This window comes from Talpa occidentalis, unplaced genomic scaffold (assembly GCF_014898055.3).
Source record: "Talpa occidentalis isolate TD23 unplaced genomic scaffold, MPIMG_talOcc4v2.1 talOcc4.64, whole genome shotgun sequence".
NCBI classification, from domain to species: Eukaryota; Metazoa; Chordata; class Mammalia; order Eulipotyphla; family Talpidae; genus Talpa; species Talpa occidentalis.
Window position 1 is genome coordinate 1 of NW_023605017.1, and position 55,383 is coordinate 55,383.

The window sequence follows — 55,383 nt, forward strand, 5'->3', positions numbered from 1 at the left end:
CTCCCCGGTGGCGCAGTGGTTGAGCGCTGGGTTGCGAAGCTGCCTGTGGCCTCTGCAGCGCCGGTTCGATCCCCAGCTGCTCCCCCGGCCACCGGGCGAGGGTCCCACATGGCGCGCAGACCTCTCCTGCCGCCCGCTGCTCCCCTCAGCAGTGTCCTTCGGTCCTTCTGCCTGCTCTGCTCCCCGCTCTGGCTCTGGTGAATTCTCTCACCCTCCCGTGCTACTGACTGTACCCAGTGCTTGTATAAATAAATAAAAATAAATCTTAAAAAAAAAAAGTATGTTTAAAAAAAAAAAAAAAAAAAAAAAAAAAGTGCTTCCTCACCAATATTTCCCCAAATTTTCTTCTTACGTATTTTTGGGTTTTGTTTCTAAATTTACCTCTTCAGTCAGGAGATTTGTCTTGTAAATGACAAGAGGTGAGGTTTATGTTTGTTTTCTTCCAGATGAAGCAAGAGTTTACCAGGCCACCGTTTTTTTGTTGAGTAAAATATCCTTTTCCTCACTGAACTAAAAGGTCACTTTGACTAAAAGTTGAATTCACTATATCTTAAATTGTTTTCTGGACTCCTTTCTGTTCTCCTGATATATTTCTCTTCATTTACCAATATTATACTGTTGAATAACTTCAGAGTAAGTGTGAATGTTTCTATGTCAACTATCTCATTCTTCTTTTAAAATTTTCTTGGTGAACTCTAATTTTTTTTACTTTATTTAAATTGATCAAGAAATACTTTTTTGTTTACTCCAGATTTTTGCCTATTTTCTAGTGCAGCATGTAAAAACAAATCCTATAGTTTCAAACCTGCTGTGGATAACTTACACGTGGCTACATAATTTCTGAATCCTTACGGTACATGCTCACTTTAAAAAATGTGTTCATCAACAAATGTTGGCGAGGTTGTGGAGAAAAAGGAACTCTCCTGCACTGTTGGTGGGAGTGCAAACTGATCCAACCACTATGGAGAGCTGTGTGGAGATTTCTTGACCTACTAAACATAGAGCTTCCATATGATCCAGCAATTCCACTCCTAGGTATTTACCCAAAGGACACAGAAACATCAATTCCAAAGAGCACCTGCACACCTATGTTTATAGCAGCACTGTTTACAATAGCTAAGCTTTGGAAACAGCCCAAATACCCAAAAATAGATGACTGGATCAAGAAGATGTGGTACATATATACCATGGAATATTACTCAGCATTCAAAAAAGATAAACACATGCAATTTGCAGCAACATGGATGGCACTGGAAGGGATCATGCTCAGTGAAATAAGCCAGAAAGAAAAAGAAAAATACTGGATGGTCTCACTCATAGCAGGAATCTAGAAAACTTAAATAAGGGACCAGGAAAATGAATAACTATAAGAAAGTAAAATCAAAATCAACAAAAAACTATGAACCAGAGACACTTTTTGGGGGTGGGGGCGGGAGGGGAGGGATTGGGGTCAGAATGGGGGGGTTGCAATTGTATGGGGAATATAAAAATAAAATTTATTATAAAAAAAAAATGTGTTCCTATTGACTCAGCATAGGAATCTGCTTTACGTCCTAGAGAATGTAACATAAAACTATGCAATATTGGTTTCGCTTATTACCTTAGTACAAGGATATTTGTATAATTTTTTTCTCTTTACAAAGCATCTTCAACTAATTATCTCATTGAATCTTTACTGCACATCTGGAGATTAGTCTTATTACAATGCTTTTTAGATTGCAAATGACACTGCTAAGACCTTAAGCAAATTATTTAACATCTTTAGCTCCAGTCACTTATTGATGAAATTAGGAATGATGATTCTTAGAGGTTGTGTAAACATTTAATGAGATGCACAGTTCCATAATTACACGAGGTCCAGCCAAGTGACTGACTAGACAAAGTGCTCAATACATTGTAGAGACTGTTTTATTTGAATTATTTCCCCAAATCATACACTTCGCAAGTGATAGGTTTATAGAACATAACATTTCCAACTCTAAATTCTGTGCTCTTTTCATTCCACTGTTCTTTTCTTTGACCCCTAAAGTAGATATTTATTAAATGATATAAAAATAAAAAATAAAATTAGAGTTTTAAAGGTTCTCCAATACACTTATGAATAGTGAGGACATATAAAGATAATTTCAGTGCCTTTTGACTCACCTCTTTTACAACATGTTACATTTTGACTGCTTCCTTCTATTTCTGTCCTTCTTGGGTGAAACTTAATTTAAAAATGCATACTGACCCTATCTGAGCTCTTTATTTTTTCTTTTTTAAAATTTATTTATTTATATATATTTTACATCATGAACAACATTTGCTTCCCCCTCTCCCCACCACCCCTGTGCAGGTGTAGTCCCCAGAGAATTTCTTCCACCAATTCACCCATGCATCATCACCCACCTGATCTCTTTAAAAAGATTTTACCTGACAGGAGATGGGGTCGGTGCCCGCACATGTCTGACCGGAGAAGGGGAGTGTCTTATTGGCGATGGAGACTGCTGTCGAGCCAACTGTGTCTTGGCTGGAATGGATGGTGGGGTTGGAGACCTTGACTTTGGTTTAGGAAGCATCCTGGGAGGTGTTTTATGTGGCAGCTGTTGCCCAGTGGTTTCATCTATGACCATCTCAACTGTTGCAATTGATCTGGCATCAAAGTGGGCTTCAATCTTCTGTAAAAGATGAAAATAAAATCTAGGGTGAGGAAGAATGGTTGGCAAAGCAACAATCTAAAAAGTTAAAAAACTAACAGTAAATGGGCCTCCCCAGTGGCGCAGCGGTTGAGTGCTGGGTTGCGAAGCTGCCCGCAGCCTCTGCAGTGCCGGTTCGATCCCTGGCTGCTCTCTGGCCACTGGAGGAGGGTCCCACATGGCGCACAGACCTCTCCTGCCGCCCGCACTTCGGTCCCTCTGCCTGCTCTGCTCCCTGCTCTGGCTCTGGTGGCTCTGGTGAATTCTTTCACCCTCCCGCGCTTCTGACTGTACCCAGTGCTTGTATAAATAAATAAATAAATAAAAATAAATCTTTAAAAAAAAAAACTAACAGTAAAGAAAAAATACCTTTTCAATTCGGGTCTGTCGTGTTTCTGAAATCTGAGCAGTCGAAACTATTGTCTTTGTCTTTTTAGCGGGTACTACTTCTTCACCTATAGGAGGGGGAAAATAAATATTTAGTTGGGGGCAAACTGTATCATTTTTAAAGGGATTGTGCCAATTATGATAACACAGTTAATCCAATTTTCTAGGTGTCTCAATGGAAGAACATGCAGAATGTTTGGGACATTGTATGAACATAAATCAGTTTTAAAAGTTGAAAAGCTGAAAATATTCATTATTAGATAAAAATTTATTTAGAATAATTTTAAAATTGCATTATTTGCCAGTAATTGAAAACATAAATGACTTGATGGCAATATTTTCTCACTTATATTGGGGTTAATAAATAACCACATACTGCTTCAATGATTCTCAGCTCCAGCTTAGAAACCCAGTGACTTTTCTTTTCATGGATGTTAAAAAGCCAGCTTTGGTTTCAGCTCACACCATCAGCAGGACCTTGGAGTGGAGGTAGGGGCATCCCTGGCCCATTTCATCTTAAATCATCCCTCCCCCCTTTTTTATCTGTTCTTCAACCTCTAGTACATACCTTGAACCAGCAATTCAGCAGTCGAAGTAGCTCTTCCAACGCTATTGGTGGCATTTACTGAATAGGTCCCAGAGTCTTCAGGGTATGCTTCTGAAATCAGTAAGCTGTAGAGGTCGCCTTCTTGTGAAATTTGAAAATCAAGGGAGCTCTGGATTTCGGCTCCGTCCCGGTAGAACTTCACCACAGGTGTAGGGATTCCAGTCACTCTGACTTGGAGTCTCACTTGGCTTCCTTGTCTCACAGTCATGCTCTGCAGTCGTTGAACAAAGTTGGGTGGCGCTGTCTCGGCTGCAGGGAGAAGAGATGAAAATCAGGCCTGCCAGCCAGGGTACTCCCAACAGGCTATTTTTAAACAATCACAGCTCCAGTCCCAAAAACAGGTGGTGAGGACTCACTGAACCAAGTCTCCTTGACTGTCCTTGAGCCCAGCTTATCCAGCAGATGACAGCAGAAAGTGGAGCCAGGAGGTGGCAGAAGGCAATCCTGCCACCTTCAATTGCTTTATTTTGTTTAGCAGTTCTAGGAGACCAGGTTTTTTGGTAAAGAAAAAGCCTAGGTCTTGTTATAAAACTTCTAGAGAATCTTTCTGGTATTTCCTCCCAATCTTATATCTAGCACAATATTAACATGTTAAGACAACTTTACATATTTCTGTAAGTTGCATAAAAAAGAACAGCAAAGGTTGGTTTGATAGACACAACTATGAGGTACAGAACCATCTAATGTCAATTTAATTTAAAATTACCCTGAGATAGTTTTCAATTTGACCAGGATTCAAATAACCCAAATATTTACTTGCATTTAAAATATTAATCCACATAATGACAAGGTTTAATGTGAGTTATGCCACAGAAGGGATTTTACGGTGAATGATGTTGAAAGAAAATTTTTATAGGATATGAAGGGTGAAAGGGATTAATTTTGATTTTTGTGTGTGTGTAATAAACAGCAGATGCTACCGAGCTTGTGCATTTTCCATTTCTGAATTTTCTGAACTGATGTTAAACTTCATACCTGAGGTTACCTGATGTGCCTTCTGTTTAGGTCAACTGCAGTCCTATAATTGAACAGTGCTGAAGAAATAGCTTACTGAATAAATGTATGTAACACTAAGAAGGCAATGAAAAATATTGTTGTGTAATGTGTAAAGTAATACAATGTGCATTACCAATGTTTTGTGTTTTACTGTGCAGAAATGAATGGAGAAAAGTGACATGTCATGAAGCTGGTGATAATTTTTCTGGGGAAACTGTGCCATGATTTTGAATCAAAAAGAAGCATTTGCCTTCTTTTATGCATATTTGCTGTGTATATACAGTTAGAAATGGAAAGCAAAGCACAAATCATTAAACATTATATTAAGAACAGTATTTCTTAAATGGGTAGTTTTTAAAAGGACCACCTGCATCAGAATCATCTAGATGTTTATTAAAAATGTGAATTTCCAGAGATCTCTCTCCTTACTTAGTAGGCTTACAAACAAGGTATGAATTTTTTCTACTTATTCAAAAATATGATTTAAATCATTTCTTTAGTATACTTTTGAGTGTTAATAAGTGTACAGAGGAACTGATTCTCAGTCCCTTTTGTGTTGCATTTTGAAAGTTAAATTAAATTCCATAAAACAAAGTACTATGCTATCAATTCAGCCTCCAGTGGGCTATTCTCTTCCTCACAGCTACAACAACCGTGGCATTTACCGACCCCTCCCCACATACTGGTGATGCCCTGTGTGCAGTGGGGTGCAAGGGATGGACAGCCTCCTCCAACCTACCTGTCACGAGAAGCTCAGCAGTACTAGTCGCTTGTCCAGATCCATTGGTGGCTCTCAGGGAGTATCGTCCACTGTTGGCTTTTGTCACGGCGGGGATCGTCAGTTTAGCGCGGCCATCGCTAAAAGAGATCTGCACGCCGGGCAGAGTGGAAGTAGAAATCACCTGGCCATCCCTAAACCAGCTCACCTCAGGAACTGGGAAACCTGGAAAACAAAAACAACTCAATGTCATGTTTGAATGAGGCAGTGCAAAGTTCTGTCCTGTCTAGTATGTTCATTACCTTGTCCTAACCTGTAAAAGCTATAGTGAAAACCTGCCAGCAACAAGACAAAGTGTGAACGTGCAGATCATAAGGAAGGTCTGTGGGTCCACGTGGAAGCCATCACCTTCATTTTAGAGGGGAGGGAACAGAGGCCAAAAGAGGCTGGCTTATTCTTCCAAGGACCTTCTGTGAGCAGTAGCATACAGAGAACAAGATTTCCATCTTATGCACAAGGCTCTATCTGATGCAATTTAATAGACATCATTATAATCATGAAAGAGATTTATACAAGAAACCAGGAAACTGAAATAAAAGATGGCTACTGTATCTTTCAAACAAGTGAAGAGCAAAGGCAGCAAAGGGCTCTGAAAGTTCTGTTTAACAAGCAATTGCAGGGAAACCACCTTCCTAAACTCTGTTGCGTTTCAAAGGAGCAATTAGGAAAAATGCTAAATGGTGGAGAGCATTTCTTCACAATGCCAAACCTAGTATCTGGAAACATGTGTAATTGGAATTGCAGGTAGAAAAGTCAGATTTGCTTCACCCACCATGGATTGTAGAGCTAAGCACTACATGAGCACGGTTTGATGGTTTCAGTAGATTAAAATTCTGTGTGCTCAGAAGGCATGAGGCAAATTTAGAGCACTGTTTATTTGGCATTTGTCCTACCGGCTGATGATTTTTCTTTTTAAACTGAAGAGGTGCAGATGACCAAGAGAAAGTTTTATTTTATTTTTCTTATAGTAGCCAATCTCCCACTGTGGCCAAGTGAATAGTTTATTTGACTAATTCATGGGTATGAAATATTTTCAGCGGTGTTTTTCTAAGAATTTATTAGCACATAGTGTGATGGAACAAGAAGCTATGAAGAAGCCAGATTCTACTACTCTACAAGGCAATGTTCCCAGTGACACCATATGTGTTTTGCTCAGTTCAGTGGTAACTGGGCATTGCAAGATTTGCACGTAAATTATTTGGAAGTCAGAGTTTATGACACATCTAGAAGGGTTGAAATGGCCTCTCTATGCATATATGACAGAAAATAGTGATTACATGGTACCTGTGTGTAGGGAAGGTAAAAGTGTCAGGCTTTTCTGCCCTCCCGCCATTAGGATAGATGACAGAACCCTGCAGTCTTGAATGCATGCCTGATGGCGGGCACCTGGAGTAGGGTGTGGGCACATGTAGATGGGATTCACCTGGGCTAAGACTGGGCTTTTAAGGGTGGCATCATGGGGACGCCAGCAGGAGCAGAGAAGCTGAGAGCAGAGAAGCAGAGAGAACTCCAGAAAGCCCAGAAAGAGTGAAGATTTGCTGGGGGCCAGGAGGATTCCCAGCCTCCTGACCCCCAGGACCCCTGCCTGCCATGTACCTGGTAAATCCCAATAAAAGCCTGAAAACCCGCACTGGAGAGAGTCTCCAGGACTCTCTCCTCCCTTATCCCGTCTGCATGGGATCATAGAAAACCTGCTCCGTGGCCATTCCTGCGCTTACACTGTGCAATCTAAAATAAAGTACTACCCAGTTATGAATAGGATTGGTACATAAAAGAGAAAGGAAAAGTAAATCTTACTTTATATCTATATTATAAGCCATAAAATTAAAAAAAGGCACTGTACCATGCAGATTCATCAAGTATGATTTTCATTTCACCCATATACTCTTATATGACCAGTTATGATTCCATGAACAGTTATGATAACACAGAAGAGAATATTAAATAATTTTAGGACTATTTATAATATTGTATATTATTCCCATCTTTTTCACAAAAGGATAGGCCCCAGAAAACATTCATTTTTCCGGAACTGTCCCTGAACTGAGTTATAAAGGGAAAAAAGAAATAACTTACTTTAAAATAAAATTCTAAAAAAATAAAATTCTAAGGCCAATACTTATTTCTCTTTAATCCTCAGACCAGAAGGGCCTATCTTATTTGTGGTCATTTCAGAATGATTGGAACATCTTCTAATTTACTAGAGTTAATAAATATTAAAAATAAAAGATTAAAAAATTAGGAGTTAGCTTTTAGTTAATTTTCAGTGAAAAGTTCTGCTTCTGAGGAAAGTCAATTGTATCACTGTTTCCCATATAAAACAATGGAGGCAGGTCACCTGCCCAGCAGCTCTATGGCCGGGCTTGGGCTTAAATCCTGGGCTTCCAGTCTGGCTCTGCAGATGAACCCAAGTGTGGGATAAACAAATATGGCCCTACTTAGCAGCTGGATTCTGACAGGAATTTTAATTCAATGCAAATATATTGCTATGCATAATTATGAATATGAATAAAACATTTCCACACCATTATAGTGTCAGATTTTGTCAGCACTTTGTGAGCAGTACACCTTTATAACGACCCTTCCATAGAGTTGGACCAATTTTACAAAGGAAAAGCAGGGCTTAAGAGCATGCCACCAAGCCCTAGAGCAAAGTCAGCCTGCTGGAGGGGAGATGAAGAAAGCAGAGGAAAGTGTGCAGGTGGAAGCTTACCACTAACGTGAGCCTCAAAGGTTGCGGTACTACCCTCCAGTACCACAACACTTTGTAACGGCTGCTTAAACGTCGGTGCTTGAGTTGTCATCTTTTCAGGCACTCTGAAAAGGAAGAGAAATCAGTTAGCATGTTATAGCTCAGGGCAATGCTGGAGCTACTTTGTAAGTGACAGAGACACCCAGTTTCTACACAGCTTGCTCTGCAAGTCGCCTGTGGGCATAGGCGATGTTCAGGCCTTCTCCTCTGAGGCTTGAATCTGACCAGTTGGCATCTGAGTTGCCTTGAAGCCCAATATATTAACAAATTTAAATGAAAATGTAAAAAAGAATAGACAAGCCGAGCAAGGAATGCACCCTAGTGGTCAAAGAATGAAACCCAGTCTTACCAAAAGGGAAATCTGGGGATTGTGGGGGGTGGGGTGGGGTGGTGAAAATAATAAACAATGTGTTAAAAGTGTAAAATGAGTTTCTGCACACCAGTTCAATGTTTGAGAGACAATTATTGTAATTATTTCTTTCCTCCACATATTTTTTACCCACTGTATATTTATAAAGTTAACATAGATTTAGATATTACTTTAAATAATCAGGTGATCGTTTCAAATAATGACTAAATTAAAAAAATTGAATTTTGAAATTCCTTCCTTTAAAAGTTTTGGCAAACCTTGTCAAATATGCAAACTTTTTGTAGATAGCATGCAGTGCTTTGTTATTTCTCAATATTTCTTCATATTGTAATTGCTCAATAAATAAATGTTGCTACTGCTAAAGTGGATATTCAGGAAAACTCAAGTGTATATGGGTAGTCAAATTTTTATTGCACTGAAAGAAAAACACTGATTTGAAATCTTAATAAGGAAAAAATATGCAAATGGTAAAATAAAATTGGAAGATTGGTGTAAAATGTAGATGAAAAGAGCTATGCTTTATATATAACATAAACATTCAAAATCAAAGAAATGAATAAGAAATTTTCAGTCAAGTGCCTTTTTTTAAGTAGAAGAAAGTCATTTGTCTATCAGAGAGATGATGTGAACAATATTTTGATGCATAAAAACCTTGTAATTCTGTGTGACTTTTCCCCTATTTTGAAATAAAAAGCAGATTTTCAACTGCTAATTGCTTCACACTATTTTTCATAGTTTTTTTGATAACTAAAATTTTATGGAGCAATAATTTTCCTAATGATAATTCTGTGCCTTATTGTAAATTTCTGCTTAGTTACATAGGAAATTAAACTAAAATTCTCTGAAATAATAAAATTTGTGTTTGGAAAATTCAGATGATATCCAAAAGTTATTATGAAACTTTTGTCAAGAGTTTCTAATTATTGTAGCATATTATCTATTAGTATCTAACTTTTTCTATTTGCAAGCTAGTGCATCTTCTAAAAAAAGCCATAGTCTTAAACTCTACTTATGTATTATATATCTATGTATTTAGCAGTATGTAAAAGTTAGTAATTTAATTCTAGGAAGATGGAAATCAAAGTGTATTTAGAAAAAAAGTCTCTAATATATTATTTCTTACTCTTCTTAGCATCAACATTTAGCTGAAATTATATAATTTGATTATGAGTTGAATTAAAATATATCATAATAAGATTCTGAATATTTTAAGAGATAATTACACAGCTTAACCCCAAATTTCTAAATATATTGTCTGGCCTAAATTGTTTTTAATTCCTATCATCTACATACATTTTGGTGTTTTAGCACTTGCTCTTTAGAGGCCTTTGTCAAACTAGGGCTGATGGTATGCAGCTAAAATGTCATGCCCCCAAAATAAACTCGCCAATGTTGACTGACAGCAGGCAAGTGTTCTGTCACTGTCTTGCAACTGATACCTCAGCAGTTGATTCCCTTAAAAAGTCATCAGGGTGTAGCTGATACCACATGCATTTTATCAGAGCTATTCTTGGTGTGTCTCACTTTATCACTGAGTACTATAACCTTGAACATTCTCAACAGACAAAACGAGCCTATTACAAAAAAGCAAACATTTCTGTGATCCTTGCAAACCTTAACTTGAACACATTTAGAATATTAGGTGCATTTAAACAATTTGAATCATTGACCATGCTGTTATGCAAAAGCATTAAACCTTTTAGAGGAAAATGTTCACATATTTTTAAAATGGATCTTAACAAGCTGATTCAGAGAGTAGATCACCAGTGAGAAGTAGTTAGACCAACACTTTGTATAGGCATTTGTCATTCAAAGATAGTCAGGAGCTAGAAATGAGTAAGAAAGGGACTCTACTATTAAAAACCAAAAAAGATGCTACTCACCTGATTTCTCACGAGTGCCCGAAAAGGATGGGACTAAGCCCAAGGTTGCTTTTGAAACGACGTCCTATAGCGAGTTGGTTTTTTCGACCATCTCAACATGAATCAGTGAGCCTCTAATCTTAAAAACAAAACTACACAGTTAAGACTGTGTAGTTTTGCTTTTCTATGCAATCCCTACACCCGAGGCGAGGCTGGGAATGCACGACTGCTCAAGAGCCAGCGTCAGGCCCCTGCCTTTATATTCCCCAGATCTGCTGACAGGCCACATCCTCCTGCAGGGCTCCCTGTGATTGGCTCTCTTCGGGAAGCATGATGGGAGAGGGACCTATTTGGTAGTGTCACATACCACCTGTTCCTCTGATTGGCAGTACTAAATTTAGCACCTCAAAGGAGGCTTCACCAAAGAAATAGAGCCGTGTTTAAAGAATAACTGTGTTGATGTTCAGGGAAGAGCCTTAGCTGTCCATTATAAATCTAAAAACACTGTTCTGAAGAGATTATGTGACAATAGAAGATGCTCATGGGCGGTCATACAAAGTAGCCTTCAACCTGAGGACTCTGTACTGTGAGTCAATCTCTGTTCCTGTTCCCTTCCCCCATAAAATCAACCAAATGGACCTGTCAATCATGACAACAGATGAGGGAATTTATCTCAAACACAAAACTTTACCTTGTTTGATGAATCAGTGATTATAAACCTTAGCAGTGAAGAGAGCTCATGTGTACTATATACTTTCTCCAGAATCTACCTGCACTTGGGGAGAGTTAAGCCAAGTGTTCATAAACTAAGTGTTCCTATGGCCCTGAAATAAATACTGTTGAAAGATGAAATCTGAACTCTGTTTAGATTTAGTCTCTACATTACTATAATTTCACTTTTGTCAGCTTTCATTTTTGTCTGGCATTAATATTAACAAATATCATGTGTTGTGCCTTAAGGAACAGTCAAGTCTTATGCCTAAATCATCCATAAGGTTCTGTTTCCAGGTCTACAGAGGCTGCTCTTCTAATCTCTGGAGTTTGCTGTTACTAATGGGAAGTGGTTAGGAGATGATATAGTAGCTATTTTAGGACTGAATTTAATTTCAAGCAAGAGATATTTCAAATACAAAAGAGCATGTTAAAAGATCTTTATAATGGCTCAGCTAGAGATTTGCAAAACTCTACTTAAAAGGAAGAAAATTGTCTGTTCATAAGGTACAAGATTTTTCTTTAAAAAATAGGCAAAAAAATTAAATTTAAGTTAAATTTATGTGTAATAAAAAAATTTCCTGTTGTGGCAGAACTTGGCCTTGCATTAGAATTTCCAACTACCTAAGTATTCCTATTTTGTGATTAATTATATAAAAATTAATTTATTAATATTTGAGAAAGCTAATATATCCTGGAGAACTCATGTAGCACAGTTACATAGACAAGATGATAGCATGCATTTATTTAAACACTTTTCTTCTTTACTCAATCAGTGATATCGGATGTGTGGCATCATTTTACCCCCACAAACTCTATCTCCCATAATCATTTTTGATTGCTTTATTCAGAAGTAAATAATTTCATGCTATATATGTTAAAAGTTATTTCCTATTAAATGAAATCCATGTTACAGGCAACCTGCCAATCATAAGTCAAAAGAAGACTAGCTGTGTGTGATCTTTTTGATTTGGAGTGTTCTCCTATTCGCTATCTATGTTTTTCAGATTCATTAAACCTAATGTAAAAACTGTTTTGTTACATTTGTTGGAATCAAAACGAAGCCACTTTAATTCTTATGGAAATCAGAGGGAATGAGTGAATAGAATCTTGCAACTTCTGTAACTTGACCTGGTACAATACAGAGAGCTCAAGTGCCAGGAAAATGGACAATAAATACATTATAATGTCAAGAGTCTATCCATCAAGTTTGCCTACTAGTCACTCACTATTCTTATACATTTTCATACTTTGCCATGCTGTCAATATCCTTGCCTTTTGGCATTTACTTTCTTATATGACATTCAGAATGGAAAGAAGGAAGGAAATAACTAAAATGCTAATTAGAAAGAGGTCAACTTATTAGATTAATGAGCTGTACTTCATTTCATGGTAAGCTGTAGTTTTAAGACTGTGCCATAGTTGAAATAGACTAAGCTAGTCCAGTGGAAACTGAAGACTACTCAGAACTATGGAGTTTGCTGTGCAGTAAGATCTCAATTTTCTATCCTAAAAATGGGGAGGAGCCCCACAGATAATCCCAAACAGCTGATAATTCAAATATAATGCCTACTTAGTTCTGGAATGCCTAGCATGATTCTTTTTATGAGCATTATAGTCAAGGCAATTTAATGAATACTAAACATATGCTTAATGTTGTACACTGTGCTAAATTATTATGATTTTGGATCCTCTCATTGCTAACGTATCAACAATTGTCTATTGAGTGCCTTTATGCCAGACATTGTCCTAGAAGACAGCTATAAGTGGTGACCAAGAAGACAATTATGTTGCCCGCACTCTCAGGGATCATGGTTCACATAAATGTCTCATCAAGTCTCAGGAATCTATGACTGAGAATTAAACAAAATCCAAATCAGGCAATAACTATCTACACAGTTGGTGACATCAGACTTTGCTTGTCCGCCATAGAACCATTCACTAAGGAAGTACCTACTAGGGGTTATGTGAAAAATGAGTATAGTTTTTCAGGCTTTCTGAGAGAAAAGAATATCATTAATATCTCTGATAAATGTATAAATATTTTTGTGTGTATTCATACTATGTTAAGCAGTTCGGTCACTGAGATTTGGCAAAGCATACAATAGACAGAACTCTCTGCCCTCAAGGAGTTTGCATTTTAGTAATAATCTAGTAATATAATATCTATAAAGTCCCTTCCATTCATAAAGTACTTTAAAGCTCAAATATAGACTCATGATTGAGTTATTTTTACATGAGGAAGTTGAATAGCAAATTCAGGAAGTAGGGGGGGAAGAAGGGAGATTGTGCTAACCAAAATGACCCTTTCTAATGATTATCGTCTGTGTTTCTTGAGTTATAAAGACAGGCAAAGCTACACTGCAGACGTCAACAGCAGGAAAGTGTTGCTAAAAATTCAAGAGGAGACTTTCCTTTGCTCTATTTTTATTCCCTCTGGTTATAATCATTTTACTAAAATGAGATTAATTGATTTTTATAATTATTTACAGGTGTATTAACATAAAAAATTTAATGTTCCATTAAAAGGTAAAAATTATTATTTTAGACTAGTATGAAACTTCTGCCAAAGTAGGAAAGATCAAAAAGTTAGTCTTGAATTTCTCTGTGGAATTGACTCCGGGGGCGTGAGGAATTTCCTCCTGTGCTATATGGGCTCAGGCATTTCGCTTGAGCCTCTGAGACTCAGATTTGTCTGTTTAAACTGGGGATTGAAATAGCCACTTCAAAGGGCTATTGAGAAGATTAAGTGACAGTATGAATGTGACAGTGCCCAGGACAGCGAGAACCTGACATATAGTGGGCATTTCATTTGTTTGCTGTTGCCACACATAACACAAAAGAAAATTCATTTCTATGCTTAGTAATATTGAGTTGGTCATTTATCTAAATACCTGCATGGATATTCAGGATAGTGTTTGCTAAGATAACTTAGAAAAGACCAAAAGTAGCTCATGGAAACATATGTCTTGTCCATCCCCAAGGGACTTCAGAAACTGACATATTTATAAAAGGAATTAAAGCAAAACCCAAGAACAACTGGAATTTTAAAGAAGAAATAAGCTGGGATTCTGGAGGCCTGGGACAGGAAACAATAAACCAGATCATACCCAACCCTCAGATAACGAACCCTAGAGGTGATCTTGTCAAATGATAAGCTTTATACAAGCCCAAGGAAGACTGTCAGGCGCACTTTATCTCCAGTAACCCACAGCATGTGCAGGACCTATGGATTAGGGGTTCTTTAGGGAGAAAAATGTGTTTAGGAACTGAAAAAAATATGAGGTTTTTTTGATACATAAAAAGGAATCTGCAAAAATAAATACGATGTTTATCAAATGTCTTAAGAAGACATGTCAATTAATCAATTGAATTTGTAATGGGTATATTTTAAAAGGCCTGATATGTTAAGGGATGAATCCTCTCAGATTAAGAGACTTGTATGGGACAAAAACCTAAAAATGACCCTGAAGGCAGCTCTACTGTCTCAAAAAATAAAGGTATGCTTTGAAATATTTAAAAGACAGTTGGAGCCTTAAATAATAGCCCATGATCATATGGAGTTCTGAAGATTTAGTGTATCCATTGAAGAGATGTAGGCTTTTTTTAATCTCTGTGCTTTATCCCATGTATTTACAATAACTAGTCAAATAATTATCCTCCCACCATCTCTTTACTTAATTATATAGTATCCTTTTGCAGCAAACACCGACAATGAAAGCAAAATGTGGGGTCCTCTAATCTCCCCTCCCTCTACTACTCATCTCTTCCTACTCAATTCTGTGCACCTGGAAAGATAATCCCTAGAGGGGACCTCGGATCCCTCCTTGCTCAGCTGTAGTTTGGTCATGACTTTCTTCTATCAGGGACCTCTTTCCTACAGGTACTCTATTTGGGTTCTGGTAACTGCTCCTTTCCCAAGTTTATAGTGAAGGCTTTGTACTGTTGCTACTCCCAGGGCTCTTTGTGATCCCCTGATCCCCTGTTAGTGTTCATTAACCTGTTTATGAACACATTGTAATTATCTCTCTGCTAAACTCTCTTTAATTATGCCATTGCATGTGCTTCATGACCTGTCACCTGACCCATCTGTAGAGACAGAAACAATCTCTCTCTCTCTTCCCGCCCCCACAGCCTAAGCATTTATCTTTATTGTTAGATATTTATTTAAATTTAATATTCTTTTTCCTCATCTTCTTCCCTACATGCAGCACATGTATTTTTGATGTGAAGTTCATACTTGTGTTATTTTCTTCCTCTTCTTCCTATTCCTCCTTTCTTTCCTTCTCTTTTTTTAAAGATTTTTTATTTATTTGTACAAGAACTGGGGTATAGGCCAGAGGTACAGGGAGTGAGAGAATTCACCAAAGACAGAGCGGGGAGCAGAACAGGTAGACGGACCAAAGACACTACTGAGGGGAGCAGCGGGCGAGACAGGAGATGTCTGCTATGCCAAGTGGGTTTCTCCCTGGCCTGCTGGGAATCAAACCCACTCTGCAGAGGCTTCAGACAGCTTTATAGCATGGCGCTCAACCCACTGCACCACCTGGGAGGCCCCCTTACTTTCCTTCTTAAGTGATTTTTGAGTGTCACCAAGAACTATAGGGAAATACAGAAAATATAACATCTTCACTTAGCTGGAAAGGCAAAGTTGCTGTGAGCAATGCAAGGAGAGATGATGAAAAGTAAGAGCCAAATGTTTGCTCGAGATATTAAGTGCTCAGGAATCCAGAAAAGCAGGAAAGCAGTGCTGGGTGAAACAAAAGTAGAATTCTTCATGGTAAGGATTACTTGGGCTGGGTATTTTCATGTCAGTTCAGAAAAGAATTGAGGCATTTCATCAAAAGCACATAAAATATGATAAAAGAGGCCTGTATATCTGTAAAGGTATGAACTTATACCCCTAAATCACATATAGTGTCATAAACCGACATTATGTTGATAAGAACAACACAATTTAAAAAAGAATATGTGTCCGAAAGACTTAATAAGAAACATAGTAGAAAACTAAAACCATGTCAAAGTACAATATAAATTCACAAACCAAGAACAACATCACTTATGAAAACTTTCATAATCTGAAATGGTATAAGGGGAAGAAGCAATTACCATTAATTTATATAGAAAAACTTTTGAGCATTCCCTGACCCCAAAGATAAGCTACCAAATCATACCAACTACACATAAAATCTAAGGTGATATTAACATATAATAAAGTAGGAATGATAAGATAGTAGTTTCCAGAAAAGGCAGTTGGTGGTGATACTTGCTGTTCAGGCTGCTCTCTGCTCTCACGGTGCTGCAAAACCAACCCTGACTACTATTTTTGCTATTTGATTTTTATTGTAAAAGTGCAAATGCTCTTCAGATTCCTTTAGATTAGTGAAGACAGGGACTAATGTAAATGTTTCTTGAAGTGAAGTGATATAATGTGAACTTTCAGAAGCCAGGAATACCTATATTTGCTTGAGTGGCTCTTCAGGTTTGAGAGTGAACTTCCCTGAAATTGAAAAAAATGGGGTCATAATTCTTCACACAGGGGAAGCATATCAGTTCTTTGAGGGGTGGGACAATTTTTCCAACACTGAATTAAAAAAAAAAAAAAACACTTAGGCACAACTTGACTGTGGGGATACTGAGTGATATATAGTATGCAAAGTCCTATGACAGGTGGAATCACCAAATTTATATGTTGATAGTTGGTGTGGAAGTTTTCAACAAAAGCCAGAGTCATAAAACTAAATGACAGCTCACTAAATTCAACTGATTGAAAGGTAAGGAAATACAGTATAAAAAATAAAAATGGGGCCTCCCCTAGTGGCGCAGTGGTTGAGCGCTGGGCTGCGAGGCTGCCCGTAGCCTCTGCAGCGCTGGTTCATTCCCAGGCCATTGGCGAGGGTCCCACAAAAATAAATAAATAAATAAAATAAAATAAAAATGGGACTAGGGCTCCAGCCACTGGTCCATGGATAGGATTTATAACATCCCACTGACCTTTGCTAACTATCACCTCTCTCAGACTTTCCTTTGATAGGAATTGAAACTGAAAACCAGTAGTACTCTGGCTAAACACTTAAAATTTTCTGTGATTGACATTATCTATAAGAGATTTAAACCAAGTTTGTATTCTCTGTTGTAATGTAAAGGTTTCCATTTTTTCACGGGTGCTAACAACAATCACTTACTTATGAAGTAGTTTATATTTTGGTAAATAAATCCACTTCTGGTTTGACAATTACACTCTTAGACTGTAGAATATTGATGTACATTAGTCCTTAGAGACGTTGGATGGAACTTCTCTTTTTAATGTTTAAGAGGCAAGCAAACACCCTGGGAAGGTCAGCATGAAAGGCAGGATTTCTTAGTATCAGAACCCACTGCTACATGAGCAGCCGGAGGAACTAACTCACAGTGTTTTTCACGAGTTCATGACACAAAAGGACTTTGCAGATGAAGGTCCTGTGTCACTGTTAGAACCAGGAAAGCCAAGTCAATTGCATCATACCTCTGTTTCTAAGATTTTTGTTTAAAGACCTTAGGGGATAATATTTGTCAGTGGGTGTGAGCAAGAATTACCACCAGAAAATGATATTCAAGGGATTTGTCAGTTTAACCATTTTCCCCCCTTAATTATGTTTATTGAGGTAACGTTGGTTTACAGCATTGTGTTTGTTTTAGGGGTTTTAGGTTCAAACCTGTACAAATGTATTTTCATACCATTCCAACACTAAAGTACCAATAATCCTCCACCATGCTCCACTCCCTCCTCTGGTTACCTCAGTTTTGTAGTCAGATGTAAAGGTTTGTTATTGGTTTGATGCTGTCTGCCCCTTTCTTATGTCTCTCTACAGTATGGTGACTGTTCTTATCAATTTAAGCATTCTATCTCTAATGTTCTGAGGGTCAGAGGGTTGTGTATACAGTAAAGTTAGTATGGTACAAATTGCTTTCATGCTAGTTCCCTGATATTGAAAGATTTAACATTTGTGGGGTTGACATTATAGTGAATAACACTATAGAGTCATGGCAGTTAATTTGGGTGAAATGAAAATTTGCATCTTACAAAAATAATGCAGCTGTGTACCTAAGAGTCAACTATTAGTAAGTGAACTGGTAGCAGATCAGAAACATATTAGCATGTCACTTTTGTTTTCTATTCACCTTATAGAATCATACTAAATGATGAACAAACCTTGTTATAGGAAATGTAAACTGCAAAAGCTCATGTGTCTGTCAATAGGGAGTATTGGTATTGATACAATAGGCTATTAGGCAGCTTTTAAAAAATAAAATAACGATGAAAGGGAACTTGCCTTGCCAGAAATTATAACTTACTATAAAAGTATAGCAATCAAACTTTAACTTCTGAAGTATGTACAAGTATTGGCACAGCAACATAAAAATAGGTTATTAAATAGATATCTAGAAATAGATCTATGCAAATCTGAGGAATTAATCTATGTTGATTTAATTCGCAATGGTGCCAGTATATTTGGGTATTTATTCAGAAGAGAGCACCTCATACCATGTAAAATAAATCCCAAATAGCTGAAAATCTAAAAGTAAAAAGAACACAATGAAATATGTAACAATAATAGGAAAATACTCATGTAATTTCACAGATGGGAGACACTATCTTAAGATACTCTGTTCTCAAATGGCGAAGCGGGATGCAGTCCCTGCGCCTCCGGTTTCAGGCACACTCTTCTGCGCACCCGGTCTGCCCCGGACGTGGGTGCCTGCTCCCTCTGTGGGCTCAGACTGCTGGTCGGAAGGGGCCTGGTGTGGAATAACTTCCCGGCTGGCCACTGGGTCCTCCAGAAACCTTCTGCCCTTTTCAAGCAGACTTAAGAGATGTCCTGTTTTATAGGGTGTTAGTGACTTTTTTTTCCTGGTCGCTAGGTGGCGCCAGAGATCTCTCCTATTGTCCTTGGGGGCTGTTTTTCGCCTCCCCCCACCCCGTGGGACAGAGAACAGAGCGGGAATGGTAGGGTACACCTCAACAGCTTTGGGGTGCTGTGTCTGCCTTGTGCCCCACCGTCGTGGAGAACCCACGCCCCGAATTTTCGTGCCCCGGGTCTCAGTTCAAAGCCCTCAGGTCCAGGACGCGGGCTGTAGCCCAGTTCAGTGGCGCGGGAATGGCGCCTTTTGCACCCGGCTCCCGTGCCTGGGCGCCTGGTTCCTGCTTACTCAGGGAGGGACCTTCACCTCAGTGAGGACCTCCGTGCGTCTCCCCGCAAGCCTAGGTCGTCTCCCCGCAAGCCTAGGTCGCAGGCGCGGGGACCTGGGCAGCCGCGATCCCGGTCTGCACTTGCTTTTCAAGTGCGCCAGGCGCGCCGCGTTTCCCGCGCAGGCTTACCGGCAGCCCGGGCTGTGTGCGCGTCTCCCGGGGTCTTTGTTCTTCTCTAATGGCGCCCGGAGTCGTTCGCTCACCGCCGCGGCGGATCCTGCAGGGTTCGCCTCAGCTCCCGTTCACGGGTGTGGTGGCTGCAATAGTTCCTTTCCGCTCACAGTCCCGCTTGCTGCGTCGTTTGTTCTTGTTGGTTGTTTTGGTTTGTTGTTTCCTCCTCTCTGCGGGTCGGAGAGTGCCGCCTCTGTGGGCGGGGAGGGGAGCAGGGTTCTGCGCTTCCCTCCCTTCTAGTCCTCTTTTATGGCCACTTTCTTCTTCGGGCAGTTCGCTGGCGTCACCCGTTTATCTTCCGTGTCCCAGTTCTCACTGGGACCTGCCGCTTTTCCTCCCTATTCACTTTTTTTAATGGGAGATCTTACTCGCAGCGTCTCCTCGCCGCCATGTTGCTCCGCCAAATGGAGGCATCACACTCCCAGACTTCAAACTATACTACAAAGCCATAATCATCAAAACTGCATGGTATTGGAACAAGAACAGACATACAGACCAATGGAATCGAATAGAAAATCCAGAAATAAACCCACAGATTTATGGTCAACTAATCTTTGACAAAGGAGCAAAGACTATGCATTGGAGCAAAGAAAGTTTGTTCAATAAATGGTGCTGGGAAAACTGGGTCGCTACATGCAAAAGAATGAAGCTTGACCACTACCTCACACCATACACAAAAATCAACTCAAAATGGATTAAAGAACTAGACATAAGAACTGAAACCATAAAATACATAGAAGGAAATATAGGCGAAACACTACGGGATTTGCACATCAAAGACATCTTTACAGACACATCACCCAAAGCAGTGATAGTGAAGAGAAAGATAAACAGCTGGGACTACATCAAATTAAAGAGCTTCTGCACAGCAAAAGAGACAATAACAAAAACAAAGAGAAACCCCACCAACTGGGAGAACATTTTTGCACCCAACACTAATGATAAAGGACTGATCACAAAAATCTGCAAAGAGCTGATGAGACTCAGCAACAACAAAGAAAATAATCCAGTCAAAAAATGGGCAGAAGAGCTAAAAAGAAACTTCTCTGAAGAGGAAATGAAAATGGCCAACAGACATATGAAAAAATGTTCAACATCACTTGTAATCAGGGAAATGCAAATCAAAACTACCATGAGATACCATCTCACACCAGTGAGAATGGCACATATTAAAAAAACTAGCAACAACAAATGTTGGCGAGGATGTGGAGAAAAAGGAACTCTTGTGCACTGTTGGTGGGAGTGCAAACTGGTCCAACCACTATGGAGAGCTGTGTGGAGATTTCTGGACCTACTAAACATAGAGCTTCCATATGATCCAGCAATTCCACTCCTAGGTATTTACCCAAAGGACACAGAAACATCAATTCCAAAGAGCACCTGCACTCCTATGTTTATAGCAGCACTGTTTACAATAGCTAAGCTTTGGAAACAACCCAAATGCCCAAAAATAGATGACTGGATCAAGAAGATGTGGTACATATATACCATGGAATATTACTCAGCATTCAAAAAAGATAAACACATGCAATTTGCAGCAACATGGATGGCACTGGAAGGGATCATGCTCAGTGAAATAAGCCAAAAAGAAAAAGAAAAATACCGGATGGTCTCACTCATAGCAGGAATCTAGAAAACTTAAATAAGGGACCAGGAAAATGAATATAAGAAAGTGAAAATCAAAATCAACAAAAAAACTATGAACCAGAGACACTTTTTGGGGGGTGGGGGCGGGAGGGGAAGGATTGGGGTCAGAATGGGCGTTTGCAATTGTATGGGGGAATATAAAAATAAAATTTAATATTTAAAAAAAAAAAAAAAAAAAAAAAAAAAAGATACTCTGGAAACTCACATGAAACAAGTAAATGATTTTGGATGGCACAATATACCTTGGTCAAATTAAAGAGGCTGAGGAAAATATTTGCATGCATATGTCAGGTGAGATTCAGATGACAACAAAACAGAGGTCTGAGCATGAAGATGCTTATTGCAGCAGTGCTTGAAGAGGGAAAATTTGGGAAACAACCTGAATGTCAATCAATGAAGAACTGGTTGAATGATTTATGGTATAAACATGACATGAATGTTATCCAGCAATTAAGGATAATGAGTTGCTCCAGAGAGATCATGTCAGCAGGTGAAAAAGCAAATTTCAGGTTGGTATACAATGCATATTGCTTTCAATGACAGCACTCTGTTTATTTCACAGTTCTCACTCACTGTTTTTAGATAGTTTGTTATTTTCTTGATTTTTGCCTGATTCTCACAGTGGGCTGTAATTTCTTTAAATTGCCTAAATCTAATACAATATATAGGTTGGCCTTCACATCCCTGACTTCTAATACAATGTTCTACTAGATAAAAGATGTTAATTTAATATTTATTTAATGAAAATTCATAGTAAACTTTTGGAATGATATAGAATCAACTAAAGAGTAATTTCCTTTAGATAATGGACCTAGCAATCTCAGGGTAAAGATGAAAACTTCATTTCCACCTAAATCTCTATCTGAAGTGTTTGAAATTTCACAATAAGCACATATAATCTTCTTTGAAAAAGACCAAATATTGGGCCTCCCTGGTGGTGCAGGGGGTTGAGACCCAACCTATGAAGCTCACTGCAGCGGCTGCAGCACAAGTTCGTTCCCCAGCCAGGGAGTACCCACATGGCACAGCAGAACTCTCCTGTCTTGCCTGCTGCAGGGGTGTATTTCAGTCAATCTGCCTGTTCTGTTCCCCACTCTGTCTCTGGTGAATCCTCTCACCCATTCACACCTCTGGCCTGTACCCCAGTTCTTGTATGCATAAATAAATAAATCTTTTTTTAAAAAAGACCAAATACTGTGACAGTGTATTAAAAACAATTGTGAAATTAAAATTAAAACTTAAAAAAATCTAGTTAATAAATAAAAAACAATTAACAAAAAATTTTTTCTCCATGAAAGATGCCCTCTTGCACTTGTGTGGGTAAGTGACCAAAGGCTCAAGAAATCTAAATGAGGGAAATCAAATATATGCAAGGGGGAAATGACGGAGAGAGGTCTCTTAAGCTCAAGTGTCAGTCCTGTGATTAGGGTGGAATAAGCATGTATCACTTTAACAAAAAGCAAAAAAATTCAAACATCACAAAAAACAGTTACAGCCATTACCCACCTAAATAAGATATTTGGGACAGGAAACGGAGCATCTGGAAAAATCCTGTACTGTTGGTTCTGTGTCTGTCTACCTTCAACTCAACTTTGCCTTCCCCAAGCCTCTTGGAACCTGCATCTTTCTGGAAACAAACATTCCGCAAATTCAATCTACTCACAGAGCTTCTGCCAAGTCCACGCCTTAGCTGGAACCATGTCCCCTGAAGCACAGGACGTGGCCTCCTGCCCAGCCAAACTGCTCAGAGTCCCTGCAGCCCCGTGCTGCCTTTCCTTGCCTTCTCCCCATTACGACCCCTAGACTTTTACATCTTTAGTCTTTATTCGTGGACAAAGTCTGCTATTCCTTTGAAGGTAAAATTCTTTGGCTATCAGTTTTTGTTCTCCAGACTTTCAGGTCATTCCTCAACATTCCCTGAAGACATCAGCATCAGCACCACTTCCGTAAGCTCCGCTGGCATCCTGAGAGACTCCAACCGCCGTGTGTAACCATAATAGATGAATAAACAGCACAGCTTCTGCACCGGACAGACTTCAGATCAAATTCAAGATGTGCTGATTATTAGCAGAACAATTTGGACAGATCATTGAAGGTTGATTTTGTCTTTGTAAAATAGGAATACTCTTCTTCATAGTGTATTCTCCCTTTCCTTGTTTTGCTTTTTAATTAACTAGATTTTGTGAGATTTAATTAAAAATGGGTTTCAGTACATTACCATAACAACTAGTCTTTGTATTCAGAGCAGTGTGTGGTCAGTGCTCAGCACAATGCTTCTAAGTGTGGTTATTTGAGTGGCCTTTTCTAAGCATTAGCCACAGGGTTCCCACCCTCAGATCTTGTTTGACTTTCATTTCTTCCTTCCCACTCCAGTGCTGTATCCCTATAAGCTACTTTTGGATCTTAGCCTTTCCAGGTCTCTTCTCTATGGAGTTGATTTTCTTCTAACATCAACAGAGAGTATGAAGCAATATCTCCTATCATCATCATTATCAAGGGCAAAGCCTAACCATTTATTCTATAACCACACACATGCTTATCTGTTTCTGTCCAGTCTTAAGAGAAAATGGGTCTAGTGCTCTTCAACATTAGAACACTATTCTGGATCCTTCTCCTCTGTGTTTGCCTGGACTTTTACTATCCCATATTTATATGTTTAACTTCCCCTTTCTACATGCTTTTGCTCTTATCTGTTAAATATACCATGGTCTTAGTTATCTTAACCAACAAATAGGGGCCTCCCTGGTGCACAGGAGTTAAAGACAGAGCTATGAAGCTATCTTCAGTCACTGCAGCATGAATTTGATCCCCAGCCGGCTAGGGAGCACCCCATATGGCGCAGCAGACCTCTCCTGTCTCGCCCGCTGCTCCCCTCCGCGCGTATTTCAGTAGATCTGCCTGTTCTGCTCCCAACTCTCTGGTGAATCCTCTCATTACTCCCCCCAAACCTCTGGCCTATACCCCAGTTCTTGTATGCATAAATAAATAAATTTTAAAAAAATAGGGCCTCCCTGCTGGCGCAAGGGGTTAAGATGCAACCGATGAAGCTGTTCACGGCTGCTGCAGCACAAGTTTGATCCCTGGCTGGGGAGCTGCCCACATGCCACAGCAGACCTCTCCTGACTTGCCTGCTGCTCTCTTCAGCAGTGTATTTCAGTCAGTCTGCCTGTTCTGTTCCCCACTCTGTCTCTGGAGAATCCTCTCATCCCCCACACCTCTGGCCTGTAACTCAGTTCTTGTATGCATAAATAAATAAATCTTTAAAAAAAAAAACCCAACAAATAATAAAAGACACAAAACTTCTCAAGACTCTGCATTGCTCTCTGGACACTGAAAGGTTGATGCAGGAAGGCAGAATGCAAAAGCCCACCAGGAAGCCCACCTGGGGGCAGGAATGCAGAAGCCTGCCTAGAGGATTCAGACAATGAACCTCCCCCACCAAACTTTTTCCCACCACACAACCCAGTTTACCACCTGACCTCTCCTCACTCCATAAAAACCTGTCTCCCCCTGACAACCTGCACGACTTCACCGACACCCACCTTTTTTCGGTTGGTGAAATCTGCCCGGGAGCAATAAATTTTCCCTTCCTTTGAGAAAGCTTGACCTGGTTCTTCCTTACTGTGCAGTACCTTTCAGACACCACTCCATCTCTTTTCTGCCAATAACCATGCCAACTATCATAACACTGTGCACTTACTACCTGCCCCTATTATATATCAACTCTTATTGTTGACACATATATTTTCTCATAATTATAACTGAGCTTGCTGCCATGTTCATTTCTTTATTCCCTATTATTTTTTCTACTGTTCTTTATTACTTTCTGAACCCTTGTTTAGTGTCTTCTCTCATTGTTCTTCTCATCCCAATTAAATCAACATTTTGAATGCCTTTCTTATTTCCAAATCCAAAAGGCATTTTAAACTTTTATGTGACATTATAATAAGTCATGTGATATTAATTCCTGATGCATTCCTGGCAGTTTGCAATGGATACTGTAAAAATAACGTATTTGGAGCTATGGTAGAGGATTATGGGAGTCTTGGTGGCATGTATGGTAAGTAACATACACCTATGCATCTGAAGTGATGCGATCCTATACCTCTGCTGTATATCATATACAGTGCTGTAAACCAATGTTACCTCAAATTAAGAAAAAATGAAAATCTACTCATTCACTCTAAAAAGTATACTTTTATCATGCATAATAATATATGATGTGTTAGGGCTTTCAAATAAATTCTTTTCTTCCTCATCCGTCACTGAAAGGAAAACTGTTGAGTGAGTTCACAACACTGAACTTGAACTACGTCTTCCTTTGGCCTCAGATTCTTTAATAAAACATTATACCCATGGACAGTGCTAAGATTTTTGTGCATATCATTACATTCACCACTTCGCTTTCTAACTTTTATATTTTTTCTTCTATGAGCTCTCTCAAACTTGAACTCTGTGGAACCTGTCTCTCTGGAGACACATTCCTGACTCACTCATGAGCAATTTCCTCCCTGCTTCTTTTTAAGTGTGTTATTTTTTTCTCAGATGCTGCCTCTTCCTACATTTTGTGTTTTCCTTGCCTTAACTCATCTACATTCAATGCTTTAACTACATCTGGATGACATCAAAGTGATTATCTTTGGCTTTCTCACCTATTGAAGCTCCGAATTCACATTTCACTGTATACTGGTTAGCTTTAAAAGAATCTTAAATTCAAAAGAGCCAGGTTTGAATCCTTATAAATCCATTCCTCCTCTTGATTTTTCCACCTAAGTTAATAATGTCACAAGCACCTAAGTTAAAAGCTCTGGGAGTTGTTCGTAATTCTTCCCTCTCCCTCATTGTCTCCTTCTGAGATGTCATTTCACTCTTTTAATTCAACCACTTAAACATTTCCTGAGTCTTCGCGGTCCTGTCTATTGCCACTGCCATCCTAATTTCTCACTGTGTTATTGGATTTAACCTCTTAACTGTTTTTTGTCTACCTACAAACTAAATTCTACACCAAAATCCAAACAAGCACTCCACAACCACATCACTTCCTTGATTTAAATCTTCAGCAACTTCAAGAACCCTCCATCATACAAGACACTAATGGAATCCATAATCTTCCATTCCTAATGTTCTGGCTCCCCTTACCCAAATCATTGTCAGGTGCAACGCTGCCTAGAACAATGACACACAGTAGGTGCTAGTTATGCATTCAATTGTGTCCCCCCTAAGTCAAAACCCTAATCCCTAGTACATATGAACATTGCTATAATGAGATAGAGTTGAGTCTTTAAATAGGATATTAAGTTAAAATGAGGTATTTAGGGTGGACTATAATCCAAGATAACTGGTGTCTTTAAAAGAAGAGATTAGGATACAGATTTACAAAGAGGAAGAACATGTCAAGACATGGAAGGAGGCGGTGATCTACAAGCCAAGGAGAGACGCCTCAGTAATAAGCCAGACCTGATGACAAATTGATCTTTGATGTACAATATTCAGGACCATGAGAACATAAATATCTGTTGTTTAAGTCACTGTAGGGGCAGGAAGGACACAGGGCAGGATTGCTAATCCAGCAGACTAGGTAAAGGAGGAGAGAGTCCTGGAGCCCTCAGTGGCTTTTGCAGGCTTTTTATTTAGATTTACCAGGCACATGGCAGGCAGGGGTTCTGGGGGCCAGGAGGCTGGCAGTCCTCCCAGCCCCAGCAAATCCTCACTCTATTTGGGCTCTCCGGCCTTCTCTCTGCTTCTCTTCTCTGCCTCTACTGGTGTCCCTGCGCCGCTGCCCCTAAAAACCCAGTCTCAGCCCAGGTGAATCCCATCTACTTATGCCCACACCCTACTCCAGGTGCCCGCCATCAGGCATGCATTCAGGACCGCAGATCCATCATCAATCTTAATGACGGGAGGGCAGAAAATCCTGATACTTTTTACCTTACCCTACAGTCACCCAGTCTGTAAATTTGATATAGCAGCCCTTGCAAACTAATAGAATGCTCCATAAAATATTTCTTGAGAAAAGAACAACTTTATCAGTGAAATAGACACAAGTTAGAACTATTAGTAACTGACTGTAGGGTAAGGTAAAAAGATTCAGGTTTTTCTGCCCTCCCGCCATTAGGATTGGTGATGGATCTGCGGTCCTGAATGCATGCCTGATGGCGGGCACCTGGAGTGGGGTGTGGGCCTGCATAGATGGGATTCACCTGGGCTAAGATTGGGCCTATAAGGGCGGCATCATGGAGATGCCACTAGAAGCAGAGAGAAGCAGAAGCATGAGAGAGCAGAGGCCACCAGAGAATGCCAGAGAGCCCAGACAGAGTGAAGACTTGCTGGGGCCTGGGAGGTCTGCCAGCCTCCCGGCCCCCCAGTACCCCTTCCCAGCCATGTACCTGGTAAATTCCAATAAAAGCCTGCAAAAGCCACTGAGGGCTCCAGGACTCTTCCTTTACCCCGTCTGCTGGATCAGAAAACCTGCACTGTGCCCCTTCCTGCCCTTACACTGACTTTCTCTGAAGCCCTGAAGCTTACTCTAAGGAAATGAGAGTAGAGAAAGTTGGAGGGGATATGTCTTTCTATTAATATTAATTATTATCTCAGTAGTAAGAAATTACTTATTTTGTACCTTTTACTTTGCATCTAATTTTGAAATGTTTACTTACCCATCTCAAACTTTTAGTAGTAAAATCCCATCTTTAGTAGTTTCTCTCCATCTTAGCGGGAATGATAAAATATATCACCTGTAGGGCCTCCCTGGTGGCGCAGTGGGTTGAGAGTGGCGCTGTGAAGCTGTCCACAGCTTCTGCAGCGTGGGTTTGATCCAGGCCAACCAGCAAGAATCCCACATGGCACAGCAGACCTCTCCTGTCTTGCCCGCTGCTCCCCTCAGCAGTGTATTTCTGTTGTCTGCCTGTTCTGCTCCCCAATCTGTCTCTGGTGAATCCTCTCACACTCCCTCACCTCTGGCCTGTAACCCAGTTCTTGTATAAATAAATAAATCTTTTTTAAAAAAAAAAACCCAAAAAACATATCACCTGTATGTTAACTTTCATCTCTTTTTGTAACAGGGTGGTCCCTAGGAAAGGGGGAGTTTCCAGGTTTCCTGCCCCGCCCAAGGGAGGGTGGCGCTGAGTAGGGAGAAGCTGCAGAGGAGACTGAGGAAGGAAGGAAGCAGGATGGAGCCAGAAGGAGACCTGGAGGAGGCACATGGAGCAGAGAGACATATGAAGAAACTGCGCTTGCCTTTTGGTTGTAGACTAGGTGACACAATGTGGGTTAGACTCGTGGGGAGGACAACAATGGCAACTTTTTTTTTTTCCCCTTTTTAAATTTTATTTATTTTTTACATCATTTTTCATTTTTGCACAATGTATGCATTTTCATGTTGGTTGTATTCCCCATATAATTCCCACCCCCCCTTATTTTGACCCTAATCCCTCCCACTTCACCACTCCCCCCCCACTGTGTCTCTAGTTTATTGTTGCTTGTTGATTTTGATTTTTACTTTATTATAATTAGTCTTTTCCCTGGTCCCTTATTTAGGTTTTCTAGATTCCTGCTATGAGTAAGACCATCCGGTATTTTTCTTTTTCTTTCTGGCTTATTTCACCGAGCATGATCCCATCCAGCTCCATCCATGTTGCTGCAAATTGCATGAGTTTATCTTTTTTGATTGCTGAGTAATATTCCACCATGTATATGTACCACATCTTCTTGATCCAGTCATCTATTTTGGGGCATTTTGGTTGTTTCCATAGCTTAGCTAACAATGAAAACTTTTATCTTGATTTTGATTTTACTCTTTTCCTTCCAGACTTGTCTGGTTGTTTCTGATCCTTTTCTGTGGGTCCCCACTGGAAGATGCTTTAGACTTGTGGCAGCCTTTGGGGCCTTGCTCTGGACCAATCCTGCTTGGGTGGACTTTTACCCACAAGGGGATGGGTAACTTTGGGTGCTTGATTTAGAAACTATATTCTTTGCCTTTCCTGTATTGTTTACTAATTGTATTAAAATTTCTTTTCATTAAAGTCTCATATGTTTTGTGTTGATGCAGCGGATGGCAGAACCTGTTTAGAGTAGGCAAATTCGCGGGATCTGGGATGCCCCTCTCTCTGCCCTGTAATGCTTTTATCTCTGCTGATAGACTTTGATGTGGGTCAGAGGAGGAAAACAGCATTATTAACCCCACAGTGACTCCATGCATTAGGGTTAATAGAATCACAAATTTCAGATCCTACATAGCATTAAGCCTCTCTAAGCTTGGACAAGGGAAAGGAAGGGCCTGAAGTCCAGAAGTTGGCCTGCACTCACAGCTAGGGCTTGTGTTTTTCTGTTAAATACAGTTTCACAAATCATCAAGATAAACAAGGTGATTCCAGACCACGTGGACTAAGTCAAAAACAAACCACTGCTCATCTTGTCTGAACAGAGAACATGACCTTTGTCCAAGCCTGAAAAATGACTCCTCTACCCTGGCTAATATGAGTGACTGTGGCGTTTTGTTTTGTTTTTGTTTTTGTTTTTGTTTTTTTTGATTTCTCACATCTGATGTGGGCACTGGCTCAGTGAAGCTTCACTGAGCTGCCCAACTTGTAAGTGAGGAAGCGGAGGCTCAGAGAGGTTAAATAACATGCCTGGGGGCACAGAGCTGGCAAGGAGCAGTGTCAGGATTTGACTTTATCTCCAGAGTTTAAAAACCTGGACTATGCTGCCTCACAATTGATTTTCTGCAGAACCTTTTTTTCCTATAACACCATTTACATTTGATTTGAATCCTGCACAGTTTTTGAATTTCTGAATATTGCGCAGTGCAGTAAATATATTCACATTTCCCCTGTAGTTTTAAATTTATCAGTCAATTATCTCTACACTCTCTCTGTCTCTCTCTCCTCTTCTCTGACTGCTGCTTCTTTACCAGTTTACAGCTCCTGTAGGCAAAATTTATTAAGATACCCAAACACAATTACCTCTGCCTCCAATCCACAACAACGCCGTGTTCTCCCAGTCTCCTAACACAAACTCCAAAACTACCATGTCACCTCTAACTCCCCGTTACAGAGGTGCCTGTGGTTCTTACGGCATGTGGTCTCCTTTGTGCAAAAGCAGTAAGCCAAACATGTTAACTATGCCCATGCTCGTGGGTCTTTAGCTAGAAGGCATTGATGTTACATGTGTTCATAGTTATGTCTATACATGTGCACATGTGTATGTACGCATATATGTGTGGGGATACAGATAAAAATACTAAAATGCTAATAATATTTGCTTCTGGGAGTTAGATTGTGGGTTAATTTGATATTCTTGTTTGTTGCCTACCTATGTTGTCTGCATTTTCTACAAGATGCGTGGCAATGTCAAATGGGAGGGGAAAGCTAAGCATAAAGAAATGAATGTGTAGGAGATTTCTTATTCCTTAGGAAAATTCCTTGAATGTATTAGTAAAAGATAGAAAATTCAAGTTCAGAAATTATAACCTTACAAATGGAATTATATATATTATTAATTCATCATAACTTCAGCAGGATTTTGGTTTGAAGATGTGAACTATCTTCTCATTGTCCCCAGTGCCCTCTCAGAAAACAGTGCATGCCTTTAAAAGCCCCTTCACTTGTGAGCTGAGTTCTTTACTCAGGAAGTTGTATCTGAGAGCATGTTGCTACTGCTGAAGTCTGAAGTACTGCTGGAAGAGAAGGAAAAGAAGAGGTGGAGTAGGGAAGGGATCCTTCTTTTCCAGGCTAAAGTAGGGAAAACTCCAACCAGAGACCTGATATAGCTGGGATGTTTGTGACTCAAAGTCAGTAGAACTGGATTTTGTCTGAGTTTTGTTTTGTTGCTATTCAGTTCTGTGGTAATACTTCCTGGCCTTTTTCTAAGAAAAGCGGAAGAATGACCCTATTTAAGGGACAAGAGGACCAGGCATGGAGACTGTCACACCAGACTAGAGCATGGTGGTTTCTATAAAGATGAAAGAAGAGGGCACCATTGAGAGATGATTATGAATTGTTAGGAACTGAAGAACTTGGAGTGAGGGAACTGGATATAAAGATGATTCCAAAATTTCTGGCTTAATCAAGTAGGTTGTAATAATGCTGTTTATTGCATTAAGGAAAGAAGCAAGCCTGGGTAAAGATAACTTTGGATATAGGCAAAACTGAGGTGCTAGTGGAAATGCAGCAGGAGGTATAGAGTAAATTGAATCTGAAGCTTGAAGAAGTTTGGACTGGAGAGAAACATTTAGGAGTTATTAACTCATTTTGTTGGCACTTGAAACTTTGGGAGTAAATGATCTTTCAGCAGGAGAGCAGGGGATCCAGGAAGGGATCTGGGGTAGATGGATAACTGAAGAACGCAACAATTTAAAAAAGGAAAAAATGTACAAAACACCCAAGAATGAAGAATAACAGGACGTCCAGGTGAGAATGACACCATGAAAGCCCAAAGGGAGTTAATATGTCAACTCTAAGAGAAAACTGTTGTTTCCAAATGTTGCTGGAATATGTCATTTGGGTTCAGTGTCACTGCTAGGATGAGAGGGATATTGTTTCCATGAAGTGGTGTGAATGGAAGTATATAAATCTCTTTCAAAAAAGTTCTTTCATGAAGGAGAGGAGATAATAGAATGGGAGCTGGGGAATTCTGCCAGCTCAAAATAGAAACATCTGCCAGCTCTTCCTAAAGAAATGTGAAAACCTCTTCCTAGGAAAGTGTTCCATCCAGCATTGAAATGAGAGGATTCATATTTGCTTCAGGCATTTAGCTCACATTCCATATTGAATGTCAGAGACACTGCATCTCATGGACAGGACACGTGCTTCTGCTTCAACTCTATTTAGTCAACATTTTAATTGGACTTTTTATAGTGGGTTTGAAATTCTGAAGCTCATGACAATCTCCTTCGGACAGCTAGTGGGAGAGTGAGGAGTGGTGATCTGCTTAAGGGGTTGAGGGAACCCTGGGGAAGACTCCAGAACTCAAAATAAGGGACATAAGATTTCTTTCTGAACATTACACCATTTCTGGATGTTACATTTTTCAAAGTTACCTTAGTGAGCTAGCACTGTTTTCAGGCCAGAAAAGAATGCAAGTTATGGACAGACTGTCCTAATTAAGTCACAAATGTATTGTTCAGAATTTGATGCAGAAAAAGAAGGTAGCAAGGTACCTTTTGGTTCTCCTCATCCCTTCCAGCACAGTCTGAAATAAAGTAGGAGGGGCCCCATGCTGAAAGGCCCACATTTCACAGACACCCCAAGATGTGGTGAAGATAAGCACTATCAGGCCACTTGAGCTCTGTGACAATGGATTCAAACATATCCCTCCAACTCCAGGCTCACCAACTAAACTTTGCAAAGATAATTCAGTTTCCCATAGAGTTTGCTATAAAACCATGCTCATATATATCTATTTTGAAATTTCTCAGATCTCTGGTAAAGGTTACTCTTTTTCATTTATTTTTAAATTTTTTATTATTTTTTCTTACATCATTGTTCATTTTGTGTAGTAACTGGTCTCTCCCTCAGATGTATTCCCCATAGCTTTCCTGCACCATGTCACCTTAAGCAGCAATGTATCATCTGTCACATTACTGAATGCTCATAAATATATTGATTTTATCTTTGGTTTGCAGATCTTTGTTTCCTAGTTTTATCAACATAAGGAATTATGTTTAGTTTAATGTTTGCACAAATTTTAGTTAAAAAAGTGTTAAAAATAGTAATCAAATCCTGAGGACCTGCAATAGTATTTTTCTGTTGAAATAGGTTTGCTTATTATTAAAGTTTTGAGAAATACTGTCAAAACTGAAAAAAAAAAGAAAAACCTATTACACTTAAATTAGTCATTCCATTTTATGTCCAATAACCATACTGTGACTAGATTCCTCTCTTTTCATCACTTCAAAAATTAGAGAGTGATTTTCTTTTCTAAGTCATTTAAAAAATGAAGTTTTGTTTTTTTAAGCAACAGGTTTAGGTTGCAGAAATATTGAGAAGAAAGTACTGAGTGTTCTTACGTATTCCCTTTCCACACATAATTCCCCCTATTTTTCCACATATTGCATTAGTGTAGTAAATTTATTACAAATTATTAACTAAAGTCCATGCACTACACTACGTAAAAGCCAGTCTATAAGTTTTGACAAAGCCTAATAACACGTATCCACCAATACTGTATATAGAATCAAACACACGAGTTTCTCTGCTTTAAAAATACTCTGTGCTCCACCTGTTCATCATTTCCTATCTTCCTGAAAGTCCCAGCAAAATCCATATTTTTGCCTTTTCTAGTGTCACATAGGTGGATTTAGACAGTATGTAGCTTTTTCAGACAGATTTCTTTCACTTAGCAATATATTTTTAAATTTCCTTTATTCCTTTTCATGTCTTGATAGCTCATTTCTTTTTATTGCTAAAAATATTCCATTGTCTGAATGAACCACAGTTTGTTTATCCGTTGACATCTTGGTTGCTTCCAAGTTTTATCAATTATAAACAAATCTGCTATAAACATCTGTGTTCAGGTTTTTGTGTGGACATATGTTTTCAACTCCTTTGGATAAATATGCAAAGGTCCTTTGGGTAAGGAGTGTAATTACCCAATCGTGTAGTGAGAGTATGTTTAGTTTAATAAGAAACTGCCAGACTGTCTTTCAGAGTGACTGATGTTTTGTGTGCCCACCAGCAATGAATGAGAGTTTCTGTTGCTCTACACCCTTTGCCAGCATTTGGTCTTTTACAGTGTTCTGGATTTTAGCTATTCTAATAGGTGTGCATCTTAGCCATTTTTGAACAGAATAAATACTTTGGGACAATTAGTGTATATGCCAAGATGAAGAGAGATTGAGGAAAAAAAACTTTGGATATGGCTCCTTGGTGGTGGACCGGCTCACTCCCTAGATAAATGGTTTTTATATACTATTCTCCTTAGATGAGATAAAAATCTGCCTCAAGGGGTCTCCCTGTTGGTACAGGTGTTATAGATAGCACTACAAAGGTATCACCACCCACTGTAGCACAGGTCAATCCCTGGACTGCTGGCCAGGAAGCTGACCCACAAGTCGCAGCAGACCTCTCCTGTCTCACCCACTGCTCCCCTCAGCAGTGTATTTCAGTAGATCCACCTGTTCTGCTCCCCACTCCTCTCACTCCCTGCACCTCCAGCTTACACCCCAGTTCTTGTATGCATAAATAAGTAAATCTAAAAAAATCTGGCTCAAGAGACATCAGAAATGAGAACTTTGCTTACTAGTAAATGTTATATCTTTGGATTACATTAGAATGCCTAATGCATTTAGGGTGATAGCTTTAAAAGAAGAAAGGACAATAAGCTATATAACACTCATATGGGTAGTTCCACATTTGAAGATTTATACTTATGATTACTAGGAGAGGAAATAAAAAGTATATATTCTGAAAATAAAACTATGTGATGTACTTTAACAACTCCAGATACCATTTGGACGTCATCTTTGAACTAAGCAAGTCGTCCCAGTCTTTCATACGCTGGTGCTGTGTGGAATCAAATTGCCTTCCTGGAGGTGGCAGAGTCAACGCTTTTTAGAAATGTTGGAATTTTGTGTAGTGCTAAAAAAGAAAAAGGTTTGAATTGCAAATATAAGATACACACAGAATATTTTAAATGTGTTCATTTTCAAAGGTATTTATAAACAATGCCAATTTTCTTTTTCATGCAATCTCATCAAATCCTCTAGAAACCACTGTTTCCATGACTAAAAAAATGAAAACAAAAACAAAGGCAAAGAATCTCTAAACTCTTATTTATTTAGCCCTCTTATTAAATTCTGCTTTTCTCACATAAAAGAGGGAGAGAAGGATCCAATAATATGAAAAACTTATTGTTAAGTTAAAAATATACCCCAGGCATTATAGGGATATAAAGCAGAATAAGAGTTTTTAGAGAAAGTCAGTCACAGTGTTAAGGATTATACTACAGACAAGAATTGAAGCATAATTAATATTGAGGACTTTTAGAACAAAGCATGCATGGCCTCCTGTTGTAAATGTCTTTATCCCCTTTACCAAAGAAATATAACCTCCACATTTTTTTTCATGTCAAATTCCAGGAAAATATAGAATCCAGTCTAATGAATTTTGTGGGCTTCTACTTGATACTGAACAACATAATGATTACTATACTGGGAGAAATGATATGTTGAAATTTTAGTTCTCATAATAGATTTGCTCAACTGAAACTTTCCAATAATCTATCCAAGATATTAGTCATTCATTTGAGAATAAATGTATAAGGAAAAGTTAAATAATAAAGCAACAGTAAATTTTGAAGACCATCTTTATTGCTGGATTCTATTTTCTAAATTTCACTGAACAAAACCCCAGTGTTTAATCTTGACTATACCTAAGCTAACTTGTGGTTGCAGAATGGTGATTCTCAGCCAGTGATGATTTTCTGCCAGGGAAGATTTGGCAATATCTGGAAATGTTTTGGTCTGAGAATAGACAGTGGTGTCCAGGGGGTAGAGGCCTGGACTGTTGTTGAATGTTCTATAATGCATTGAACAGCTACTGCAACAAAGATTTATCTGACCCCAAATGTTACTGTTGCCAAGGTTGATAAACCCCTGCTTTAGAGGGATAAGCCATGAAAAATCACATTTTCCTCACCTTTAAATAACCTTAATAAGTATGTAAATATCCTATGAAGTGCTTTTCTCAAAACCCAAACAAAACTATATAAAACATTGTCAGGTCAATGTACACATATTGTTTTAGAAAAGCTTTCTATGACATTAAAGGCCATAAGTGGAATACATGTATTGCCTATGTTTATTAAAGGTAATTACCAAATAAAGCACACCAGCAACACCTCCCCATTTTACCTGATACATAACAAGACAATAAGGCATGACTCTGTGCAATTTATGCTTTATAACGGGGTAGCTGTTTGAAAATATAGCTACTGCACTGTCCTCTGGCTCACTTTGAAAAGTGGTGGTTCTGAAAGCTTATGGTACTATTTTTTACTCTTCTTGGTCCTGACTTCTTGTATTCCTGTGTTCCTGCTTCTCATTTGCCTTGGTTTGTTGAGAGAGAGAGAAAGAGAGAGAGAGAGAAAAAGAGAAGGGTTATGGCCACATAGACAAGCTCAGATAATTAGATAATTTTTCTTTAAGGAATATTTCACTTGAAAACAAGAATTTAGAATTTCACAAAGTCAGATTTTCCTTTGAGAAATATATTTAATTACAAATAATATTCTTCCTATGAAATATCTTTTTTTTTCTTTAAAGAAAATGATATCTGAATGTGTTTGCACTTAAAACCATATTTATCCTTTAAGTGCAATTTCAAACAAAATTATGAGCTGTGTTCTATTTGTGATTACTCTACATGCAATAAGACGATGCCATTTTATAAAGCTACTTAAACATAGTTGTTTTTCCCTGAGAAAGAGAGTTAAAGCAGATCAAAGTGAAATGAAAGAATTTTTAAAAAGAAAACATTAATTCACATGACCCCCTCAGGAAAAAAAAAATCATTAGAAATATGTAAAAGCTTATTTCAAAAGAGATCATAATAGACAAATAATTTGACTTCATTTCAATATAATAAAGGTTAAATCTTTTAAATTGCCCGAACCTGGTACTGTGTTTTTCTCTAAAGCAGGCATTATGTGGGTGGACATGTTGATAGTTCTGTTAAGAGAGCTATAATCTCACAAGGTGACTTACCTATGAAGTTCTTCAGGATTCCACACACAAGACATCAGAATGAATTTTCATGTTTTATTACGCCACTCTGCATTCTTATACTCATTCAATATAAAGACAATGTTCAGCTAGGGGTGCGTTCTAGAGAGAGCTATGCCAAGAAACTTTCTCTTTTCTAACAGAGGGACAATTTTTCATTAACTACTACGTGCTATATCCTTAGTTATTCACAATGATACTGTGTTTTTCCAATTTTCTCTGAGAAATCCTATGTTTATCCAATTTTAAAAGATTCAGATGCTTCTAGGATTTTCAGAGCAAATCAATAGAGGTATTGAATTTTATCTAATTTAATAAAAATTCTAGAGTAGACATGTGAAGTCATATCCATCATTAAAAATTTAAATCAAAGTGAACCAGAGGGAGGGAAGGTGATAGGGTATTAGCAACGGGCTAAGGTTGAAGATGAGTGAAGCATCTGCACATATGAAAGTGTGAAGTTAGGGCCTCCCTGGTGGCGCAGCGGTTGAGCGCTGGGCTGTGAACCTGCCCGCAGCCTCTGCAGCGCCGGTTTGATCCCCGGCTGCTCCCCGGCCACTGGAGGAGGGTCCCACATGGCGTGCAGACCTCTCCTGCTGCCCGCTGCTCCCCTCAGCAGTGTACTTCGGTCCTTCTGCCTGCTCTGCTCCCCGCTCTGGCTCTGGTGAATTCTCTCGCCCTCCCACGCTTCTGACTGTACCCAGTGCTTGTATAAATCAATCAATCAATCTTGTATAAATAAATAAATAAATCTTTTAAAAAAAAGTGTGAAGTTAAATTTCTAAGTTACATAGTTGGTAAATGACTGGAAAATCAATAAAAAATAAAATTATAAAAGAGTGTGAGGGCCTCGCAGGCAGTTGAGTGCAGCGCTGTGAAGCTGTCCGCAGCATCTACAGCGCGGGTTCGACCCTGATCGGCCGCAGAAATACCCACATGGTGCAGCAGACCTCTCCTGTCTTGCCAACTGCTCCCCTCAGCAGTGTATTTTGGTGGATCTGCCTGTTCTGCTCCCCGCTCTGTCTCTGTTGAATCCTCTTACCTCTTGCATCTCTGGACTGTACCCTAGTTCTTGTATGCATAAATAAATCTTTAAAAAAAAAAGAAAGTGAACCTTGATTATATTTCTAATAATGTATACATCTAATACCATGTAATTTAAATCTCAATGAATCTCTGACTTGAAGTGTGTGTCAATGTTATTAAAATAGCCATTTATATTTTGTAGTGTACTTGAAGTCGAAAATATACTTTAAGGCTAATAAGATGAACAACAAAGTTTCTGTTTACAGAAATGGCAGTACAGGACATGAATAATCATCTAAGGATTAGATTAACTATTTGATTGCAAGACTTTCGAGTGAGAATAGTGTAACTCTAGTTTTTAGCTCACCTGATATAGTGTGCCCTGGGAACTCATTACCAAACTTTCCAAAGGGCATTTAGTTTTGGCATTGCCCTATTGGATAATATTGCTCATTGGTTGGGTATGTAACTGAGTGCAATTGCAAATGGTTTCCAATACTTATCCCAAAGGAATTTTAAAAGCAGAGAATACTTTTCCCATTCAGAATAAACCTTTGACCTATTTTTGAATAGATAAACACTATACTCATGATTAATTGCTTGGTATGCTGTGGCCTATGATACTTGTTTGGCAGCATTGTGCCTCTGGAACACAAAACTTTATGATTCTTCTGGTACCTATTTTGCAGAGTTACTGGTGGCAGTGCCTAAATACCACATTTTGACAAAATGATCTGATTACATATGTGATGCCTAAAACCTGAGTTTATTTTCAAGCCAGACCCTAAAGATTTTAGAGTGTTCTGCACCATTCTAACTTCTTTTGCTATTTCTACTACAGAAAATTGTCAATCTACTTGAATGTTGCAGTGGCAACTAATGTCAAACTCTTCCATTTTGAGTCTTACAAATTTGGACCACAAATTTCCCTCATATGAATTCACTGCATATAGGCCTAAATGCTTTAGAAACCAAGGTATTCTTTTTTTTTTTTAAGATATATTTATTTATTTATGCATACAAGAGCTGGGGTACAGGCCAGAGGTGTGGGGGTGAGAGGGTTCACCAGAGACAGAGTAGGGAGCAGAACAGGCAGATTGACTGAAATGCCCTGCTGAAGGGAGCAGTGGATGAGGCAGGAGAGATCTGCTGTGCCATGTGGGTCACCTCCCTGGCCAGGGATTGAACTTGTGCTGTAGTAGTTGTGGATAGCTTCACAGTGCTGCATCTTAACCACTTGTGCCACCAGGGAGGCCACAAAACCAAGGTATTCTCTAAAACAATGTTTCTCAAACTTTAATATGCATCAAAATGACCTGATAACTTTGCTAAAAGGCAGGTTCTAATTCAGTAGGTTTGTGTTGGAGTCTGAGATTCTTCACGTACAACAAGCTCCTAGGTGCTGCTGCTGCTGCTGTTCCCTCTGTAGCACGGCTATAAGAGGCACACCAGATGAATCAGGCAGTTGAGTTATAGCAACTTATTCTTTAGGCGATGTAGTTCCACAGCTCTTGTGCAAAATATTTTCCTCCTACTTTATAATAACTTCACTTAAAGAAATTCAGGTATGAAAGGAAGAGGCTGCCAAAATGGACACACAATGAAGAAATGCTCCTCTTTTCCACCAATCTGAAACTTTGTAGGTTGGTTAAAACAGGCTAAATCTTAGAGACACTGTCTACATACTTACCTGAAGGAAATCTCCCTGAAGTTAGCCCAGGGATTCTCGGGGCCAGCCCTCATGGGGCGATGTGACCAAGACAGAGGTAGATGCCTGGGATAATATTCCAAAGTAAGTCTTTGTAAGATTTTCAGAGGGTATTCATTGTGTGTATAGATACAATTAGATGTATTCAATGTAGATATGTGTGTGTATGTGCAGGTATGTATATGTGTGTGCTTCCTTCAAAATAGACCAGAGACAGAAGGACATAGTTTCTTAAAAAACACCACCACAGGGGAGAACATTAATGCACAGTTACAATTGGGTTTGCATTCCCTCTTCAGCACTATAATGTTTCCAATCTGCTTTCCAATTCTTCGTATGGTTCTAGCAATTGTTTGCCATTTTTATCATCTCACCTATTTTTCCCTTAGATAATATTTCCTGTTTGTGGCTGACATGGATTTCCATTTCAGTGAATTTCACCAGCACAATTCCTTGAATCTGAAAACTGTACAATATAACCAATGGGTTAAATTATCTACCCACGGAATATACATTTAGTTGCCCAGTGTTAGGCAAAAACAACAACAACAACAAATAACCCAGTTCTTTATTACTTCATCTCTCCTAAACATTTACTCATTAAAATTAATGACATGTGAAAACATATAGAAGAAATGAATTCAATATTCCTTTTTTCCTAGAGAAAAAAGGAAACTATCAATAGTATAATTGACTTTAGAAAACATTCCTTACTTACCTTGATTATTGTCTTGTTATAAAACAGACCACTGTTCTGTAGTTGGATGTTAAATAGGAATATGTTCCCTATCAATGATGATGATTTTTTCTCTTGAATTGCACAATTACAATTATTAACAGCATTCGTGAGTTAGTATCATACTAACTAGTTAGTATGATACTAATAAATATCCCCTATCCACAAAAGTTTGACTAAGATAATCAGATTGTTTGTTACCTCTACAGGAGTTTAATATAAAATTACATTTTGAAGAACCCTAAGTTAAAAAACAAACAAGTAAATTCTGTTGTTTCTAGGTACTTAGTAAACATTAATACACATTTCATTATCAGCATGCATAAACTACTAGCAATAAAAAAGAATGCACAAAAAATTGTTCTTGAAATAATCATATATTCTTCAATAATCTTGAAAAAATGACCTTGAAATAGCTGTCTTTAAGAACTCACATTTAGTACTTCATATGGAAAATTCAAATATAATAGCCAATGGAATTTTAAAAAACAACAACAGCTGCTTCTTGAACATTGATTTATGATATTGTTATTACAGTTAAATAAAAGAAGCCTCTAAGTTCTATTTAGAAATAACTCTTTGGATTTCTGTCTATGAAGAATTTAAATGGGTTTATACTTGGAGTTGATTTATAAATATATATATATGAATAATATTTTCCCCTTTCTATCAGCTGTCTGGGAATTCCACTTGAACTATACTGGTTTTTAACTATACATTTGAAAAATCTGGAGTTGTGCCAAGTATTGAGTCTTATAGCATGCATATAAATATATGTATTACACCACTGTTAAAATAAGGAAAATCTATCTCTTCATTAATTCTTGGCCATTAGTTGCTTATGGAACTGGCACCATTAACATGAGGTGGTTTTCTGATCTGATTACATCATATATCATGTAAGTATTTCCTATATTATCGATTTCATAAAGGTAAGAACTCATACTGAGAAATAGATTCACAGGCATGTAATTTCAAGATCCAAAACTCTTGAAATGGTTTTTATTAATTTGCAATGATAATATTGACATTTGATTCACTATTCCAATTAATTGTAATTGCACTAACAAGTTCTCCATTTAAAGAAACCATACGAATACTGGATGGTCTCACTCATAGCAGGAATTTAGAAAACCCAAATAAGGAACCAGGAAAAAGACTAATTATAATAAAGAAAAAAATCAACAAGCAACAAGCAACTATAAACCAGAGACACACTAAGGGGGGGTGGAGGGAGGAGAGGAGAGATTAGTGTCAAAATAAGGGAGTGCACTTTCATGGGGAATATAATCAAAATGAAAATGCATACATTGTGCAAAAATAAAAAATGATGTGAGAATTATATAAAATATATTAAACATAAAAAAATAAAGAAACCATAAGAATTCCCTAATTCTTGAGTTTTCTGGAAGATTTGCACTACCCCCCTCACTGACTGGATTTTTATCTACAATGGTTAATGTCAGCACAGAAAAAAGGAGTTCATGTGCCCAGAGAACCAGCCCCTGTTCCTTAGACTGTGACCATGACTTGCACAAGAGTGTTCTGTGAAGCCTGTGTCACTCTTCTTGGTGCTCATGATCTATTTTCAGCTGTCACAGTAAATCAAAACCAGTGCAGTCACATAATATGCTGCCATAGGCTTGAACAGAAGTTATTACATGTACTTTGCTTGCTCATTGATTTGCACATCTGGATGTGGTATAAATTGATCCACTGTTGGTATAATTATATTTATAAGGCCTATGATTTAAAAAAACAAGTTTAATATTTGGTTTTTGTGGTGCATCCACTAGTTTTCCTTTACGTAATAAAGAACATTGTTAGTCTATGTTATATAAGTGGCATATTTAAACAAAATCTATATTCAAGAATTTGGAAATGAAGTGTATATAGCCAACATTTAGGCAACACAAAACAATTTCATCAAAAAATTTATAGCTAAATGTAGGTGCTGAAGTCATTTGCATTCAATCTTTTAATTAAAGGACATTATGAAACTGATTATTTTTTAAAGCATGATACAAGGTTGACATGTTAACTCTGTTTTCTACCAAGAAATCTCACAATCCTTGCAGATAGGAAAGTACATACTCATGGGAAATGCATTCATTCTTGCAGTGCAATGGCATACCAGCTGACAAATCATCCATTTGGATTTGGATGAGTTGTATGTACACTCAAGAAGATGTGGTATACATACGCATTGAAATACTGCTCAGCTATAAAAAAAGTGAAATTTTGCGTTTGCAACAACATGGATGGAACTGGAAGGGATGATGCTAAGTGAAATAAGTCAGAAGGAGAAAGACAAAGGCCAGATGATTTCACTCATATGTGGGATATGAAGAAATAAAGCAAAAGAACAGGAAAATCAAGCCAAAACAGACCCTTGGATTCAGAACATAGAACTGACATTACCAGGCTGTGGGGTATGAGTGATAGTAAAGGGTGCAGGAGCTCCTATGGAATGCAGTAAAATGTTATTGGTATTCTGGTGGTTATCAGTATTATTGAAGAGTTTTGAACAAGTACTCGTAAAACATATTCTGTACCAGAGTTACCTAAATCAAATTTAAAAATATAACTCTCTCTCTCTCTCAAAAACATCAAAATATGAAAAGAAGCTGCAAGATAAATCAGATTGCAACTAGATTCCAATGCCTGTAATCAAGTTATAAAAAGGGGAAAAATTCATGTCACCCACTTTTGAATTATCCTTTAGAGGTACTTGATTCATTGTGATTCATTTATTGCCTTTTCCCTGCCTTTCTCCTGGGTTGAATTTGTTGATCTTGGTAGAAACTATAGGATTTTCTACAAAGACCATATTATATGCAAGACACATAATTTTATTTCTTCTTTTCCAAATTACATAACTTTTATTGCCATTTCCAAAATGCATAAATTTTATCACTTATTCACTAGTTAGAATTTCCAGCACAATGTTGAATAAGAGCAATGAGAGAGGAAATTCTTACCTTGTTCCCAATGTCAGAAGGAAAGTGTCCAGACCCTCATCATTAATTATATTACTTATGGGTTTTTTGTAGATGATCTTTATCAAGTTGAGAAAGTTTGTGCTGTTACTAGTTTTGTGAGTTACGCTATTATCATCATGAACATATATTCAAACATATGTTTTTGCTTCTTTTGACTATAGATGTGATAGATTACATTATATAATTTTTTGATATTGGGCTAGACCTGCATACTTGAACAAATATCATTTGTGTGTGTAATTCTATTTATTCATTGATGGATTTTTCTTATTACTATTGTGTTAAGGATTTTGTGTCTATATTCATGAGAGATATTGGTCTGTAGTTTTCCTTTCTTTTAATATATTTACTAGAGTATTAGGGTCATTTAGATATCATAGAATGAGTTAGGAAATTTTCTCTCTGCTCCTATTTTTTTGAAGAGATTATGAAGTATTGTTATTTCTTCAATAAATGTTTGTTCGATTTACCTGTGAAACCATCTGAGCCTAATGTTTCCTTTTATGGAAGGTTATTAATTATTAATTCAATTTCCTATATTTTTCTAGGGCTTAGGTTGTATGATTCTACTTGAGTTTTGGCAGTGTGTGTCTTTCAAGTAATTGATCAGTTTCATCTTGTTTATCACATTTGTTGATATAAAGTGGTTCATTATATTCCCTTGTTATACTTTTAGTGTCCAAGGATCAGCAATTATCACCCTTCTTTTATTTCTGATGTTGGTAATTTTATCCTCTTTGTCTTGATTAGCCTCTTTAGAAGTGTATCAATTTTAGTGACATTTTCAGAGAAACAGGTGTTGGTTTGTTTGATTTTCCTTATTTTCTCCTTTTAAGATCATTAATTTGTATTCTAATTTTATTTATTTATTTTTTTTGTATTCTAATTTTATAATTTCTTTTATTCTGCTTGCTATAGGCTTAAATAACTCTTTTTTCCTCTAGCTGCTTAAAGTGGATGGCTTATAGAAAAGAAACTACCTTCGAATAGAAGAAATTTCTGGCCAGACACTCAAATTCCAGAGTCAAAGGCTTCTATTTGGAGGCATGTCATGCCTCAAACCTTCATCACTGATGCTCAAGTAGTCCATGATATCATGTAAACTCTCATAAACACAGGGAACAGAATTGTCTGGATTCATGGGAAAAGGCCAGTTAACAGTTTTGCCTTTTTTTTTGAGGCTGAGTTCCTACACAGCTGATCACAATCAACTATCTCATATAATGAGAGCAGCGATAATGAATTGTTGCTTTAAAGTGAAACATGGTTTCATTTAGTGAATGCAAATCTTTTGGCTCACTGATGCAACTCAAGGTTCTGCTTGTTATGAATGGAAAATAGTCTGTCATGCTTTGACATTTGAATTGAAATGCAATATTAGAGGTTACTAGGGGGAGATATTTTATTTTAACTAATTTATTTCATGGCCACACTTAAAATACCGTACCTACAACAGGCATGTAAAAGCTTCAGATGGTAATTTCTAGTAAGGAATGGCCATAAATAAAACAAAGTGGAACAAGATTCAATACTCTTTGCTTCCTTCATTTGGAGTTCAAATACTTTGGGCTCTTGGACTTGACTTTTTTTGTATTTACATGTATAAGTGAAAATGTGATTTACAAGTAAGGTATGTTCACAGCCATATCACTGAGCCCCAGTTACAATAAAATATTGATAATATGTGTAGTGTTCAAACAAGTACATAAACCTGGTTTTGGTAGTTTGGTTTAGTCACTGAGAGTGGGAATGCCCATTTCTCCTCTTATATCTGGTAGCAATTTATACTTGTTTAATATGCTTTAAACTGTTGGAGTAATGATCCCAGATTTGGTCTCTTCTCTGCTATTTTGACCTATGAGATAGCCTTGATTTTTAAGTTTAAATTTTCATTCCAGGTCTAAAACAGAGGATCTGGACGTTCCCACTTAAGTTTTGTAGATTTGGTGAGAGTATTTTATGTATATTTCAGGGCCAGAACATGATCCTGATCAGCAAATGTCCATGGTAAGGAAGGATAATAGGGTCACAGCTACATCTTTCTCTATTTACATTCCCTGTTGCCCTCCTTAATGAAAAAACAAAAAGCCAGCTAGATTTATCACCACTTATTTTCAAAAACAGTTTTTCAAAATTTATTGGGCCTCCCTGGTGGCGCAGCGGTTGAGTGCTGGGTTGCGAAGCTGCCCGCGGCCTCTGCAGCACCGGTTTGATCCCCGGCTGCTCGCCGGCCACTGGAGGAGGGTCCCACATGGCGCGCAGACCTCTCCTGCCACCCGCTGCTCCCCTCAGCAGTGTACTTCGGTCCTTCTGCCTGCTCTGCTCCCCACTCTGGCTCTGGTGAATTCTCTCACCCTCCTGCGCTTCTGACTGTACCCAGTGCATGTATAAAACAAAACAAAACAAAAACCAACAAACAAATAAATAAAAAACATGCCTCTATTAAAAAAAACAGTTTTTAAAAATTTATTGATTGTGATTATGTCTTAGGTGCTGGGATTATAGTGATAAACAGGGCTGTCACAGATCCTCCTGATAAGGGACTCACAGCCTAACTAGGGGAGATGAGTTTTTGAATATGTGAAAATTCCATCACTATGTCCTACTGAAGTGACTATGTCAAGTCGGGTGTTGACAGAGCATGGAGCAGGAACATCTACATTGGACTTAAATGATATGGAAGGATAAGCCAGAGTCGAGCGACACAAAGATAGACTAGAAAATAGTAAAGGAGTTTTGGGAAGAAAGGACTAAAAAAAATGAAAGAACAATAGGGTAAAAACCTGAAGTTACATAGTAGGAATTTAGAAAACCTAAATAAGGGATCAGGAAAAAGAATAATTATAATTAAAGTGAAAAACAAAATCAACAGGCAACTATAAACCAGAGACACACTACGGGGCTGGGGGTGGAGAAGAAAGGAGGATCAAAACAAGGGTGGTAGGAATTTTACGGGGACTATAACCAAGATGAAAATGCATACATTATACAAAAATGAAAAATGATGTAAAAAATATTTTTAAAAACCAAAAAAACTGAAGCTAAATGTTGCTTTGATGGAAGACAGAGGGAGACCAGGTTAAAGAGCTTTGTGTTCTACTTGCAGAAATTTGAAGTTGAGTGAAGCAGTTAGAAGGTATTGTTTTCCCTAATATTTTAGATATTATAGACTCTGCAGAGATTCAAATATAAGGGTTCATACATTAAATTTCTCCTGGAATTGGGTCTGAAAAAAAACTTCACCACCAAATATTTATACATCCTTTTATTAGAAAATGGGAACTGAAAGTCCAATGATGTGACCTAATTAGAAGTTCAAAACATATTTGTGTTGCATTCCTTCAAGGGGTCAAGTCTACATTCTTATCAATCTTTATTTTCCTATTCTATTGAAAAGTATTTCAATATTACTAAAGTTTTCTCTAGAAGGAAATGGTTATAAATCATGTATATCTTAAAATACAAACATCATCTGAATTTCTTACGTTTTCCTTATTAATAAATTATTTTGGTTCAACTTTCATAAGGAGAATTCATTGATCAAGACAGAAGTCCTAAAATAAAGAAAAATCACTCTTAAGTCTTTGAAAATACATTAAAATCAGAAGAATAACCAAATAACTAATTATTCACTGCTGGTCAAACAGTAGCTCAAAAGAAGAGGTAGGTAAGTAGGTAGGAAGATAGGTAAGCAGATAGGTTGGTAGGCAGGTATGCAAGGGTGGAAGGGGGCAGAGGGAGAGGGAGGGAGAGGAAGGGAGAGGGAGAGAGAAGAGACAGCAATCTGAACCATATCTTGAAATCAGGATGCCTTTTCTCTCTATATGTGCTGTATATATGTGTTTGCACATATATTTTACCTCTATCTTCATATATTTTATTTTGGTGATATATCATGCAATATGTATGTCCCACCCTTCTGCCCCCCAAATTAAAATGAACTGCTATGCAACAAGTAAAGAAAACCAGCAATATCCATGCCCTAGCCACCTCAAACTACAATTCAACCAAGGTGACAAACCAAGAAAATTAGGAAATTTAATTTTTAAATTAAATTGAATATGCAGCACAAGAAAAAATATGCCAACTTTTCAGTCAACCAGATATTCACATATTCAGATGAGATTTAGCACTTTTTAATATCAATTTGAATATACCACATTAAATACTTTTAGTTGTAGATGGACTTAACAACAGCATAGTTCATTCTTTACCTTTATCAAAAATTGAGATTATTTCAACCAAATATTTTGTTTAGTTGTACAAGACTATGTTTAAAAATCTAAAAAATAAATGCCTCTCTTATTCATATTTATTTTTTAAATGAACCAAACAAATACCCTCTTTTCTGAGTAATATATTTCAGAAAGACATAGAACATTCTTCAATATTACATCAAACTTATAAGACTAGAATTCATCTTACTATACCCCTCCTTTTAAATACTAAATATATCCTTCTGGGTTTAGTTTCAAGTAAGGATGTAGTTTAAAGAAATTAGCAAGGAATTTAAATTTCAATTCATAAACTGCCATTTTAACACGTGGGAATAGTGGGAAACCACATAATAATCCTACTCTTTTAATTTAATATGCTAAAGCAGCAGCACCTGCAGGAGAAATAGTGGGCAGGAGGAAGTGCAATGACCAGTTGCATTAAATAATATAATTACATTTAGTATTCCTAGAGTGCTTTCCATTTTCGAGATCTTTACAAGAAGTGAAGCAAAAACTCTTAATTATCCAAGAGGTAGATAATGAACCCATTTTCTAAACAGGAAACTGAGGCACTGAGATGCCTTACCATCAAATGCAAAAAGATCATCATCAGCAAAATCAAGATTAGGTGCAAAGAGATCTGGTTGCATTTGTATATATATGGGTGCCCCAAATACATCAATAGAATGACAGGTCTAAAGTTGGTTCATTCAGTAGTCCATGACTATCTTGCAATATGCCATACAGAGCTTGATGGAAGCTTCAAACTTCATTTACAGTTAAAGGCACATCTGTTCTCCTAAGTCAAATCCATGAAATCAACAGAGGAATGATTAAAGTTGCATCCTTAGGCTCAGGAATATAGGCTATTTGGAAACTCCATAGAATGAATGCATTTCAATAAATGAGATCAAAGTATGAAAAGACAATGTTAAGGGATAGTTAAGCAATAATAAAAATTAAAACTTCAGTTCAACATTCTACAATTATTCTACAAAGAAATATATTCATGAGTACAGTAAAAAATAAATTACCCAATAGTTGGATTTGAAACTTACCACAGCTATATACTGATGTGAACCTTGATCTGCATGTGCTTAAATTAAGATGGAATATACATAGTAAAGTTTTACTTTGTTTTCTATTGAACACATTTTTTTCTAAAATACAAAACAGTATCCTGATCCATTGCTAATCATTTAACAAGCTTCTCAAACACATTAAACCACTAAAGAAAAGTTGAAGTTATTTCACTGAGCAGAGATGTTAGCCACACAAGCAATAGGACCAGAATGGAATATATTTGGTGGGGGATGCTTTGTAGAAAATGCAGGAAAAGAAACATCATAGTGTCCTTTAGGCTCATGAGAATAACATTCATGGGTTCCTTCCCAGAGTTACCATGTGAGCAGCCAGTAGAGTAGGGAGACACTAACATAGATGACACACATCATTATCCAGTTTATTCTTGTGATAGGCGGCCTGTGGTTACCTGTCACGTGGAGGATGACATTGGAAGAGAGAATGCCACTAGAATTTTGGGCACGAACCACATAGAGGCCTGCGTCTGCCTTGCATACCTTCGGAATGAACACTGAATGTCTTGTCTCCTTGTGCAAAACCTGTAAGTGCCCATCTGCAGACAATTTCTGGCCCTTCTTGTACCTGAAGCAGAGAGTCAGTTTTTAAAGTCAGGATCACTCTTTATTCACATTATTTCTAAGGTCTAATAACCATTGCAAATGGGCCCACCACCACCACAACATACTCTAGAATTAGCAGGAGCTATGTAGTTACCACAAATTCCAAAGAAGCTGCTTATTCAAACAGAGGTTGCTAACTGATGGCCAAAGAAATACTTGGCCAGTTAGGACAGCTAGAATGTGCTTTTTAAAATTTGAATTTTTGGACAACATTTACCATTGGCATATTGAATATGAAAATTCAGATAGCCAACTATTCAAGCCAGACCATCTGGTCCCACTTGGCCACCATTTGCTCGTGGTAACGAGCACCTTGTAAGTGAGATGGCACTCTTCTGTTTGGCCTACTCCATTCTTTCAGGTGCTGTGAAACAGCAGCTTGTGACTTCCTGGAATCCATATTGGAAGGAGACTCATCTGCTTCATTCACCATATTCATGCCCTGTGAACCACATGAGCTACCAACGTGCTGCTTTAGGCAAGGTACTTGTACAGCATTACCTGGCTAAATGAGTTCATTTAATGTCTATCAATTTATTTCATTAAAAGAAAATGATTTCTAATTATAAAAGGCATTTATGCAATTGAGGTTATTACTGTTAATGACTTGTTTCTTATTTTCCTACGAACCTGGTTACTCAGTTGCATCTTTTTATAAAGCAAATCATTTGTTTATTTTGTATAGTCTAGATTCATGTGTATTCATTCATACCCAGGTTCTTCTACATAAGAAGTGAGGATAAACCTGAATCATCTTCTGTTCCAATTGCCTAAGTGATAACCTTTTCCTGAGTGTCCTAAGAATGAGTGATCCCCTGACAGCTTGCCAGTTGTTAATTATGTGAAGTCTGAGGGTAAACTGTAAATCTGAGGGTAAACTGTTATCTTTCACAATAATTACAACAGTCCTTCAAGGATATATACTAACCAAGGCATTTTTTTTGTGGGGACAAAACCAAGAAACACTTCAGACAACATTTTTCTTTGAGGTGAACTGATATTTAATGATGAATTAAATATCTTTTAAATTCAAAAATGCAAAATTCCTGATCTATCAAAAACATGCAACTACAAAAACAAAAGAAAACAAAAAGCATAAATGGCCACACCATTGCACGAATACAGTTACTTTTAGTAATCTGAGAAACCAGGGTTTTCTCATAAGTTCATTAGATAAGCGAGTCACACTTCGAGTACCGACAAGGGGTACACATGATAACAGTTCACTCAGTGCTGACTGAAAGATTAGGATAAACAAGTGCTACTCTGTTTATCTTAGTTTATAAATGTTTAAAATAACCCATGAACTGAGAAAGTCAGAGCTGCTTTTAGAACAACAGTAGGTGATTCAAAACCCTTATTCTGTTTACTTTTATTAAAACAAATAGGCTAAAAAAAATAATGGTGCCCCCAAGGCAAATCATATTGTTCACAGTTCAGTTTTTTATACTACCTTTCAAAGATGTTTTTTTTTTATTATTTATTTATTTATTTTATTTAAATTTTTTTATTATATATTTATTTATTTATTCAAAGATGGGTTTATTACTGGAAACCACTGTGAGGGAAATATTGTTATCTATCTCTCACATTGAAAACATTTATAAAAAGAAAACTCAGTGAAACAAACAATCCTTACCAAAGTGGCATGTGTGACTGTTGGGAAGAGGGAGAGGTCAAGTGGGTAAAAGGAAGCAAAGGGAAAAACCCAAATTCTTTTGTTTTTTTTTTGATTGAAGAAGTGTTGTTAAACTAAGAAAACTTCATGCTTCCATAGAAATAAACAAGGGGAAATAACTTCAGACCACAATCTTTAGAAATGTGGAATGTTAAACTGATCTAAAAGCAAAAAAAAAAAAAAAAAAAAAAAAAAAGCACAGCTGTCCTGTAGTACTTTCAGAGTTTGTTAAATTACTATTTCCTATGGTTCCTTCTTTTTTTTCTTTTAGGGGTATTAGGCATGCTGCTGCTGAATGAGAGCTGGGGGTTGATGTGAGGCTGAATCATGCAGAGTTGCAGTGTTGTAGAATATTAATCAGCTGTCCCTAAACCTTCAAGTTAGTGCACACTAAATCATTGCTTAGTGATTGGATTTGTTTCTGTTTATGGCTTGTCATTATAGGCTACCCACCATGTCAGTGTAGGCTCTGGATATCCTGTTACTTCAACTTCCAAAGTCACTGGAGAACCTTCCACAACAGTTACATTAGACAGGAGCCTGGAGAAATTAGGTGCCTGGTCCGCTAGGGTGACCATGCTGTTCTTTGCTGATGTACTTTTAATCTCTTCTCGGGGAACCACTTGCCTCTGATAGCACCAGCTGGTGTCTGATTGAGACTGGAGGCTGGAGGATGCATCAGGGGAAGCATGCAGGCTATCTCGGGTTTTAGTGGCATTATTATAAACATGCATCTCCTCCCGTGTTTCTAGCAAACTTCCCTGAGTCTGAGGGCGCTGCTGTAAAGCTCTCTCATGCACTTCACTCAGCATGCTCTCTGGAGGTTTAGCACTGATTTTGTGGAAGACAGTACTCTTTTCCAGAAATCCTTGGGCTGTTAATGGGAGTTCGGCTTTGAACTGGGTGTAGGGCCTCTCAAAATGACTTGAAAATGTTTCTCTCTTATCATTGCAAGCATCAGCAAAAGCAGCAGGTGGAGGCGGCAGCATAGGTTCTTGGATCTCCCCTGTCCCTTGGGCCCCCTTCAGCATCCTGGAGCTGCTTATCTGTAGGCTGAGGGAGGAGCTGGGACTTTCCTCTGCCTCCGTGTCCGATGGTAGGACAGGGGATTCTGGGCTTTCCGGAGTGGAGGCAAGGAGATGTCATCAGGTGAGGCACACTCATCTTCTCCTCCTGAGGGCACGTCAGCAGGCAGGAGCAGAGCCTGGATACCACCCTCCTCGGCAGAGGACAGTGGCTTCAGGTCCTGGGGAGGCTGACCCTCTTCTCTTCCACGGATGGCCAAAATGTCAGCCATTTGCTGCTCCTGCTCCTTCAAAACCAAAAGCCAAAGCTTCAAGTTAGCCATTGAGTCTTCTTTGCCTAGGTCTTAATGAAAGTGCAGTGCAAGTTCAAAGAGACAATTTGAAATTTTTTACCATGAGTTGAAACTTGGGGCCCTGGCACAAACATTACACAATTTGAACCCATTTCTCCATCTAACCTGGCACAGTCCTGTTCAGAACTCAGCAGTCAGTAAAGTGATCTCCAGTCTCTGAGTGAAATGTGATAGAGCTTGTGAAACAGAAGAAAGCTAGCACTGGTTTTCATCTGTAATGGAGGGTTATGCTGGGCCAGTGTCTTTCAAGTGAGAAGCTTCCTTATGACTTATTTATTTATCTATACAGCATGCCAACACATAGTTCTTAAACATCGGAGACTCCCAATATCCCTAGATCCCTCCTGGAATAACCCTTTTCTGTCCCAGGAAAACCATTATTTATTTTTATTGTGGTAAAATGTACATTCTGTAAAACTATTTTAATCATATAATGTGTGTAGTTCAGTGGCATTAAGCATACAGGCGTTGCTGTGATGTGTCCCTGCCACCTGCCTCCAAACCTTTTCTTCTTCCCAAACTCCCCCCCCCCCCCCCAGGTAAGCACAACTCCCAAGTGTCCCCTCCCTCCTAGCCTCTGGTAAACACCAATTTTACTTTTTGTCTCTATGAATTTGACAGCTTCAGGTTCCTGATTTAGAGAAAACCATTTTTAATGATTGTCTTTATTTTCTCCAAGCTCTTCCTCTTTATTCTTACATTACAATGACGTAAAATACATACATATATATATGTATATATAGACACACACAAATATTAAATAAGCAAAAAAATTTACAAAAATGGTGGTGCATAGACTGAATCAACTAATCTCCCTGCTTCATTTCTGGGGTCAGAAAAATGAAAAGTACTTTATGTCCAAGAGAAAATCCTGTGATTAATATATTCATGTAATAGTTTGGTGGAATTGTTCTTTCTGATTTGAATAATTTTTCTGAGAAAGAGAAACATGGAACTAGTGATCCCAAGACAAGCATTTAACTTGGTGCTTCTTATTACCTACTCGCTTGGTGTTTTGGGGAATCATTACATCTGACCTATAATATGAATAATAGAAACAATAAGAGAATAAATGTGATCGAACTATTTAAAAAAGTGAAGATTACTACCACCCTTTCATTTTTCTCTCTGTACCAACTGCACCAGAATGTTTATGTGAAGGGACAGCTATATTTTGGATCTTCACTTGTACTAAGTGACCAATGATTTATCATCTCTTTTAATTTATGTTAAAATAAAAGTGATCTCTCAATGTAATTAAAAATTCAATTTTTAAAAAAATGATCTGTTGCTTTAATTTTTCTTGTAAGAAAAATAAATAGAAGAAAAAATTAAGTATCAATCAGTGTTTGCTTTGATAGCAATGACTTTCAAATCTAAGCACATGGAAGTGGTTGACAATGGAGGAAATGTGCAGAATTAAAAAAATAATATGTTGGATTTAGCATTTCTTAGAAATTTAGATAAGAAATGGCATGCATTTCATGTTGTTCTTCACTATTTTTCCCAGTCAGTATCAATCAAGGGTGATTTTGCACCCTAGGGACATTTGGTAATTTTGGTAGATATTTTTTGGTTGTGGTGGAGAAGTACCACACTAATGGCATTTAGGGGAGAGAGGCCAGGAATGTTGCAAAATGCTGCAATGCTGGGGGCAGCACCCACAGCAGGGAATTCTCTGGGCCAACGTGTTGATAGTGTTGAGGGTAAGAAAATGTAATTTAAACCAATCAGAATCTAAAAAAGAACAACACTAAAGTCCAGCAAGATGACCAAGGTTTGGGAGATTTCCTTTGCCTTAGAGAGGAAACAGGGTTTAAGTGCCTCAAGGCTATCCCACAAAAAGGCAGGAAACTTAAGTCCTTGCTGCCTGGTGATTCTACAATTGAACTAGACTTGATATAGATTTAACTTGTGGAAAAGGACCTCCAAGAACTGAAGAACTGTAGAAGAAACTCCAAGAACTGTATTGACTTCAAGGCAAGATAAATATTTCTCCATGAGACAACTGCAACAAATGGAGATTTTTTTTCTTAAGCTTTCATGTCATAAGAAATATATTTTATTAGTTTGGAAGCAGTTGAGAATAATGTTGACTCTGCTTCTTCCTTCAGTTTCTTGGGAGAGAAACACTGAAAGCAGGCAGCTTGGCAAAGTAAAAAGTCAAAAGGCTAATTATAGTCCAGGAGCTATGAATAGAGAGTGAGCAACTTATGGTGAAAATCCATAATGATATGATTTAAATAATACTTTTGAAGTTCTGATGCATTTGCATTTTATGAGTATTTGCAGTTTAGCTACATGCTTAATTTATCTCTAATGCATAGGCTTTTGCAGGGCATAATTTTAATCTTCAAAATCCTTAAAGTAATTTAAACATGTCTCTAAATACTTTACTGTTTGTATTTCAGCTAGATTCTATGTTTTATTACATGTGCCTGGAAATATCATCTTAAAGGTAGATTCTATGGAAACAAGACACAATCTAATTTCATGTATAAAGAGTTTCCACCACATCTCTGGCCTGTACCCCAGTTCTTGTAAGCATAAACAAATAATTCTTTTAAAAAAGAGATTTTCCAAAGTGTAATATAAAACAATACCACTATAGCTTGCAGGGATGATAAAAACAGAGAATTATAATTTGAAGTTGGAATTGAATATAAAAAGACAATAGGAAGGCAGCTGAAAATGGGAGGTACAGAACTGGTTTGGGGTAACACTATGATGTTGGAATGACAGTCCCCAAACCATTGTGGGTTACAGAAGGACTAGGTAAGGGGGTAGAATGGAAATAAGGGGTATGGTGACTCACATTGCATTGGGAGGTTTGATTCAGATCCTTAAGAAGGCTTCAATCACTTTTCCTATCTATTTGTCTATCTATCTATCTATCTATCTATCTATCTATCTATCTATCTATCTATCTATCTATCTATCTATTTTGCAATGCAGAAAGACACTAACCTCAAACTAAAAGTAATGAGTGGGGTTGTAGTAGAGTTTCTTTACCTTATCCATTTTGTTATTG

The 55,383-nt window shown here is 38.0% G+C and overlaps 2 protein-coding genes across 2 annotated transcripts; both read right to left on the reverse strand.

Moving 5' to 3' along the window:
• Positions 1-2,408: 2,408 nt before the first annotated feature.
• LOC119230314 (titin-like) lies at positions 2,409-22,880 on the reverse strand. The gene is made up of 6 exons (XM_054688542.1): positions 22,850-22,880; positions 8,157-8,260; positions 5,405-5,608; positions 3,631-3,918; positions 3,045-3,130; positions 2,409-2,657 (listed from the first exon to the last, which is right to left on the reverse strand). The coding sequence occupies exons 2-6, from the start codon at positions 8,245-8,247 to the stop codon at positions 2,409-2,411; spliced, it is 918 nt and encodes a 305-aa protein (XP_054544517.1). The 5' UTR covers positions 8,248-8,260; positions 22,850-22,880.
• A 13,222-nt stretch (positions 22,881-36,102) lies between these two features.
• LOC119230313 (coiled-coil domain-containing protein 141-like) lies at positions 36,103-52,092 on the reverse strand. Its single transcript, XM_037491354.2, has 3 exons — positions 51,428-52,092; positions 49,174-49,258; positions 36,103-36,229 (listed from the first exon to the last, which is right to left on the reverse strand). Exons 1-3 carry the CDS (start codon positions 52,003-52,005, stop codon positions 36,176-36,178), a joined length of 717 nt encoding a protein of 238 aa, XP_037347251.2. The 5' UTR covers positions 52,006-52,092; the 3' UTR covers positions 36,103-36,175.
• Between the last annotated feature and the right edge of the window lie 3,291 nt (positions 52,093-55,383).

Bases quoted from the DNA above. Each gene is read 5' to 3' on its own strand.
- LOC119230314 (XM_054688542.1), bottom strand. From the start codon at position 8,247: ATGACAACTCAAGCACCGACGTTTAAGCAGCCGTTACAAAGTGTTGTG. The intron at 3,919-5,404 runs GTAGGTTGGAGG...TTCTCCCTGCAG, and splicing joins TGCTGAGCTTCTCGTGACAG to CCGAGACAGCGCCACCCAAC. The intron at 2,658-3,044 runs GTATTTTTTCTT...CATCTTTTACAG, and splicing joins GACAGACCCGAATTGAAAAG to AAGATTGAAGCCCACTTTGA.
- LOC119230313 (XM_037491354.2), bottom strand. From the start codon at position 52,005: ATGCTGAAGGGGGCCCAAGGGACAGGGGAGATCCAAGAACCTATGCTG. The intron at 49,259-51,427 runs GTGGGTAGCCTA...TCTCTGCTTCAG, and splicing joins CCAGAGCCTACACTGACATG to GTACAAGAAGGGCCAGAAAT. The intron at 36,230-49,173 runs GTATGCAAGGCA...CAACAAACCAAG, and splicing joins ATTCAGTGTTCATTCCGAAG to GCAAATGAGAAGCAGGAACA.